This window comes from Camellia sinensis, chromosome 9, assembly GCF_055761805.1.
Source record: "Camellia sinensis isolate YWXY chromosome 9, ASM5576180v1, whole genome shotgun sequence".
NCBI lineage: Eukaryota > Viridiplantae > Streptophyta > Magnoliopsida > Ericales > Theaceae > Camellia > Camellia sinensis.
Window position 1 is genome coordinate 120,925,928 of NC_138969.1, and position 72,089 is coordinate 120,998,016.

Consider the following 72,089-nt stretch of genomic DNA (forward strand, 5'->3'; position numbering starts at 1 on the left):
TTATATGATCCTGTATGTACAGAACCTTATGTAGTACATATTTTGCTGTGAGTTATTAATGTGCCTATGTCTGGTTGTTACAATGTGCCATGTAAGCACAGCTCTATGGGTAAAGTTTTAAATTGCTTCCGTTTGGCCCCCATTAACTCTGTTAAAATACGTTTGGTTTGGTTTGAGGTCGCAGGTAATCTCATGATTACTGGCCGGTTATGTCTTTAACCCACGAGGGCGGGTTCGGGTCATGAGAGAATGGTATCAGAGCACGAGTTAATAACTCACACACTTGTCCAAAAGAGCAATAAGCGTCTAGAAGAGATCTAGGATGCATTCATGTGATAAGTATGAATCTGAAAGCATCAAGAATACGCTTAAATGTTTAATGTGAACAATCATGTGTTATAAGTTTGTGATTCACTTGCATTACAAATTATTTGAATACGTATGCTCTTTAGTAAATGCATACCTGTGAATCTTTTGTGTAAAGTATAATGCAAGCTTAATCAGATGGTGAGAACATGCGATTTTATGGGCTATGAATTGTTACACTAATGTGTACAACAAGTTTGTTTTGTTATAATGCACATACATGAACATAGGAATCATGAGGAGTTACTTATGTGCATTCGATTCTGCAAATGGGTTCCTACGTGGAATATGAATATGATCTAAATGTGCAATTATCTAGTAAGTGTTCTACACGCGATATCTGATAAGTATGCGATCGTCCGTTTTGCATATGATTAATTGTGCCTTGATGATACACAAAATAAGAATATAACGACGTGCCTATGTGCGAATGCACCTATGTGCATCTGTGTTTATTTCTGTATTGGGCATCCCTTATTTGGCATGGCTTAATAAGAATTTGGGTAGATCATGGATAAGGTAAGGGCATACAAGTTGGCAGACTCTTCCACAGCTCAACTTGATAGACTGGAAAGAACAGTACAAGAAACGGCAAAGATCTTAAGACAACAGTATCAGTTGCCGCTACGACAAGAACCTTTGCCACCACCAGTGCAAGAGCACCAAGTGAATGTGTTGGAAGTCACAAAATATGTTGAGGTGCTAGGTCGAACACTGACGACCAAAGTTAATATGAACCGATTTTCTGAATGGAAAAGCAAGAGACAAGGCTTTTTCTCAAAGAAGAGGTCATTTAAAAAGTGAAATATCGCGCACTTCAAACTCTGCAAGGAATATAGCACCGACATGTAATGAATATGGTAAGAAACACTGAGGAGTTTGTTATTGAATTTCTGGGGCTTGTTATAGGTGTGGTAAAATGGACCGTATGGTAAGGAACTATCCCTGAACTGAACAAAATGTGAATAAATCTTCTGCCTCAGCTAGATTTGTACCAATGATAGGAACTGCTAACCAGGATAGAGTAATCACACTCATCCCAGAAAGCGCTCAGAATATTGTGACCGTTATTCCAGGTATTTATACTGTCTATAAACGAATGCTTATGTGTTGATTGATTCTGAATTATTACATGTGTACATCCTTGCTTGGGATATTATTTGATTTGGGTCGGCACATTCTTTCATATCTGCTGCATGTGTGTTTAGATTGGTTAGACCCACAAGATCGAGACCATATTCATTGAAGGTATATGCTCCATTTGGGAAAATTACGAAATACGTATTGGGATATTGATTGACTCTGTACATGCACATGTACACCTAAACCTATGCTTAGGGTGATTTGTTATATTATTGCCTTCAAATGAATAAACCACTGAAATTATGACTCTGTGATTGTGTGACTGAGTTGAGCACCCCAAATGATGAACTCGATAATTGTGAGACCATGTATTTTGATTGGAAGAAAATTGACTGGGCTATGTGACTATATTGGGCTTAACTCGTAAACCTATGGTTTGTGACTAATTTGGAACTTTTGCGTAACAGACCTTATCTGATGTGCAACCAAGGAACTTTGTTTAATGTGTTATTGTGCACCATGTGCTTGAATATATGACTTATTTGGGAACTACTATATTAATTATGATACATACCCCTTGATATGAACAACTGCATGCATATGCAACTACACCTGAACTTATGTGAACAATGCCATATTTTACATGACTTGAAATACTTTGATATAAACGGTTGTGATGCATGACTCTGGTATGACTTAGGAACTGATGAACTTAGGACAGTTGTGAACTATTGACTATGTACCTAAGCAAACGAATTATGCCTTACGAAACCAAATGTACCCTGTTTGAGAAAGTTTTTATCTGATTCAACCTGATAGAACTTTTGTTAGATTTGGCTTGTTAGAACCCTCATTTGATATAATTTGATGGGACCTTTGTTTGATTTAATTTGGCAAGACCCTTGTCGGGATTGGTTTGATGAGACCCCCTATCTGATTTAACCTTATTAAGAGGGATTATGGATTGCTTATAAATAAATAGTCAAATTATTCTTGGCAAAGAAACTGATAGACCCAAAACTTGAATCCGTTTGGAATACTTGGCTTATTTGAAAGACCTTATATGGGCTATCAACAGACCGATCTAACCTTGAACACCATTAAGAACCAACCTTTAATTGTTGGAGACATACGTGTTATAGATGAACGGAATTGAGCAAATCCAATTATTGGGTGTTTTAAGGAACAATGCTTGTGTATTAGCATATTCTTGCTTATTTGACACTATGGAACCCGATGATAGCAGATTGATTTGACTGTAAACAGTACTAAATATTTATCCTAGACTAATCAAAATATGTTTTATATGTCTGCTTCAGTGTTATCGAATTTTGGGAAATCAGGTTGTGGTGAGTGGTATTGTGTTTGTTTTGATGACATACTTGAGACGTCCTTTCGTGCTAGGGGACGTTAAGCCTATGTAGCACCTTTGTTGAGATATCTCTTTTGCCACCGATGGTTTTGTACGGGTGGGTTTGTCTAATTGATCTCGAGTCGGCCACCGACGGTCGTGAACTGGTGTGCTTTGATTCCGAGACGATTATTCCCTTGTTTTGTTTGGAATGTCATCCTTTGGTATTATGTAGATGTTATTGACGTCCAAGAAACCTTGAGCAACCTTGATTATCCGTAAGTGTGTGAATTCAGTATGCCTTGTATAAATAACTACTCAGTGCCATTATATTTTACAATTGGGGCTCTGAGGATGTGTAAATTGTGTTTAACATGTGATTGGCTGTTTTTAATATTACCTTTAGCGCCATGGGGATTAGTATGCGAATTGCCTTATGCTTTTGACGACTATCAGATAATGTGGAAAGACTCGATGGAACAGGGGATTGAACATTGAACTGAATTGTAAACCGTAAACTGTTGAATGAATTGAGAACACGTGTATAGTGGTAGAAATCGACTGCTTCGATGTTATTGTACTTTACAATCAGCATTATGGGGAGATGTGGACTATGTGCATTGTATGGGTAATTGCTTCGATGCTACTTTTGTTGATTTGGGAACCAATATCTGGATCCACTTTACGTTCCTGAAGACTTTTGGTTGACCTTGGGTAACTATGACGAGCCACTGAACTAAATACCGAATTGGATTGTGAATTGTGGAATTGTTGGGAAATGAATTGAACTCCTGTGACAAGAAATCGTTGAATTTGTGTCCAAATATTTTCAGTGTGAACAAGTCAAAGTTGAACCTCAGACATAGACGGGACTACTTCGACCTTTCTCCATTTTGGAACGGAATAGGAATGTGTGGCTACGAATTTCATTGTGGGGCTACTTTGAACACCCAAAGTTTAAGTCCTGTTCGGGTTATTGTATGAAGAATTACTAAGTTTGCCCATTTCCTCCCTGTAAAATTTTCGTATGATATTTGCAGACTAGCCACTGTTTACATCAATAAGATTTCTCGTTTGCATGGGGTCCCAGTATCTATTATTTTACACAGGAATCCTAAAATGCGTTTGAATTCTGACAAGCCTTCGAGAGGCAATGGGAACTGAATTGTGAGTCAGCGCTACTTTCCATCAGCAAATTGATGTATAATCAAAAAGAACTTTTTGGAGAAATGCTCCAAATATATGCAGTAGATTATTTTTTTTTCAGGGAATTTGGAAGATCTATCCATTGTTGGTAGACCTTGCTTACAACCACAACTTACACTCTAGTTTTGGTGTGACACCATACAAGCCTTGTATAGAGGGAAAAAGGTAAGTCTCTGACTGTTTGAGAACAGAGTGTTGCTTGATTTTGAAACTAAGTAAATGACTATAAAAAATGATTGGAACCGTTGAATGAAAAGTGTTCCGAATTGTGTTCGACTAAAGGTAAAATAAGTTTGGAGGACCAAACTTCATAAAGGGGGGAAGACTGTGATAACCCTGTTTCGTACTATGCTAATTGGTCCTTATTATGAATATGATTATGTGTTTGATATGTTTATGTGTACCATTTATGTGAAAATATGTGGTTTTGAATTTCTATCTGTTCACCGTAGGAATATTTGTTTGATTCTCTACTTTGGAATTTAAATTGAAGGCCTTATCGCCCACGAAACTCCGAAATTGACTACGCCATTGTGATTAGCGTAATTTTTTGAGCCTATGGTGAAATTTGATTGAAAATTGATTCCGATCAGATTAAATTGATTAAATTAATGAATTAGTGCCCAATTACTTTATTATTATTGTATTGGAATTAGTGGAATTGGTTGTAATAGAGCACTACACCCTCAATTCTCTCTTTAGCTTCATTTGGCTGATTTTGAACTCAAAAAAGAGAGAGAGCCGGCTATAAAGAGAAAGAGAGGGAGAGAATTGTGTAATCTTGGCTCAAGGTTTGGGGAATTTGAAGATTAAACTCAAGAATTTGCTATAGTTTGGAAGATTGAGCTCCTAGGTAAGGGAATTCATGAGTTTAATGCGTAATATTGTGAATTCACGTTTGATTGATGGTCAAGAACATGAATTAGTTTGATTATAAGGAAATTGAGTTGTATTTGCTGAATTTAAAGTCAATAGATGCATGCATGTAGGAAATTACTATGAATTTCCATATTTGAGCACAATGTGTATGATCCATGTTGGGTTTTTGGTTTTAGTCCATGTATTTGATCATCTCTTCACCAATTAAGTTGAGGATATTGTGTATATTTCACATGCAAGTGCAAATCATGAGAGTTTGAGTTTTGCATGTTTGAATCTAGTGTGTTGGTGATGAGTTTGAGTTAATTTGAGACATGCATGTGATTAAATTGTGAAATTGAGCTTCATTGTGTTGTAATTTGGTATTTATACCATGTTAGGATATGTATATGTGAAGTTTGAGCCAAAATCATGCATTTGGAACCTTTGAACATTAAATTAAAGCTCATGAACATGTTCTGGATTTTCCAGAATTTTGATGTCCGCTCAAGCGGGGAAACCGTCGCTCAAGCGTGAAATTCGTGCTCCCGATATTTTTGCAGACTTGGATGTCCGCTCGATCGGGGAAGTTCATGCTCGGGCGGGGAGCTATGTAGATAGGCCTTCAGCTCGAGCGGCAAAATTCACGCTCGAGCGTAATTTTGATGTATCCAGTACTTTTGCAAACCTCATGGGTCCGCTCGAGCAGGGAAGTCCACGCTCAAGCGGGGACCTTGTCTTCTGAAATTTTGAAAGTGCATTCTGTGTTTTGTTTTTCGTTCCCTTTCACTTCTAAGTACTCTTAGGCATGCGTTAAACTTTGTAAATGAGATAAGAAGATAAGAATGAATCCTAAAGAGGAATATGTGAATTAAAGAACGGATTGAATCGGTTGTGACCCATATGTGTTATGTGATGTGTATGGTCAAGTTCTAGGGCAAATCAACCAGCCGATCACTGTGAGTAATATCTTAACAAAGGTATCTGAAATATGTTGTTGTCCAAACTACTTACTTCTATGTAAGTTTTATAAGTTCATTGATTCGATTGGTGGGCAATGTTGCTATGCCAAATGGATAGGCCAAAGGCCGTTTTGACAAGAATTAATGAATGGGTCAGAGGCCGTTTTGACATGAATGAATGGGCCAAAGGCTGTTTTGAAACGAACGAATGGATGGGTCAAAGGCCGTTTTGACAAGAATGAATGAATGGGCCAAAGGCCGTTTTAACACGAACGAATGGATGGGCCAAAGGCCGTTTTGACACGAATGAATGAATGGGCCAGAGGCCGTTTCGACATGAATAAATGAATGGGCCAGAGGCCAGTTTGATCTAAATGATAGAATGAATGGGCTAGAGGCCATTTTGACAAAAATGAATGAATGGGCCAGAGGCCGTTTTGACATGAAGGAATGGGCCAAAGGCCGTTTTGACACGAATGAATGAACGGGCCAGAGGCCATTTCGACATGAATAAATGAATGGGCCAAAGACCAGTTTGACACGAATAAATAAATGGGCCAAAGGCCAGTTTGACATGAATAAAAATATGAATTGGGCCCAAGGCCGTTTGAAGCATGTTGTTTTACTTACCGTTTGTATAACTCCTTTATTTGATATTATTCACTAGGCTTTCGCTCATGCTCATTCATATGTTTATAGGTGAGCCAAGGGAAGTCCAAACCCAGCCTCAGTGAAGTCTGTGAGGAACAACAAAGGTTTTGAAGAGTCAACCCTTGCGTCTCACGCACGAGACCCGACTTCGCCTTTTTGTCATTCTGTTTTATTTTGGTCATGTGGGCGAAGTCTTTGAAAATGTTGTATACAGTTTTCTTGGGTTGACTCAGACTTATATGATCTTGTATGTACAGAACCTTATGTAGTACATATTTTGTTGTGAGTTATTAATGTGCATATGTCTGGTTGTTACGATGTGCCATGTAAGCACAGCTCTATGGACAAAGTTTTAAATTGCTTCCGTTTGGCCTCCATTAACTCTGTTAAAATACGTTTGGTTTGGTTTGAGGCCGTAGGTAATCTCATGATTCCTGGCCGGTTATGTCCTTAACCCACGGGGGCGGGTTCGGGTCATGAGAGAGTGGTATCAAAGCCCGAGTTAATAACTCACACACTTGTCCAAAAGAGCAATAAGCGTCTAGAAGAGATCTAGGATGCATTCATGTGATAAGTATGAATCTGAAAGCATCAAGAATACGCTTAAATGTTTAATGCGAACGATCATGTGTTATAAGTTTTGCGATCTCCTCACGGATGTACCGGTCCAAATGCAAAGTTGTAAGATAAAACAACATTTTTTGCTGCCATCTTTTAAACTCTATTCCATTAATTTTTTTGATATTTCTCCATGGTTTATTTTCATCGCAGGGGTCACTGGCGGTATGTTTTGTAGAACTAGGATTGTTATGGTCACGGTCAGAGTAGTCTCAGCACTATTCGTTGGCATGTTTTTGAAATTTACAATCCAGAAACACGAATAACTACACACAATAAATAGTAAAATAATAACGATCTTAAGTTGAAGAAAATTATTTATTAAACTAGCGAAGTGTGTGTATTTAAAAAATAAAATAAAATAATGACTTATACAATAAAAGTCTAAAAATAATTTCATAATGTAAAATATTTTTTGGAAAACGAAAAATTATTTTTTTTGAAACAGAATAACATTTGCAAAAACCACAAATAAGAAAAGAAATTATTGTTGAAGTATATTACAAGAATAAGATCACAAACTGTAAATCAAATTAAATAAAATAAACAAAACTTACAGAATGAAGAAAAGGCAAGTTAAGGCGTGTGTTGGACACAATTTCCTTAAGATCAATACGTCATCGCTATGGTGCTTGAGAACAATGATGTCGACCTCCTAGGATTCAACGACTACACCCCAACAACTCAGCACTTTGAGATTGGGACTGGCGAATAGAATGTGTTGAACTCTCACGCAAAAACAAAGCAGGAAATATGCAGAAGAATGCAAAAAAAGAATAAAGGAATTGATGGATAGGATTTGGAGACCCTCCGAAAGTTAGGACTAGATCCACAACCCACACCTGTGTCTGGCCCACTGAACACTTTGTCTATAACTACCCTCTTTATAAAACTTGGCGTGCCTATTGGGGGCCATCCCAAGTATGTCAATCTAGAGTATATATACTTATATAAGCTTTCTCTTTGTTTTAATGTGGGTCAAGCTATTTAATGAGTAAACTCACTTCGTCTCTTTAACTTCTATTTTCACGAACCTGAAAATGATATCAACTTCCCATTCACTTGGAAATGTTTTTGATGAATTGTCTTCGAGGCATGATTCAACAGTGGCAAGGAACACGTCACTACTTGAACCCACCTCAAATGGTGCATGGGTTCCGCTTCAATTTGAGTTCAAAGTTTCCCAAAAATAAGGCAAGCAAACTCAAATTTCCAATAGCTTTTTGGATGAAAGCCCACTCTTTTGGAAGATTATGCTTTGTCGATGATTTTGTCTTCAAAATTCAACAAATTAGAGGCTACATTGGTTCTTCTAGGTGAGGATGTAATTGGGTGTTCTGTTTTTACCTGCTTTGGATGGTCTAGTTTTTTGGGCCGAGGCACAAATTGGAAATCAATGATATTCCAACATTATTTTGAGAATCTGCTATGCTGAGCAGAGACGGATCTAAGATTTGAACTTTGAGAGGGGCAAAAATACATGTAACTTTTTATCTGAAAGAAATATTATAAAATTTTAATTTTGATTTACGCCAACAAAAAAAAAGAATAATATTACTATTAATTGGACATTCTCTGTCAATATAATTGGACATTCTTTGTTAATATAATTGAAACCAAAAATATAATGTGACATATTTTTTGTATGCATTAACTTAACAGAATATTAATTATTAATGTATTTCCATCTAGTAAGGTTAACTATTTAAAAATCTTATAATTGCCACTTTTTTATAATATATATAAGAACATCTATGATAAACTCAATATCAAAATCTTAATTAATATCTTTATCAATAAATATAATTACGTAACTTGCTACAAGATCATCTTCCATCTTATTATGCAGTTTAGCTTTGAAAAAAAAAATCATAATTGAAAATTTATGTTTTTATGAGAATAATGAACAAATAGACAATATTTTTTTTTCCCAGACAATATTCTTATTTCTAGAGAATGAACAAATAATAATGAATGTAAAATAAGATGCATAAACAAATTAAAGTGTGATTTATAAAAGAAAAATAAATGATATATGAGTAGAAAACAAGAATAGTAATAAATAGAAACAAATAAAAGAATACAAGTACTTTAAATAATATAATAAACATAGCAAATAATACTGATAACAAATAAAGTATATTTGATAAAATTCAATTAAAAAAATATTTTTGAAATTTTGTAATGTAAATAATATAAAAGATGCGAACTACTAAAATTTTGAGAGTGTGAAGTATTTCAATTTAAAATTATTTTATTAATTACTAACCTAATATATATAATTTTTAAAAAAAATTAGGAGTGCAACCGCTCCTGCCCGCACCCCCTTGGGTACCGAGCAACAAAGGATGAGTGTCAATGGAGTTGCTGTTGATTTATTGTTTTATTATTTTTTTGTTTGCTGTGTCTCTTTTTTTCTTTTTGTCTCCCCAACTTTTTTAACTTGAACTAACAGGTGATTGAACTTTTTTCTTAATGCAAAGATTAAATTAAATTGCTATGATACCTTTTACTCTTGCCTTCCCTCTTTATTAATATACTCTCATATGTAATATATATTATTTCATCAATAAAATTTTCCTTTTTTTTTACTGTTTAAAAAAAAAATTCAATTCACTACAGGAAAAGATGGCTATTGCAACGCTTCTTTTATGGCGTTTATGAAAAACGCCATTATAGATTATTTAAATACAACGTTTTCAAAAATGTTGTATCTGATCTCAGTAAAACGGCACCGTTTGCGTTAACTTGTTAACACTGTTCAATACTCCGTCCCTTTCAAAACGTCTCTCCCTCAGTCTCTCTCTCAGTCTCCCTCAGTCTCACTTTCAAAACTCAGACTCTCTCTCGCTCAGAAACCCTTTCGATTTGAAGCTCAAAAACCCCCACTCTCACTGATTTAAAACGCTCACTCTCGCTCGATTTCAAACAATCTTTCTCGCTCGATTTCAAACACTCTCGATCGATTTCAGATCTGTCAATTTCAGAACCTGTCGCAGATTTGAAGGTCTCCGAATTTGCGCTTATCTTCTGATTTTGGTTCTCCTTTCTATGGATTTTGTGAGTTTCGATTTTGGTCCTTTGGTTCTCCTCTCGTTTAGGCCCCCTCCTTCTTTTTTTGAAGATCTGTAAGTTTGTTGCTGCTCTGTTTTGTTGCAGATCTCGCTCAATCGGTCTCTTTTTTTTTGTTGCAGAACTCAGATCTGTAAGTTTTTATTATATATGCATTTGTTTTGTATGAACTTAGATCTCTAATTTTTCATTGTTTTGAGTTCATTGTTTTGGATTTGGTGGATGTATCTCAAATCATTCTCATTGAACAGTTTGATTTTTAATTTTTATTATTAGAGGGCGAAAAGACCTACATTAAGATAAAGGAAGACTACATATGTTATAATAGATAAAAATTCTTGAATCACAAGAATGATTTTCAATCCATAAGTAGTACCAAAATATGAGAATGTTAATTCTCTATTGAATGTTTGCATTTGCCTTCCTGTTTCACATTGTTAGAGGAGACCATGCTACTGTTAGGCCTTTTTGGGGGTAGCATTTGGTTTGGGATTTGGCCGAGGTGTATTATATTTTCATGATTCTATCAATAGCAAAAACTTTGAAAGTTTCTGATGGGAATGTGATTAAATGCCAATATTTGTGCATGCTATATTCTGTTGACAAAAGAGAATCTTGTGAACACAGTCCTAATTCCATATGGTATATTAAGATGAGTGAATACCAGACCCTGCATGGGATGAGAGAACCTTTGTGATTCATTCTCTATTGAATGGTTGCATTTGCCTTCCTGTTTTGCATTGTTAGAGGAGACCATGCTACTGTTAAGCTTTGTGGGGGTTGTGTTTGGTTTGGGCTTTGGCTGAGATGTGTTATATTTTCATGATTCTATCAATAACAAAAACTCTCAAAGTTTCTGAATTTATTATCTCTCAATATGCATTCATTCAACAGTAAGTTTCTTCCTTGCATAATTCCATATGTATATACCATAACCAAATAAGGAATTGAAAGAAAAACAAGAAATAAATAAGATGGAAACAAATCCTAAGACGAAATCTTCTTGCTCCTAACATATGTCTTCAAGCCTTTCCTTTCCTTTCCTGATCCCCATCAACTTGTCGATTGATTTATCCCCCCCCGCCCCCCAAAAAAAAAAAAGAAAAAAAAAAAGAGGAAAAAGGAGACACTGCTATTGCAAGTGTGCATCCATACCAGTAAGAAAATGTCCTAATAGCTCACTTGATTTGTGTTGTTAGGCAATGACATAGCTCGCCTGATTTGTGTTGTTAGGCAATGACAACAAACCTGTTGTTATCATGGTAAGACAGAGAGTGGTGACATGTCTGGACATTGCAATCATCTAGATTAAAACGATGGTCTGCAGTTAATCCCACCTTTGGTTGTTGGATTCTGTGTATGTTAACAGTTAACACCCCCTCTTCCCAGTGGGCTTCCATTTCCCTTTTGTTTAGAGTTGTATATGACCTCTTTTTGTCATTGTTTCTTAAAGATCTATGTTCTAATGCTCAAAATAGTTCCACTTCTAGTATCTTTTTTTCTTTTAATTCTCAAAATTGATCTCATGTATTGTTGGTCTTGTGGTTTCAGATTGGATCTACTGAATGGGTTGAGCACAACCTTGTGAATCTGGGATCTAAAGCTGTAGCTCACCTTAATGTGGATTGTGCAGTTCAAGGTCCTGGCTTCTTTGCTGGTGCAACTCCTCAGTTAGACAATCTCCTTGTTGAGGTCACAAAGAAGGTGGATCACGTAACTATTGATCATAGTAAAAGGACAAATGTATCAAAATGTTCTGTGAATTTCATGATGGTACCTGATACTTGACATGTGTCTCAATTGCGTTTTTTTTTTTTTTAATAACTAATTCAGGTTAAAGATCCTGACTCAAAGGACGTGTCACTAAATGAGAGGTGGACAACTACTAACAAAAGAGTCAATGTAAGTTCACCATAATCTCTACCTCTTTGACTGATTGAAAGGCACGCATTAGCTGAAAGAAAAATACCCAAAAAGAAAATTAGAATGGTTTATTTTCTTGATGGTACAAGTGTTTTTCAAATGCTCCAAGAAAATGATATGATTGTCACTGTTTCTTTTCTGGGTATAGACTAATTCAGATGAGTTCATTTTTCTGCATCCTAAAATTTCTCTAGGATTCCAGTTAGTTATACTGTTTCCATTGTCTAGTATTCTTTTCTCTTGTTCCACCCAAAAGGAAAGATGCCCTTGAAACTTAAAAGAGGACAATCTATGGAACTGCAACAGAAGAACATTTTAAGATTGTGGATCCTTAGTTTGGAGGGTATATATCATATGTGTAAACTTTTAAAATACATATTGCAGAAATAAAATGAGCCAGTCATTAGTTGAGGGTATTAAAATTTGCCTTTTTGTTCAATGGCTGAGAAAAAAAGGTTAGAAAAGAAAGTACAAGAAAAGGATTTAAGGAACTCTTCCACCAGAAACTGACCTCGCTGCAAAGAGATGGTCTGAACCCTCAAAACCTGTGCCTGGGCCATCTTTCCTTTTCTGTTTTTTGATATATATAATGACCCTTGGGAGAAAGATTTTAGATAAGAAGCAATAGTACCATATATTAGAGAAAACGCAAAAGATTTGAATTTTCTCCTTTTTCCTTAATCATTGATTTTTAGCACCCATACTTCCTCCTTATGAGTGGTGGGACCTATTTAGATAACTCAATGCAATTCTAAAACTGCATAACTCAGATAAACGAAAACCATGGAAGCATTTCATGTTTGAACTCAAAATTCTTATCCTTCTTGAATAATTAACTACTTAAGAGCAGCTACAAGAAGTCAATGAAACACATATAAATTTGGCCCAAGGAACCAAATACAGATGCAATTTTGAATCTAGAGGCCTTGTGTGAAAAATCGCTCACTAGAAAATCAAATAAAAGAATAACAAATGGCGTGGTTTAAGATTTTGAAAGCTGATTAACAGTAATTGTGATATTTTCTTGTGTTTGTGCATATACAATTTATAATAGATCACAATAGGATGACATAACAGTATTCAACACTATTGATTGATGCCAAGCATGTGTGGGTGTTCATGACATAACAAAAATGGTGTTATAGAAATGAAACAGAACACTACTAAGATATATTGGTATGTGTGGGTGTACATGTAGTAGTGAGAACTTGTTGCTTACTTGTGATAATCTGGTTGTTCTTGTAGAATCTTCATTAGAGATATCTAGTCTTTTTTTTTTTTTTTTTTTTTTTTGATAAATAGAGATACCTAGTCATTTTTTATCAATCTCTATATCATAATCTATCAAGAGCATTGTAGAAACTTTTAGTTTCTTCATTAATATGCTTCATGCTAGAAATGCTTCTAGTATGCTTGATAGTTTTGATTCAGGTTGCACCACCGGGATGTAATAATCATGACAGTCGTTAATTTAGCAAGTAATTATCCATGCATACATAAATAGCCTTAGACTCGTCCAAGAATCTTCATTAGAGATACCTAGTCATCTTTGATGAAGCTCTTCTTGGATTGTCTAATTGGGATAGTTCAGGAGCACAAGTCTATGTTGTAATTAGTAGTTCTACCGCTTAAATGTAGTCCATCTCGTAGAGATTTCGTGTAGTAGCTTCTCATGTTCTCTGAGTGCATACTAGACAAGGTGTAGCAGTACACCTAGTCTATGTCGTGTACTTGGAGAATCATGGGGAGATGCTGCCGAAATTTCGTTAGAGATGGATAGAGCGGTATGAGCTACTTTTTACAATATAGATTGTGCATTCCTGAATGGGAAAGTAGGATGAACCAACCTATTAGAGAAGAGTTAGCGGTAAATGGTGTCATGTCGCATGCATTGTAATGTACTTAATTGAGGTTAAGAATAATTAAAATGAAATGATAATTTTGAACCTTGTTGATTTGGCAGTGACATTTGTAGTGTAAGACGAAGTCAGATGGATAAAAGTTGGATAAATTAGCATAGGTTGCATCCAGAATATATAGATGGGGCTGAGGAATTTGTTAAACTTGCATGCCAAAATAATCATCTATCAAATGAAGTCACATGTCCATGTAAACGGTGTCGGAATGTCAAACTAGTAAAGAAAGACCTTTTGGGGGAACATTTAATGGTCAATGGGTTTCTTCCAAGCTACACCAGACGGATTTTTCACGGGGAAGATTTACCGGCGTCTGTGCCATTAAATGAGAATGTCAGTGATTCGAATGATGGCGATGAAGTCAATAAAATGATATATGAGGGGTTCGGACTTCCTCCACCAAGCTTGGTTCATCTTGCTAGTAATGAGACAAGAAGTTCTAATATCGAACTAGGCCCGGATAAGAAAACTGAAAGATTTTTCAGTTTATTGAAGGAGGCCAAAAGAGAGTTGTATCCAGCGTGTCACAAGTTTTCAACGCTGTCATTTGTTGTTCGATTATTGCATATCAAATGCCTTAGTGGATGGAGCGACAAGTCTTTCACGATGTTGCTTAAACTTTTGAAGGATGCATTCCCAAAAGGTGAAACTTTGCCAAAGTCGTTCTGTGCAACGAGGGCACTCCTTAGGGAATTGGGCCTCGATTATCACAAGGTACATGCATGCCCAAGAGATTGCTCACTGTATTGGAAGGAGACAGCTAGTAGGGATGATTGCATAGTGTGTCAGACGCCTAGATACAAACAGTTTGAGGGTGAGAAGAATGATTATAAAAAGAAGCAACAAAGAATTCCCCAAAAGATTGTGAGATACTTTCCTTTGATTCCAAGGCTTCAAAGATTGTTCATGTCATCCAAAACTACTTCATTAATGAGATGGCATGTAGAGGGCCGAATTGATGATGGCAAAATGAGACATCCTGCTGACTCTCCTGTCTGGAAAAATTTTGATACTTTGTATCCCAAGTTTGCGAGTAAGCCTCACAATGTCAAACTAGGTTTAGCAGCGGATGGATTTAATCTATTCAAGGCAATGAATGTTGCTCACAGTAGTTGGCTAGTTATTGTAATGCCTTATAATTTGCCACCGTGGTTGTGCATGAAACAACCTCATATGATGATGATATTGCTCATTGATGGTCCTTCTTCACCTGGCAATAACATTGATGTCTACTTGCGCTTGTTAGTGGATGAACTGATTGAATTGTGGAAAAATGGTGTTCAGACGTACGATACAGAAACTAATCAAATGTTCCAATTGCACGCGGTCTTACTGTAGACAATAAATGATTTTCCTGCATATGCAAATTTCTCTGGATGGAGCACGAAAGGTGCTTTAGCTTGTCCTTGTTGTAACATACGTACTCGACATCGGTATTTGAAGAATGGAAGGAAAATTTGTTACATGGGGCATCGCCGCTGGTTGAATGCGAGTCACAAATTTCGAAAAGATGGTCCGTCTTTTGATGGAACTTTTGAATTTGAACCATGTCCAACTCGATTATCGGGGGCTAATGTGTTACGACAGCTAGGGCCTAAGCATCAACCAACTAACAGACAAAAAAGAACTAGGAAAGGAAAGGAAAAAGAGGACAACGAGGAGGATCATAATTGGAGGAAAAGGAGTATTTTCTTTGAGCTTCCATATTGGGAGCATAATTTGATTCGCCACAATCTTGATGTAATGCACATTGAGAAGAACGTGTGTGATAATGTATTGTGGACGATATTAAATGTTGATGGGAAAGGAAAGGATAATTTAAATGCTCGTCAAGACTTGCAAGATATGGGAATTCGAAAGGCATTACATCCTAAAAAAGGGGTTGGGAACAGGTATTATTTGCCGCCTGCATGTTTTGCTATGAACAATAGAGAGAGAGGTTTGTTTTGTACACTCCTGAAGAATATCAAAGTTCCAGATGGGTATGCATCCAATATTTCTCGTTGTGTTAACCTCAAACAACATAGCATATCTAGACTTAAAAGTCATGACAACCATATATTGATGCAACAAATACTTCCAATAGCAGTGAGAAATTTGTTACCGAAAAAAGTTGTTGAACCATTGATTGAGTTAAGCAATTTCTTCAGGCAGTTGTGCTCCAAAACTCTAGAACCAGATGGGTTAGATCGTCTTCAATCCCAAATTGCTCTTACACTTTGTCATCTTGAGAGAATTTTTCCTCCATCCTTTTTCGATATAATGGAGCACTTGCCTATTCACCTAGCAGAGGAGGCCAAGATTGTTGGTCCAGTGCAATATCGTTGGATGTACTTCATAGAAAGGTGTGCAATTCTACTCTAATTTAAGGTTGTAGTCATTTGTTTGTTTATAATTGAAAGTCATGTGTGCATTTGTTTGTTTATAGGTATCTTATGACACTTAAGTCATATATACGTAATCGAAGTCATCCAGAAGGTTCAATTGTAGAGGGATACTTAGTTGAAGAGTGTATGACCTTTTGCTGAAGGTACTTGGATGATGTCGAGTCAAAATTGAATCGACCAATAAGGAATTACGATGTTAGCGACAATCCTTGGATATTACTGGGTCATGCTTTAGGAAAAAGAAAAGGGTTTGCGCTTGATAACACATCATGGGTACAAGCTCATCGGTATGTGTTATTTAACATTGCTGCAGTTGTCCCATATCGAGAGTAAGATACAATCTTTGTTTCAAAATTTTATTGATACCATTAATAAGTATCTTGCATTTTATAAGTACTTTAAATGTATAGGGAGCATCGTGATTTTATTAAGCGGTCACATCGTCGTCTCAAAGATTTTGATGTGGATCGCCGTCACAATGATGAGTTTCCCAGATGGTTTAATTCTCATGTAAGTACTAATAACTTACATGTTTTTAATTTTCAATTCTCATGTTTTCAATTTTTAATTCTCTGTTAGTTGATGTTTAATTTTGTTGACTTTGTAAAAATAGGTTGAAGAGCTTCTAGCTATTGAAAATGCTGTGTTGTCAGATGAGATTAAAACTTTGGCATTGGGACCTAGTAAAAAGGCCACGAGATTCAATGGGTATATAATTAATGGTGCTAGGTATCATACGAGGAGTTGTGAGTGGAGAAGAAAAACTCAAAATAGTGGGGTTATGGTGAAAGCAAAGACTTGTAGCTATGCAAGTACCAGAGACATGAATCCTGTGGAAGGTGAAGTAGCATACTATGGATATGTGACAGATATTATTGAATTGTATTACTCATACGACCGTGGATATGTGCTATTCATGTGCGACTGGATTGACAACAACAAAGGACTGAAGCGGGATGGGTTTGGTTTCACACTTGTTAATTTCAATCATTTGTTATATACAAAGAAACAAAATAGTGATGAACCATTCATCCTAGCATCTCAGGCACAACAAGTTTTCTATGTTAATGATCCCGTTGAAGCTGATTGGGATGTTGTAGTCAAGATGAAACCTAGAGACTTGTATGAGGTGTGTGGAGAACAACCAATTAATGATGGAGAACATCATAATGAAGTGGAAGGATTTGGCGACCAAGAGTTAGATGCAACTTCGTTTGCTTGTGAAGAGGAAATAAATTGGATTAGGCAAGGTGAAGTTGGAACAGCTATTGATGAAACTATTGGACCTCTTGAGATATCGACACAGACACAATCTGAAGATGATGAAGAAATGATATGATATTGTAATTTTGTTTCATATTCATTGTTACATTTGTGCTTTTAGCATGGATATTCATGTTAATGAAACCATTGCTTTTAAAATGCGTCATTTGTTTGCTTTTCAACGTGATTGTCCTTGAGACAACCTTTTATGTCCTTGAGAAGGATCATATCTGTTATATTAAGATTGTGTTTAAAATTTAAATTTGTAGAGAAATTTTTTAATATTTTGGACTTTATATTCATTGCTAACCCATAAAATTCTACACGTATACTTGTGGTCTTCTGTAAACTAGCATGACAGATCGACGATGCTCTAGGCAGAGGCAACATTCAGCCTCTGCAAATTTTGAGAGTTCTTACAGTGGGACTGCAGATGAGAGTTCTTATAGTGGGAGTTCAGATGAGAGTTCAGAGGAGAGTACACACATCATACCTGATCCACCCATGTCATGGTATCCTCCAGGTAGCTTGCCTAGTACATCATCGAGTACTGGTTCGACACATGACACTACTACTGGTATGAATTATTTTATTTAATTGAATTGCTCCATTAGATTTCTCTGTTGATGTTCTTTTTTCTTTTGATGTTTATATTTCTTTTTTTTCAAACTAAGTAACACTACTCTATTTGCTCCATTGACCACTCAATTCTTGTATTATCATTCTTTCTAGTATCTTCTAACTTGATATTGATATTTGGATAAGTAGGTCATAGTGCGAGAGGCCCAACACTCATGCATGGTAGTGATTGGAACCCAGGTGGTGGCATTTTACATATTGTGCCTAATGAGTTGAACCAAGTGGTTGACGGGTATACATCCTTGGCTTCTCGTTTGGATGTTTTAGCTCGAGATGGGAAACTTATGCCCCTCACTTATAGAACTTGGAGCCATGTACCGAAGGAAAACAAAGAGAGAATTTGGAGAGAAGTAAAGGTAAAAGAATTATTTCATTTTACATATCAATTTTAATCTTAATTTGTTTCATATTTTGTATTTTCTTTCTTTCTTCTGCATTGCTGTCTGGCTTCCTGGCTTTGACCTTTCTACCTTCCAGGAAAATGATTAAAAATAAAAAATAAAAATTATTATATTCAATTACCCAAAATAGTGCTTGTTTGTAAGACAAATACCAACATTGCCATTGCACACTTGGAATTTTTCAATCATCATCGTTGGGTCACAGGAATGGCTAATATTATCTTGATTTGTGAAATTAGCTACTGCTGTGGGCTTGCTGTTGTGTGTATGTTGCTACGTGTATGTTGTTGCTGCTGTGTGTATGCAATAGTCACAAAGTTGCCAATTATTTGCAGGTCAATACAGATGCCGACGAGTCAATGAGGAAATTTGTTTTGGCATCTGTTGGAAAAAAATGGAGAGAGTGGAAGGCTAGAGTTAAACGATTGGGGTATACGCCATTCGACAACGATGCTGATAGGTTAACTCATCGGCCCGAAAGAGTACATGCGCATCAAATGGCGAAGCTTAGTCTATTATTGGGGCACTCGGAAGGCACAGGTATCATTTAAATTGTTTATTGAAATCTATCGTAATCTCATAAGATGAGTTTGTTAATTAATAAATTATCTTGTGTTTGTGTTCATATGTAACAGAAAAAAAAAGTACAAAAAACAAAGAAATTCGGAAGAAGAAGACATTAAATCACATAACTGGCAGAAAACCATTCTCAGTTGTTCGAGTAGAGGTATATAGTTTCTTTATATTTCAAATTGAAATTGTATATTTTGATTTTGTTACTTAATTTTAAGTGTAATTGTAGGAAACTAATAAGAAGAATGGAGTTCCTGCAACTCGCTTAGAGGTGTGGATGGCTGGGTACACGAAGGATAACAAACCAAGTAATGATAAAGTTGTTGAGGTCATGGTATGTAGCACCATAATTATATACTTTGCATGTATGGAATGTATTAGATACTTGTCTCATATTTGTTTATTTATTTATTTTTTAAAGAAATGTTATGAAATTACTGAGGAAAAAGGAGAAACAATAACTCAGATTTATAACATTAAATCTATAATTTATAATTTAGACCTAATCATGAAATCTATAATTTAATGTTAGTATTCATAATTTAATTTTCTATAATTTAACAGTTTCCATTTACCTTTTTTTTGCTGTCAAATCTACAAGTCAAGGACTGTATTTTTATGAGTTCTGAATTTGAGCATATGAAGTAGAAGTGTCATTGAAATAATTTTGAATCTGGATTGATGATGTTATTGAATTCATATGGCCCAATGGAAGCAAGTTACATTTAACGGCACTAGTTATGAACAATTTTATTGGTGGCTAAGTAGTAATTAACAATTGTAGACACAAATGAAGGACCTTGGGGCGCAATCCAATGCTACAGATGAAGAAATTATCACACAGGTTCTAGGGCCTGAGCGACCTGGTCGTGTTCGAACATATGGATTGGGTCCTTCCCCGACAGATGTCTTTGGAGGCGGATATAGGCAATCGCAAGAACAAACTTGTATCATCCAAACGCAAGTCCAAGAGCAACTTAACCAATATAAAGCACAAATGGAGATGCAAATGAAGGAGATGATGGATGCTATGCTTAATCAACAGAAAGTACAAATGGAGATGCAAAGCACAATCCAAGCTCAACAAGCACGAATAGAGCAATTGGAGTCTCAACAGGCCATGGGTGGGCCTGTTGCACCAGCTGGTACACATGTGCATTCACAACAACAATCTCATGCATACACGTCATCGTTTAATTGTCATCGTTCGTCCGAGGAAGTGAGTAATAGTTAATTATGAAATTTTCATATGATATTTTATTCATGTTATTTGTTCTTATCAAATGCAAGTTCACATATCAAAGAAAGAAAAGAGGAAGAAGAAAAAGAAGAAGTAGATATGACAAACTCAGGTTCATTCTAAACCATTATAGTTGGATTTCCTTCCTCCTTCTCACTTATTTGTTGATTGGCTTCAGATTTAGTCTAGTTAGTTGAGTTCTATGTTGTGCATGGTCATAAACATTTTGAGACTTTGTTGTGTACTTAATGTTATTAAGAAATGCATTAGAAAATGCTAATTTGTAGTTTTTTTTTTTTTTAACTCTCTATTAGATGTGCTGCTATTGACTGCTAGATTCATGGATCAAGCCGACTGCATTTTTGGAGATATTAATTTTACCTGGGACTATGCTTCTTTCCCATTGGCAAGTTTATGCCTTTTCAGCCAACATAATAAATAATCAATGATTATTGATGCATTCTTGACTTCTTTAGAGCTTATTCACCCCGAAAAACTTCTGTAGAGCTAAGCATCTAAACTGCATATGCTTTGTAAAAAGAGAGAGGGAGGGGATGGAGCTCACATTCAACTCTTGCCTATGACTGGAAAATAAAACAAAGAGAGAAGGAATAAAAATTACATTGGCAAGGGAAAATAGGTCTTGGATTGTGTAGTGTAGGTCATTTCCTTTAGCAACAATGGTTACATCTCTTTTCCTTTGAAGACATTTAATTAGATTTCCTTCTCTCACACTATTGCGCATTGTCTTATCCTTGCAATTTAATTTTCCATTTTATTATATTATTATTTCTATTTTTGTATCTGAATTTCAATCAATCATTTTACAGGTATCTTTCAGCTCTTTTATATTTTAAAATAAAACTACTAGTGGTGCTCATGAGATCGTTGGCTGAATTGGTGTCAAAAGAAGTACATTCCTAGTTACATCTTTAGAAAAATGGTGAGTAATTCAAGTTACTTTCACTAGGCATGTTGATTAATGATGTGTTATTTTTTATTTAAATTTAAAAATAGAATAGGAATGGGAATCCAATTACTTTGTTTCATCAAAAATAGAATGTGATAATCTTGTAGAATATCTGGAGTCCTACAAGTTTAAGCATCTCAAATTGAATATAGTTTTTGAGGACAGGTTGGCTGTTGGTACCACTATGGAAGAGGTGTATTCTTGGTGACATGGTAGATATTTCAACTTAAAATTTTATAGGCTTGTACCATGAAGTACCCTGGGGATCCAATAGGATAACCTATACTTCAAAATAGTGGCAAAGCTTGTGTATCATATAGATCTGTTATCCAGACATGCCTGCACTCAGATGCTAATTCTAGAGGCCATGTTTTCATATCGTACACCTGTTCATATGAGCCTGTTATCCATATACCTATACCGCAAGCTCATCTTAGAGTCCAGATATCCATGTTATAGATCTTGCATATATTCTACCTCCACCCCAAGTGGCTTTGTTACTGCCTTTGTTGTTATTATCATTGGTTATTATTAGTGTATTTCTTATTCTCTATGTTGAACTATTGGTTGTTTATGTCCACTTATGCTTCCTATAATATTCCCTGACATGGCCCTTTTCTCCTTCTCTATTCTCTCCTTCATTTGGCCTGCATAATGAACTTCTCATTGAAATATATAAAAATCACCTACTAAAAAACAAATAAATGACTTTTTTTTCTTATTCCGTTTATCCCTTTTTTTGGATAATTATACATTAAAGCTGACTTTGTTTCTCTGTGCCTTCGTCTTTAGGGGAGGAGATAATCTCTGGAGCTCAACGCGTCCACGTACCTGAATTTTTAGCTTTCGAATCATGGTTTTTCACCTGATATGAAACTGGAAGATCTTAAACTTTATGACTTGATTTTTTTTTGGTTGTCTTGAGTTTCTAAAACTCAACGTGGACATGGAATCCTTTGTTTGAATTGCATCCTATGGAAACAATGTGTTATAGACTCATGGTTGCTTAGATGTCTTAGTTGACAATATGCATGTATATGACACTAGATGTGAAATTTTCACTTGAAATGATGATTCTGGTGAGATTATATTATGCATGTATATGGCAGGTATTGAGGATTGGTTTTAAATCTAGCAGTTTGGTTGTATAGCGCAAACATAAAACATGAGATCCCCAAATTGTGAATTCAGTTTCCATCACAAGCAGGGAACCCAGCCCCCTCCCCCCAAAAAAAAAAGAAAAAAAGTGGTGTTTTCTGAAAAAAAAATGCCACAAAATTACGTCATTGTGATGTCACACATTAAATTTGTGTAGGGTATAAAAAAAAAAAAAGTGGCGTCTCAAAAACGCCACTAAATGACGTCATTGTGATATCATACGTTAATTGGGGACGGAAGGCGAGACGGTCGTTAAAGATTTTGCGACGTTTTAAGAAACGCCGTATAATATTTTTAGCGACGTTTTTCAAACGTTGTGTAGCTATTGTAGCGGCCATATCAGCGGCGAAAATATTACACGTCGCTATAAGATATTATAGCATTTTTTCGGATTATCACGGCGTTTTTAAAACACCGCTAAAAAACGAATTTCTTGTAGTGATTTTGTCAATCTTGTTCAAAATATTAAATGTACAATTAAAGAGATTTCCACTTTCATCAGTATTCATAATCAAAATCAAAATTATTTAAAAGCAAAAAATTACACAACCAAAAAACAAAACAAACTAAAAGAAAAAGAAGGAAAGAAAAATTATAAATTGGCACCATTCAAAAGTTAACATAAAATGAATATTTTCCGTATCAAAAATATAATTAATAATCTTTTACTTACCAGACACAAGCAGACAAATCTAACATGGCCACTTATTAATGTAAACTCCCACCAATATACATCTATTAGGCAAAAAAACATGCCGAAATTTATGCAAATTTTGCTGGTAAATATTGTTTTGAGTCTTACATGCGCTGGCTGGATTTTATTGCATGACAAGAGGAGGTTATATTCATGGAAAAGGTGCCCTCAATTCCATTGGTGTTTTCTCAATGTCTACGGCAAAACCCTTCCCTGTCTTTATCCAGTAGTCTGCATATGGATTCATTTCCTTTGGCGTTTCAATATTTGCCCTCGAATTCTTCATATTGTCGGATGATATTTTGTACTTTTCATCCCTCTTCTTCACTAGCTCAGGCTTCACAATCCCTGTGTTCACATCTTGCGGAGACATCATCAGTGCGGGCGCACCAAGGGGAAGCTTATCACCTTACAAACACAACATCAAAGCCAACATCAAAGCCGTACGTGCATGCATCAGTTTTTTAGACTAGATTCCTCCTTTTTTTTTTTTTTTTTTGATCGGCAAAATTTTTTTTATTGATTATAACAATGAAGACAAAGAAACAATTAATAAAGAGGGGAGCAGAGAGCTACAAAGCTCTCAATCTAAATCTAATACAATTGGCACCAAAGAGAGAGGCTCAACCATATCCCCAAGTAGGTAAGGAACCAACCAAAAAAAGAAGAAAAGAAAACAAAGAGAAGAGGAGAAGGAAGGAAAGAAAGAAAGCAGTAGCCTAGCAGCAGAGTTAAGAACAACCTCTGATTTGACTCCACTTGAACACAAAATCATCTGAGAAGGGGAAATCCTTTATAGACTCCTTATAAGTGGAATACTCAAATTCACAAATTTTGAATACTCATCTCACAAAGCCCCACACAATATCTTTAATTCTAAATGTAATACCCTAAAACGCTACGCACTCAAGGGAAATATATATATATATATAAATGATGTATATGATATATTTTTAAACTTGATGTACCGTACTTATACTCAAAATGCATGCAATTCATACACTTTATTTCTTAAATAATAAAAAAAACTACCCTTAAATATAAATAGAATACCCAAAATCTTTCGATAAATATTGTCAAACTGAATATTAGATTTTGTAAGAGCTCTCCACTAGCATGTTTTTATTCACGCCAAACTTAAAATCTAGAAACAATTCTTTCAAATTTATCTCCGATTGGCTACTAATTTTCATGCCAAATTATAACAATGCTAAACTTTGTGCCAAATTTCGCACAAAATTTGGCAAAATTCCAAAGTTAGACAAATAACTCCTCTCTTGTATCTCTTATGATAGGGTTCACAAATAACATTTATATTTCTTTCATAAAAGCATATTTGCACCATTAAATAAATATTAATAGATATGGCATTTAATTTGACACTGTATTATGTAACATTGTCGTTTTAGCACTAATTATTGAAGATACTCTAAGATGATAAATGTTATCAACTAAATTACACAATTTTTTTTTTCACCTTTACATGAAACCCACACAATAAACATCATTTATACATCTAGGACCTAACATATCCCGGAGATACTTAAACCCACCATTATGTTGTGAATATGGTGAATTTATATGTATATATATATATATAACATTTATTATGTGAATATATGTAGGAGGAGGGGGAAAAAAAATCTATCAAGTGACATATAACAACACTCCCCACAACAAATTAAGATTTCAGATACAAAAATTTAAAAACAAAATCATTTTTTAAGTAACAAATATCTTAGTTGCTAAAAGTATTATTGTTGTATTTTTAATGATCAAATTGGACATTTAGTGATAAATTCTATCATTTTGGAATCAAAACGTGTCTCTAAAAATGTCAACTTTTTTGGCACGAAATTGTTTTGTCGCTAAAAGTGCATTTATTAGTGACATTTCAAAATTTCGCTGCTAATGGTCAATATTTTGATTTTTCGAGACGGACTTTTAGTTACAAAATAAATTGATCTCTTAATATTTTTTGCAGTAAAATTTTCATTTATAAGGATTAAAATTTTAGTGCTTAAACATATCAACATATAAAAAGACCCAAGAAAAAAACATATAAACAAAAGCCATAGCTACGTTGGACTACTTACCTCTATCAACTTGCCAAGTGCACCAAAACTTTCCGTATGTTTTAACAACATCTTTAAGTTCAGAGTTTTGAACCATCTCTGGAACACGTGGATTCACCCAAAGGCCTGATTTGATCTGAACCATCCAATATTTTTTGTTGTAACATAACTATTTCTATTATTGAAATAGTAGGGAAGTTAATAATAAAATTAAGTAAACAATGGAAGAAAAGGATGAGACCTCATATGCATGGGAGTGCCAAAGCTTTTGTTCCTCAGCCGGCAGGGTATTAAATACCTTCTCTGACGCGATGTATTCTACACCTGTAAAAAATAAGTTGAATTGTAAAATCTATTCCTTTCTACTAAAATCATATGAATCATTTTTTTCTCATTACCAAATAAAAGCATGACACTATTAAAAGGGCAAATTACATATACACCCCTCCAGGTTTGGTTAAATTACAGATACCCCTGAGGTTTCGGAAATTACATCCCGCCCCCTAAGGTTTGTATTTTCATAACAATTTACCCCCTGAGGTTTATATTTCATAACAAATTACCCCCTAATTTCTTATGCAAATATAGCATTCAGGGGGGAATTCGTAATTTCTCAAACCTCAGGGGGGTATCTGTAATTTTGTCAAACCTGGAGGGGTGTATATGTAATTTGCCCCTATTAAAAACTCTAGTCACTCGTACATATACAGGGAAACCAAACCATAAACAAAGGAAAGACACCATTCTCACTGCCAGTGCTTGAAGGCATAATGAAGATCAATAAGGAATTGAGACCTCTCCTTTATTTTCAGTTTTATTCCACAATTGTTCCCCCATATAAAGACCATTAGGTTCCAAGTGAACAACCGTTGGTATTTGCCTCCCAAGCCAACCCAATATTCTTGGGGCCATAAGCAAAATTTCATTGTTAGAATTTTTTATAAATATTTAAATATTATTTAATAGCTTTTCAAATTGTAGTTTATTTTTAAATTTATTTTCCTTGCATAACTATTTTGTAAGGAAAAATGATGTTCCTGCTGAAATGGAAACCAAAGCCAACCAACGTGAATGATTTTAGAGTAGTGCTACTCTAATTCAAAAATTACACCCACTTTTCAAATCTAAGTAATATAACAATCTATTATATTTAAGATAACTCTCTCTCTCTCTCTCTCTCTCTCTCTCTCTCTCTCTCTCTCTCTCTCTCTCTCTCTCTCATTCATGTTTTCTCTAATTATCAGCTCAACATCTGTTTTACACACTACTCGGTCTAAAAATTGGGTTTATGTATCGTTTTCCATGATTTTAATTTGTTTATGTGAGGGGCCAATGAACCTTTCCCAAATGAAGACAATCCATGTTAGTCCGGTATGTGAGTCTGTGTCAACAACTTCCCTCATTTTGTAATTAATTAAGATGAGATTAAATGCCTCTATTGTTGGGGACTTTAAATAGAGTCTATGGACATGGACAAGGGGAGTTTTATTTTGTTGAACTTTTGTATAATGATTTTTATGGGTCTTTGATATATAAGCAGGTTATTAAAGGAGATTTATTTATTTATTTTTTTAAAAAAATCTTTTTTTTTTGGGTTCCATTTTGCAGCATCTTTAAACATATATATATATATATATATTTTGAGAAAACTTCCAAAAAATTCAAAGAAGTAAAATTTGGGGCTTTTGAAAAAGTAGAGGCCTTGAGCAAGTGCCTACAGTACAGACCCAGTTTGCTTTCGATATTTTCTTCTTTCAGACGCTGCATTTTTGTCTCGAGAAGAGAGACAATAGAGGCGTGTGCTGGATACATAGCTTTACGATTTGGGCTGTTTGGAATACAATAGCTCCTTCTGGATTATTTATTTATTTATTTATTTATTTTGGGGGGGTGGGGGGAGAGTGTTGTCTAGCTAGACTGTTTGGCATAATTTCAACTTATAATTTATTAACAGAAACAAGTTGGAAAAAATTAATTATTTAAATTTTTAGAAATGAGCGTTTTAAAATTTATTTTTTAATTATCAATTTTTAACTTACAATAAAGTGTACTAAACAGGCAAACAGGTCAATGTGTGTAAAAGTTGTTTGTCTAAAACTACTAATTTGATTTTTTAATACGGCAATGCTAGAGGGCCACAAAAACAGTGGCTCAAATGGCTCAAAACTGTTAAAACGATGTCGTTTTAGATGCAAAACAACGCAAAACGAAACGACATCGTTTTGGCAATTTTGAGCCATTTGAGCCACTGATTTTGTGGCTCTCAAACATTTTCCTTTTGCATATTGTGAGTCTGACCTTGTTTACTTTTTGATGATGCATTTTTGGCTGAGGAAGACATACAATAAGGACTTGTTTAATTGTCCAAATTGACTACAAGGAGTTAAGAAATAATTTAGAGGTATAAGATGTGATGTAATAAGTTCAGAATATGAGATAGATAATATATATGTAAGGTTACTTATATTATGTTTGATGAGAGTAGAATATAAAATTAATAAGAAGGGAGTGATTATATTTACTGTTGGATGATAGCTCATATCATATAGTGGGAGATGTGCAATACCGTTGCATAACAAAACAAAGGATAAAGAAAGAGGAAATATCACTCAGTGGGATGTGAAAAAATTAATTACAAATTAATGAAATTTTTTATAAATATTAAAAATTAAATTTATAAACTTTGTTTTATAAATATATATCTTTTTTTCTTGACATGACTGAGATATAGGCCTCTTTTGGGATCATAGTTTTTAATTACTTTTTTTGGTTTGTAGCAAAAGTCAAAAGTCGGTCTTTTTGACTTTTTTTTTTTAATTGAGAAGTTACTTTTTAGCCAATGGTAAAATTACAATTCTATCCCTCATGAGTCAGTTGTAAATATTTTAAATTAAATAAGAGTAATTTGGTCATTTTTTTGTGATTTGATATCATAAACAATATTAATAAAAAAAAGCCAAAAATAACTTTTTATCAACTTTCCAAATCATTTGTCTAAAAAAATTAAAAACTTGGTTAAAAGTCAAAAAATCACTATTTACCATCTTCTCAAAATAGGTAATAACCCCATAAAGAAAAGTAAAATCCAATATATATATATATATATATTTGTCCCTTATATCTGGTCAAAGCCATATCCCCATTATATATCCAATCACAGGGCCTAAAGGCTTGCGATGGGCACAAGATTTGAAGGTTTGTGTTTAGATTGTCAATATCTTTAAAAATTGTTTGTGTAACTTATTACTATTAATATTATTTTTTTTATTTATAAGATTGTGGATCGTATTTAGAATCAAAAGCATATTATACGTGGTAATATATCACTAATTAAAGGAAAAAATTACACGGTAATAGTGAAAAGTTCATAGTTGAAAGAGTCAGGCTTCTCACCCGTCAGAAAATAATACTAGATTGTTCAACTTGCTTAATGGAGCTCATCACAAAATCTACATTGATAGTATGAGGGATTCATTTTGTAAGCTTATCTAAGCAAATCATGCATACCAAAATTTTGATTGACTAGGCATGACAATTTGATTTCGAAATTAAGTTGTTCGTTAATTATTTTTCAGACAAATATGATCTAATGCAGTGATTTCTAATATTTTATTAATTTAATTTTTAATATGAGTAATTATCACATCTTACAAAATAGACGGTTCATATTATCAAAATAGATTGAAAGTATGACACAATTAGCCAGACTGGACTGTCTATTAAGATAATTGGATCCCAAGAAGAACAAGAATCTATTTTATTTGCATAGAGATATTGGAGGAGGAGTTGGTTGTAACGAAATGGATGAAGAATGATTAGGTTGCTGTGTGGGTGTAGGTGGAAAAGGAGAGGAAGAAAGAGAGAAGTAAAAAGATGAAGATAACGATTCGGTGGGCAGACGAAATGGTATTTTTAAGAATCAATTATTAATAGATCCTAATAATTAGTCTTAATATTCATCAAGTGTTGATAATTAATGATTTTTTTCTTTTGGGTCACGATTTTTATAAATTGTCATTAAAAATTTACAATTAGTGACGTTTTTCTGTAACAATTTTTTTTTAGCTGTCACTAACAGTTAAAAATTAATGATATTTTTTTATTCAATTTTTTTTGTTTAAAAATCTGTTTGCTAAAACTTATAATTAGTAACATTTTTTGTGATAATTTATAAAAATTATAATTAGTGATTTTTTTTGTAATAATGTTTGATAAAAAATATTATTAATTATCATAAGACAATAAATCTACTTATTAAAACCTACATGTAAGTCCTTTATTTTTATTTTTAAGGTGGAATTTGCAAATCTGTAAAAAAAACCAAAAGTAAATTACAAATCAGTAAATTTCATCGATTTTAATAATTAAAGTGATAGTTTTTTCAATGTTTTTGCATTTTTTTTTTTTTTTTTTTTGTGTCTTCTCACTAATCTGTAATTTTTTTCGAGTCAAGATTCTCCCCTCGCACTCCCTCCTTGCATGGCTTTCGGGCTGACTTTTAGGCTCAATTTTGATAATTTGAACTGTTCATATTTTAAGATTTGTTCAGTACATCGTACCTGTAAAAAATCAAGTTGATCGGATATCAAAAAGTATGTGTTTGAAAAAATCGAACTAAAAACTATTTGTTTTTAAGAATTTAATAAACAGTTTCCCGGATACATGCTTTCTGATATCCGATCAACTTAATTTTTTACAAATATAATATACTAAATAAATCTTAAAATATAAACAATTTAAATTATCAAAATTAGATCTAAAAATAGACCCGAAAGCCAGGTAAAAAAGGAGGGTAAAAAAAGGAGCGTAAGGGAGGATCCCAATTCATTTTGAATAATGCTTGGGACCCCCTTTTGGGGGTCACCCCCTCACCCCTTTGTCACGTGACGAGTGGTGATTGGAGGAGCATGAAAAAAAAGAAAAAAAAAATGTAACCAATGAGAGAGAGAGGGGGTCAAAGGGGTGGGGAAAAAAGAGAGATGAATCATTGTTGATTCATTTTTTTCCCCCTACTTTTAATAGGTATAGACACTTGGCAGCATAAAAACAGCAGTCCCATCGAAGTGGAACAGAATATTTTAACACCGCACGGGGCAATGGACACATGGCAGCTTAAATGAAAAATTAGATTGCTAACCCAAACTTATTATCAAAATATCTTTATATATTTTGGTTTTCTGAAAATATCTTTATATAAATTATATAAAATTGTATAAAGAGAAGAATTGAACTCAAATTCGAAATCATAATTTATCATTATTTTTATAATAATATTACTTTTTTTTGAGTTGCACATGGGTGCAAATCATCAATATATTAATATAAAAAAAATATAAATCTACTTTCTATACTTATTATTAATAAGTAATATAATTAATTAATAATTAAAAATTATATAAAAAAAATTATCTTTAATATTGACCGTCGTTTCACTCAACTTGAAAATTGAGTCTATAAAGAATTAGATTCAGGTGAGAGAATAGAAAAATAATTATCAACCCATAAAGAATGTAAATGACACCTGTATCTCACGGTATTCCACAGTATTTCATTTGAACCCTATTATAAGCGCACTTGCACCTCTCGTATTGATAATTTTTTTTTCGTTTCTCCGATCTGCATGTAGTTCTCACACTAATATAAGCATGGCAAAAGAGAATATATAGGCGATATACCGATGAGACGAGCGTTGGAATCGTCTGAATCGTAGACAGGGCACTGGAGGAAGTCCTGGTTGAGGCGAGTGAGGAAGTGGTGAGTTTCGATCTGGCGAGTCATGTCGTGGCTGTACATAGCGAAGGTGCACACATGCTGGCTCATCTGCTTGACTGGCTTCAGAGACTGCATCAACTGGGCTCCTTTGTCCAGTACCTGCTGTCCCATCGTCATCGCCTTCCCAGGCGGCACTGACCCGTCTCCAGGCGGCATCGGACCCGGCGATCTGTCACTCGAAGCCATCCAATTATCAAAATTCAAAAACCAAAAACCATCTGTCAGATCTTTGCTTGAGAGAGAGAGAGAGAAAGAGAGAATGAATCCACCACCCGAGTGATGATGAGTAGTCGGTGTGAAGAGTGAGGAGAGAGGTATGCAAATGGGTGCGTGGTGGGACGTGGAGAGTGGATAGTGACCCACGTACGCATGCTTGGGGTGTTGAGGTGGCTCGAATTGCTGAAAACCTGTGGTCATATAGTTAGGGATTAGAGAGACGAGGGACACTTGGCCTCTAAAGAGTATATTTATTTGGAGAATTTCCTTTTTTTTTTTTTTGTGTGTTATTTCTATTAAGGCATTTAGCTGTTTATTGTAAAAATAAAAACTTTTTATAACTGTTTTCAAATGGGAGAGACCAGGGAACGGGAGAATTCCCGCTACCGCTGGATTGAATAAAAAAAAAAATATATTCTACAGAACGATCACTCCCTCAGTCGTTAGGTGTTTCATTTTTTTCCATTGATGTCGAACTTAAATTTATACTCGAGAGATAGTTGTCCATATATTGATAAGGTATGTATAGATTTTCCTAATATTTTATTACAAAATTGATGAATCAATTTAAATTTTAAAAAGAAAGGCAATGTAATAAAGTGTGTTCAGGAATAAACCTACTGCTCTAAGAGCACTTATCCATAAATCGATTAGTGGTACAAATAACATAAAGAAATGTAATCAATGTTTATTGAAAAATGCAACTCCAAAGATTTGGAACCGAAAGTGCTAGCCACTGAATAAATTGTCTCAAAATAATTATACATTTATAAAAAGTAAGAGACTTCTCTCTAGTTTACTGTGTATACTTGAGCGTACTGTTAGGTCAGTGGAGTCTACCACAACTACAAGAAAAAACAGATTTGGCGACCACTTTTGGCCACTAAAAAGAATTTGATCGCTGAAAGTATAGTTTTCAGCGACTAAAAAAGCATTAGTAGCCAATTGTGAAACTTTTTGGCGACTAAAAAAATTTAGTAGCCAAAAGTCTACAATTGGCGACTAAAAATAAGTTTGGTCGCCAATTTTATGGGTTTTATCGACAAAAACATTTTTAGTAGCCAAAAGTATCATTTTTGCCGACTAATAAACATTTAGTAGCCAAAAAGTCAACAATTGGCGACTAATTATAATTTTGGTCGCCAATTTTGTGGGTTTTACCGACTAAAACATTTTTAGTAGCCAAAAGTATCGTTTTTGCCGACTAATAAAGATTTAGTAGCCAAAAAGTCAAGAATTGGCGACTAATTATAATTTTGGTCACCAATTATGTGGGTTTTACCGACTAAAACATTTTTAGTAGCCAAAAATGCAGTTTTTGCCGACTAAAAAATATTTAGTTGCCAAAAAGTCTACAATTGGCGACTAATTATAAGTTTGGTCGCCAATTATGTGGGTTTTACCGACTAAAACATTTTTTAGTAGCCAAAAGTAAGCTTTTTGGCGACTAAAAAAAATTTAGTAGCCAAAAAGTCTACAATTGGCTATTATAAATATGTTTAGTAGCGAAAAGTGGTCTTTTTTAGCCTGAAAGTTTCTTCGGCGACCAAATTTATTTTGGTCGGTAAAAGTTATATTTTTATTTTTATTTTGCTACTAAATAATTTATTTTTACATAAATTATGTCAATAAAAATAATTTTTTTTATACATATATTTTTATATTAATACGGATCTATGTACTATATAAATAATATATATTACATATATAATCATATGGTGTTATAGAGGCGTAGTGGAAAGTGTGTGGTGCATAAGGCTTATGGTGTGGGAGGTTAGGAGTTTGAGTCTTTCAAAGCTTAGCAATGAATTATTTTTTTTCGCGGATGAAGCTTTTGGCTACTAAAAATGTTGGTCGCCGTTTGGTAGCTTTTGGCGACTAAATATTTTGGTCGGCGATTCCTTGACTATTGGCGACTAAAACATTGGTCGGTGAATGTATGATTTTAAAGAAATATAATTGACCATTGGCTACCAAAATTTTGATGGCTAAAGACTTAATTTTTGCCGACTAAAGGTTTTTTAGTGGGCAAAACCTTTCCCGACAGGTTTTTGGCGACAAATGTGGCGACCAAAATTTTTTGTCGCAGAATGGCTTTGGCGACCAAAAAACAGACAATTGACGACCAATATTTTAGTAGCTAAAAGTGACTTTTTTTGTAGTGCACGGGTCCCGTTTTGATAATTTGAACCATATAATATGTACAGTTCGTCGAATATTTCATTCCTATAAAATATCATGTTGATCGGATATCAGTTTTCCCTTGATCGGAATACATTTTTATTAACAATTTATTTTTAAAATCATATTTACCATTGATAGAATTTTGTTTCGATCGAGGGGCTATCAATATCTAATCAATATGATTTTTTACAAGCATGAAATACTTGACGAACTATATACATTGAACAGTTTGAATTATTGAAACATGACCCGTGATGGGGTCGAAGGACTTAACAATATGCTCCAGTTCACATAATGAATTGGAGAGAAGCCTCTCTCTATAAAAAAAATTGAAGAAATTGTTAATCTGTGATTTTTCCACAAAATATTTATAAATTCATGAAGAAGATTATAACTTTTTTTATTAAAGTTGATGAAATTTATCGTGGGCCTCCCGGGGCAAAACAATGTGCAGAGACCTATGGAACTTCAGACTTTCATGGAGCCACCGGCTTGGATTAGGAGAAGAGCTAAATGCACAAACATGTTGCACAAAATCAATCACAGTCAATACATAAAGGGTGGATCCTACTTATGTGAGATTTGCATGTAGGACTTACCTTTTGTGTATTGTTAACGACTAATTCTGTGCAATATTAATGTATTTGTAGCAAAGCTCCTCAGATTAGACATATGTTGGCTTTAGATGCTCTTGATTGGAGATTTTCTAGTTAGTTGTTTTTTTCTTCTTTTTTTTCTTTTTTGTACTTTAAAAAAAAAAGTTAATAAAGTCTATCACTGATTTGTAATTTCTTTTAAAAAACCTGCACTGAAATTCAGTTTATTAAAAAAATTTATAATTTTAATCATGTTAATTTGAATTTTTTTCCCCACATATACACTGATTTGTTGTTTCTTCTATAAAATTTAAGGAATTTGTTCCAATTACGACTTTTGTGGTCTTCGATTATGACTTATTATGGTGTTAGTCATGACTTAGTTATAACTTGGTTGATTCATTATGGTATTAGTTATCATTACGATATTAGTTATATGAACTATTGTGATTATTATTTTGATTATAATAAAAAAGATATTTAATTCTATCTTATGAGTAGGAATGGCAACGGGGCAGGGCGGGGCAGGGCGGGGCGGGGCCGGGGATCGCACTTCTCGTCCCCGATCCCGCAGCTACAAAATTCCCGGTCCCCGTCCCCGATCCTTGGCGGGGAACCCATCACCCTGTCGACACTCCATTTTTGACGGCCCTTTATGACTTGGATGTTCTTGCAGGTACATCTGAGGATGAGTCTGATTGCTCGCCGAACGCTTGAAGTCTCTAGCGGAATGCCACGGGTTTGAGCATTTCAAATCCTACATCCATTTTGTCTCATCTTTGGATCATGCCTGGGTCTTTTCAGCCTGAAGTTTCTGATGGCCTGCCGGCCATCCTTGGAGGCTGCCAGCCACCACTTCTCCTTTGTTAGCCATTGATGTGCCTTGCCGGCTATCAATGAAGCCTTGTTGGCCACCACTGATGGACGGTCGGCCACCATTGTTTGCTGTAGATATTTTGTGATATTTTGTATCAGTTGTTGCACACATTCATGCATCTTCCTACACGTGTGTGGCTGGATGTTTGGGAGAGAAATTTGTGTTTTTCTATATATAAGACCCCTCTCTCTCATGTGTAGGGGTTAGAAAAATTTGAGACATAAAAATTTCTCTCTCTCTCTCTCTAGATTGCTCTCTCTCTCTCTTACAACTTTGTACCTAAGTGCTTGTTTTCTCTACACTTTTACATACACTACATTAACCAAAATTGCTAGTCTTTGAGCTGAGGTAACCTGGGACCTTTTTTGAGCTCTAGAAGGTGGTTTTTGGCTTGGATTGTTGGCCAACTTGTGCTTTGCTTCAAAGGTATAACGCTTGCCTTGTTTATACTTATTTTGTGTACTTGTTTTGCCATCATTTTCAACTATTTTGGGGTTGGTTTTGAACTATAAAAAGCTCTGCTTTTGTGACTTAAAAATGGTGGTTTGAGCCCTTTTTAGTTAGGGGGTGGTTCACCCTTCTTGTTTCTTTGTGTATAAAGCTTTTGTGCCTTTATTCATCACTTTAAAACCAACTTTTTTGGGTCTTTTAACCACTGAATTTAGAGATTTTTCAGTGGTAAAAAACTCATTTTGAAGTCCAAAATTGGAGGGTTTAGCCTCCCCTCCTTGTGTTTTGTTTGCATGCCTAGTTAGCCTCATGTATTAGCTTAATGTTTTAGCTTTTTGTGGCTCAAGTCCAGCATGTTTTAGGCTCTGTTTTGACCTATTTTAGCTCAATTTTGGGCTGGTTAAGTATTTTGAGTCTTGTTTTGCATAGGTGTAGTGTAAGTTTCTTGGACTAGCTTGTTGTTTTAAGGCTTTAAACATCATTGGTTTGATTTGATTGCATGTTTTAGTACTTTTTCACTTCATTCCAGCACTTGTAATCTCTGCAATCTCCCTCATTTCTTCACTTTTTGGTTTTGCTTTGAAAGTGGTTTCAAACCACTTGTTTGCCTAAGTGTGAAATGGATGTGCTACACCTAATGGCTTAATCCCTTAGGGGGTTCATTACCAGCAGTGGAATGCCTCTTTCATGTCCAAAGTAACTTGTGGTTTGAACCCTCCTTCCATTAGAGGACACTCACCAATAGACTTAATGGACTAAAGGATGATTTGGTAATTAAAATGAGTAAACAAAATTGACAAGTAAAAGAGACAAGATAAGCATTCTTTATGTTGCATTGCATATGTTCAAATCGGACATTAATTTGAACACAAGGCAAATGGGACATTTCTTACTCAATAGTGATGAAATGTGTCATTTTCCTAGGTCTCCATTGCCCTTGATCATGCATGATAGGGTGATGACCATTTGAGTCTTGTTTTTGTATTTATTGAACTTGGACAATTGGTTTCACGAGCCATCATGCAATGAAATTGCTTGATTGGGGGTTTTGTGAACCAAATCTTGTCCCTACTTTGATGTTCCCACGAAAAGGAGAGACAAGGTGTGCAGACAACCCTTGGAAAAACCCCATTTTTGTTCTGTTTGTGCTTTGTTGCAGCATGGTGATCCAATGCATCAGTGGTCGGCAGTGCATCATCCATGGCCTGCAATGCCTCATTTTTGGCTGGCAGGACATCTTTTTGGCCGGCACAAGGCCAACAGCATCCCATCATGGCTAGCAGGCCACTGATGTAACTCTCAGCAAAGATTTGGTAAGGTGGAGCAGAAAGGTTTTGAAGTATGCTCAACCCTGCAAACAGAGCCTTTCACGAGCAAAACGGAGGTATTTTCAGGGTGAAAACCAAGCATGCGCATCTTCCACTTCCCGAGGTGGAGCAGTGGCAGCATAGTTTAATGTCTTACATGCTTAGTTCGTGTACATTTGTGTTGTAAATTAATTAATTAGCTAGCTAGTTAGTTTAAAAGTATTGTAATAACTAGTAATTAGCTTTGCTAGTTATTCATTTGATTTGTAATAATTAGTCTAATTAGCATAAATTAGATTAGTTTAGCTTAGATTTGCTTAGCTGTTATTCATCCGGACCCTCCTTCGCGAGGGTATAATGTTGTAATAAGTGTACATATATGTTTTCCAGCCCCACGTCTTTCTCTTTTTTATTTAATCGCTTTCGATGGCTGGATTAGGGGTCATATTTTAATTAGCATATCGCATGCTTGAATTCATTCATTTGTATTGCATGCACCGAGGCTCGGCGCATCATTCAAACTGCATTGCAATTTGAAATATTTTTTAAAATACGTGTTTAATCACATGTTATCAAATCGATCCATATGCTATATTAGTAGCCGAGCCTATTAATTTCGTATTACATGTGCTATATTAGGCATCTTGTATAGTTAGGATCATATATCTTTCTAACTAGTTTCTGTTTTGGCTTGGAGTACTCAGTAAGTTTTCACGCTTTAGCATACTTGCATAAGTGTGAATGTTGCCATGATTAACATACTTGCCATGACGCTATGTGCTTAAATGCTAAACTGCATGAATGCCTGTGGATGAAGGCTTGTTGTTTGAGTTGGAATGATTCAACGAATGTGCGTTTTAAGCCCACTTTGTTGAGTGACAAATCATGTTTTAAGCCCACTATGTTTGGTGGCAAATCCGCATCTTTAAGCCCACTTGAGGTGGCAAATTCAAACCATTTTAACAAATAAATATAAGTTGAATTGTTCCAAATTGAGCAAACTAGTCTATACTTGCTTATGTGCATCACATAGTAAAGCTAGTTTAATAACCGGAACAAGAGCACATAATGTTTATAAAATATCATATCATGATTAGTAGAGGTCGATCTTTGATCAGGCGAGTGGGGGTGCTCAATTCATGACCTTCCCCTTTCGTACCCAAGTTCTCGAGCCGAGGCAACTTTGGTGATGACGGACATGTGACCTTCGGCACGAGTCAGGGTTTCCTAAATTTCCCCAAAATAAAAAATATTTAGGTGGCGACTCTGTATCTGGCAAAATAGTCCAATTTTGACATTATTTGATTTAAAATCAAATTTTCAAAAAGATTTTCCGGATTTGGACTCTTTGGTATTTATTAGTTTCACATTACACTTGTGAGACTAGATTTAGAACCACGGGAGTCCGAACTGTGAGGCCTTCTTTTCAAACCTTTACGAAAGGGAGGTGCGAAAAAAGGCGCGCCCACAATTTATGGCGACTCTACTGGGGACTTAGAGAACTTGACTCAAACTCATGATATGATGTTTTATCTGGACTTATGTGTTTCTTTGCATTTGCATTGGTGCGCCTAAATCACAGTGTTTGCCATCTGCTATTCCTGAGCGGTTTGCCGGAGGCTTGCTTGGAAAAGCTTGCCAAAAGGCTGACCGGTTGCGGGCTTTGCCACGATGGGAACACAACCCTTGGATCTGGATTACCACTGTACCGTTTGATCCTCTTTTCACTTCTCGGTGTTAGGTGTGAGAGCTATATTAGGTAGTCTTGCTGAGGTACCCTTTTTTGACCAATTAACCTAGTTGCATATCAGAAACCATAAAGACTGTTCCAAACTAGGACAGGTTGCTTACCTGAATGCAGGAATTGTATGAAACCACTTGTTTTACGCAGTGAATCCCTAGCTCCTGACGAAATTAGGACAAGGTAACCCTACCCCATCATAGGGGTGTTTTTGGCTCTCACTTGCTTGATATGTGCTCAAAGAGTGAAACTCTGCAGGAATGTATCTATCAATTGCAAGTCTGGGTATCAGTTTTGATGCAGAAATCAGTGTTGAGTACAGTTCTCTAGCTTATGATTGTAACTGCGTGCTGTTTGTGTCTAAGCCGAGGTGTTGTGCGGTTTCTAATTTTTTGTTTCTTTTTGCTTTATTTTCTTTTTGCAAGGTAGTTTTTCACCATTGCTTCAGATGATTCTGTTACCCCCCAAGCACTCTGGACCTGAGTGAGAAGGATTTGCAGTTCTGGGGATCTAGTTAGGGGACAACCAGTGTTTGTTTCATTCCCACCTGTTACCAGATAGAGAAGGGTCAGGCAGAATTCACCAATTCAGCAATCACCTTTTACTTCGCCTGTGCCCAGTTAGGCCCAGTCATCTACTTATACTCCAGATGGAGGGTATTCGTTAGTTCCGGTAGCTTAAAGTCCTCCAGTTAGCATGGAAGATATGCTTCGTCAGCTCCAGTAGACCATCAAGACTATGCAGCTAGATGCTGCCTGCCAAGCTGAGACCACAGCCGGCCAAGCCGAGGTTATAGCCTGCCAAGCAGAAATGATAGAAAGGTTTCAGCAACAGCAGCCATAACCGACAGTAGCCACAACATTCCATGCACCCCCAGAGGGAATTCCAACACCTGGGGTCACAATTAATGTTTAGGAAAATGCGGGCATTCCGTCAGATCCGATCCCACCTCAGACCTCCAAGGCACCAATTTACTAAATGGAGGTGTTGTTTGAATTCGAGGTTGATCCCACTACACTGAAGGTCAACAAGCTAGAAAGGCTCTTCAAACGGGCTCAATGCGTGAATTCAATCCCTGATATTGAGGATGGATACACAAATTCTGCAGTAACTCTGCCGGATAGATTCAAGATACCGCATATAGACCAGTTTGACGGCTCTGGGGATCCCATGGTCCATCTCCGGTTATTTTTAAATATCCTACGACCAGTGGGTCTCTGCAGACTACAAAAGTGGTTGCTTTTTGGCCAGACCCTGTCGGATATAATGGCCATTTGGTATGCCAAGCTTGAAGACTCTGTGATGAGAAACTGGGAGAAAATGGCCGAGCCCTTCATAGCATAGTACTCCTACAATACCTAGATCGAGGTCACTACTTGTGATCTTGAAGCGACCCGTCAAGAGTCGAAAGAGGGTTTCTCAGATTTTATGACCCGATGGAGCGCCAAGGCCTCTATGATGACTATCCAGCCGTCTGAAAATGACCAAATCAGAATGGTGGTTCGTAACTTGCAAAGAAGATTATTGTAGAAAATGATAGTCTTGCCTTTGTTTACATTTGCTGAGCTCCATGAAATAGGGGTTCAAATTGAGGATGTGATAAAGCAGGGTCTAATAGACCATGAGAAGGAGCAGCCTAAAAGGTCCTTTATACGCAGCTCCAATGCAGCCACGACTAGTGGCACCTCTGCACGGCCTTCGGATGTGAGCATGGTCACCACCACACCCAAGACTACCAACCCCTTTGCCGGTACATCCAACATAACTTCACAAACCTCAAGCCATCAGGCCCGACGCCAGAGGGTCTTCACCCCGCTTTACATGTCCTTATCCAAAGCCATAGGGGTCCTAATAAAAAAGGGACATCTGAAGCCGTTAGAACAACGCCTACTGCCTGATTCTCTCCCTCCGAAACCCAATCTGGTCAAATACTGTGCTTTCCACCAACAGCATGGTCATGATACTGATTAGTGGTTCAGATTACGTTATGAGATTCAAGATCTCATTGACAATAAGGTGATAGCACCTCTTTAAAAACCCAACGTCACTACAAATCCTCTCCCACTACATAACCAAGCCCCTCCACCCCGGCAAATAAACCTCATCCACACACTGGTCGTCTCTTATGACCCTAGTATATATATCACCCCTTCCTACCTACCTAAGCTGGTGTTGTTCATCCTTGAGAGCACAAACTTGTGCATGATGAACGCGTCCTCACTCCAATCCGAGCCTGTGGTGGTGAAAGCGGAAGATGAGGGGAGGTTAGCCTTGGTGGAGAATGCCAGTCCGTTGCCCGAGGGCTTTGAGGACTTATCTGATGGGGTGTACGACCCGAGTTGTTATGTTGTGCCAATCAATCAAGCTAAGCCGGAAGTGGTGTTGCCGATTGGGATGGAGGTTAGTGTAGTTTGAAAGGATGGACCAAGTCAGAGATTAGATAATCTTGCCGACCTAGAGGAGGATATAGACAATTTGCAATTCTTTGATGAGCAAGATCAAGGGGACGTGCATATTGATTGGTTCGATCTGAACGGGTCGACAGACAAGTTTGGGTGGCTAAGTGATGAACCCAATATAGATGACGAAACTGAATCGAAGCTTGGAGAACAGAAAGTGGGGACCGCTGTAGTGGCTGGAACAGCTGAGAGGAAGGAAAAACTACCGGAAAGCACTGGTAAAGAACAATTGGCTCAGGAACTGGGCATTGTTAGCATTGTACATACAAAACAAGAAGCCGTGCTAGAGCAGTTTGGACAGGAAATGAGTGAAAGTGATCAGAAAGCTAGAATAGCTCAACGCCCCGTGGGGAATGTTTCTGTTAAGGGAACACTTAGACCGGAATCGGACAATTGTTTGTCGGTTGCCGGAGGTATGTGGTGAGAAGATGATGATCTGCATATTTCCCACACTGATGAGGATTGGGGTGAAGGCCTTCCTGACAATACCTAGTATGTAGAGGAAGTCGACCACATGACAAGAAGTGGCTGATATTTCAAACCACCACATCTGGACCAACCCGAGGCATCTGGGAAGGATAAAGAAGTAGAAAAACAGAAGGAAAAACAGTTAGAGGAAGAGGTTGTGCTAAAATAGTTGAAGAAGATTCAAGCTGACATATCTATCTGGGGGCTGCTTATGGCTTCGCGAGTGCACAGACAGGCTGTACTGGCAGCAATGGATAAAGCGAAGTTGTCCATCGACACCACCTCGAAATAATTGGTGGGATTAGTCTTCCTAGGAGGCACTACGCCAACTTTGACCTTTGCAGATAAGGAATTACCACCAGAAGGCTCTGCACACAACAAGCCTCTATACATATCCGTAGAGTACCGGAAAAGTGGGTGCCAGTGGTATTAGTCGACACCGGGTCAGCAATCAACGTCTGTCCATGCCGCACAACTTATGCTATTGGCCTAAAACCGGCCGATTTTGTGCCTACAGCCCAGGTGATCTGGGTGTATGACAATACAAGTAGAGAGGTGATGGGAATAGTGCAGATTAGAGTGCAGGTTGGACCCACTCAATAGGATATTAAATTTCACGTCCTGGATATTCCAGCCACTTTCAACCTACTACTTGGGCGACCCTAGCTACACCAAGTAAGAGCTGTCTTTTCCACCCTCCACCAAATGCTGAAGTACCCCCATGGAAAAGGGTTGGCCATAGTCTTCGGGAATTCATCTATACATCCTCTGCCAGAGGTTACTACACCTGTGCTGGAGATTATGCATGGCGAAGAGGATGTTTTCATTTCGAGGTTTACCTTGGCTGAGGCCCGTTGGTGCAAAATATCTTGGTTGTCGATAAGGGCTTCTATGTCAATGCCCAATCCATGTACTTCATGAACAAGTTGTAGCACATGCCCAGAACGGGATTAGGCAGAAGTGGCCGGAAAGGCGTTGCTGCATTGGCCGATGTGCCACATAACCCACATGCCTTTGGTCTGGGCTACATGCCCACCAAAGAGGACTGGGTGAGGAAAGGGAAAGAAATGGCCAGAAGGACCAAAGCTAAGCAGATTGGAAAGCACTACGAGCTTGTGCACCGACCAATTCGGGGAACCTTGAATGGCTATTTTGTTCGAAAGGGGAAAGACTTCCCATTTTGTGGTTTCCCCGAACCCTAGTTCAACTCAGAGAAGCAGCGGGTTCCCGGCTTTGAGATTTTCTTTGACTTGTAGCTGTAAGAGAGTGACACAGAGGAACAGGCTGAACTAGTTGGTGAGGCTACAAAGAGTACATAAAGTGATTCCAACAACAGTGAACTTGAGGTAGGAGCAGCACTAACATGTCTCCTTTCAGATCCTCAGATCAACTTAGAGAGCTTGGGAGGTGACTTAACCGTTTCCATGATCAGAGATCAACCAGGTACGAACCCTTCCAGTGGAATCTTGGATGCATCTGACACACCGTCCCTCATTTGGCAGCTGGAGGAGAGGTTCCTATCCAGTAGCTTTGAGTCAGGTAGTGAGCCAAAATCTGATTCCACAGAGTCTGTGGAGTCGGAATCAGATTCCAGTTCCTCTGAGTCTGAGTCCGGTATTCCTGGGGTTAATAACCCGGATACTGAGGTTTTGTCCAGGTCATCTTTTTTCTTTTCTTTTGAGTCGGTTGTAATTGAGGAATTGGATGAGCTGGACTTTGTGAACGAGAATGCCATCGCAGGTTTTGAGTATTTCTCTGTGCCACTTGTATATTGCATTAATCATGACTTTCAAAATTTTAGTGAAAACGACGAGGAAGGCATTCCTCTGGTTTTGAAACATTTGATGAATCGAGAGGAGGAGAGGTTTGTAAAACCCCTTGTTGATGAAATCATTCCAATTAATGTGGGTTCTGAGAAGGATCCGTGTCTAGTCTAGATTGGGTCCACGTTGTCTTCGGAGGAGCGCGAGTGCTTAGTCGCTTTATTAAAAGATTTCAAAGATGTGTTTACATGGTCCTAAGTCTTGACCCCGAGGCTTGACCCGTCAAGCAGAAGCTTCGGAGAATACACCCAGATTGGGCTTTGAAGATTAAGGAAGAGGTATCCAAGCAGATAGACGCAGGGATAGACGCAGGGTTTTTGCTAGTATTTGAATATCCAACTTGGTTGGCCAACATTGTTCCAGTGCCAAAGAAAGATGGCAGAATTCGGGTGTGTGTGGATTTTAGAGATCTGAACAGAGCTAGTCCAAAGGACGACTTTCCTCTACTGTACATCGATGAATTGGTGGACTTCACTACAGGCCATGCGTTACTCTCATTCATGGATGAATTTTTCGGGTATAACCAGATTCTGATGACACCCGAGGATAGAGAGAAACTTCCTTCACTACGTTGTGGGGAACCCACTGCTACAGGGTGATACCGTTTGGGTTGAAGAATGTTGGGGCTACTTGTCAACGGGCTACAACCACAATTCTGCATGATATGATCCACAAAGAAGTCGAGGTGTATGTAGACGACATGATTGTCAAGTCCAAGGAAAGAGAGGGCCATTACAACGCCTTGAAGAAATTTTTTCAACGGATTAGAGAATATAGATTGAGGTTGAATCCACAGAAGTGCACTTTTGGTGTGACAGCAGGGAAAATGCTGGGTTTCTTGATCACATAGAGGGGCATCGAGGTAGATCCTTCTAAAATCAAGGCCATCCTAGAAATGACACCACCAAGGACTGAGAAGGAGGTGCGAGACTTTCTAGGTAAAGTGCAATTCATAGGACGGTTTATTTCAAAATTAACCTTGACTTGTGAACCACTATTTGGTCTCTTGAAGAAAGGAAAGAAATTCCAATGGAATGATCGATGTCAGTTTGCTTTTGAGCAGATCAAGCAATAACTTCAGAACCCACCCATGTTGTCGCCGCCAGAGTCGGGAAAGCCGTTGATTCTGTATTTGTCAGTAACGGACACAACGATGGGATGCATGCTTATTCAGGAATCTGAGGATAGGGTAGAGAAAGCCATCTACTATTTGAGCAAGAAAATGTTGGACTATGAGACCCGTTACACCCCGCTAGAGAAGGCTTGTTTAGCCTTGGTATGGTCTACCAAGAAGTTGAGGCACTACCTGCTAGCTCACTCCGTAATTCTGGTTTCGAGATTAGATCCCATCAAATATCTCTTTGAGAAATCAATGCTTATAGTAGGCTAGCCCGTTGGTTGCTTCTTCTCTCTAAATTTGATTTGAAGTATGTCGCTGGCAAGTTTGTCAAAGGGAGAGCGGTAGCTGAGTTCCTGGCAGGTCACCTAGTGAAAGGGGATGAAACGGTAGAATACATGTTCCAAGATGAAGCTATTCTGCAAATCGAGGAAGAGATTTGGACAATGTACTTTGACGGAGCGTCTAACCAATATGGTTATGGGATAGGGTGTTGCTGATAGCACCCGACAATTCGCATAGACCCTTAGCCTTCAAACTCCAGCTCAAAGTATCCAACAACGAAGCAGAATATGAAGTGTGTATCGTTGGTTTGGAAGCTACCCTGGAACTAGGGGCAAAAAGGTTGGATGTCATTGGGGACTCGAACCTGGTTGTATCACAAGCAAAAGGAGACTGGAAGGTGTGGACTCGTCTTTTTCCACGCCCCCACCTTTCGGAAAGGGTTTGAAAATAAGGCCTCACAGTTTGGACTCTACCTGTGGTTCTGAATCTAGTCTCACAAGTACAATGTGAAACTGACAATCACCAAAGAGTCCAAATTAGGCAAATCGTTTTGGAACATCAGATTTTAAATCAAATAATGCCAAAATTGGACTGCTTTGCTAGATACAGAGTCGCCACCTAAATATTTTGTTTTTGGAGAAATTTAGGAAACCATGTCTCGTGCCAAAGGCCACGTGTCCATCATCATCAAAGTTGCCTCGGCTCGGGAACTTAGGTACGAGAGGGAAAGGTCCTAAAATGAGCACCCCTACTCGCCTGATCAAAGATCGGCCTCTACTAATCATGATATGATGTTTTACAAACGTTATGTGTTCTTGTCTCGGTTATTAGCTAACTTTACTATGTGATGCGCATAAGCAAGTATAGACTAGTCGCAAGACTTGGAACAATTCAACTCATGTTTTGTTTTCAAAAATGGTTTGAAGTTGCCACACTCAAGGGGGCTTAAAGATGCGGATTTTCCACCTCAAGTGGGCTTAAAACATGATTTGCCACTCAACAAAGTGGGCTTAAAACTCACAGTCATTGAATTGTTCCAATTCAAACAACAAGTCTTCATCCACTTCTAGAGCTCAAGAAGGACCTCAAGAGACCTTAGCTCCAAGGTGAGAGAGTTTGGTTTAGGGTTGATGTGCAAAAGTGTAGAGAAAGTAGACTTAAGACACAAAATAACAACAGAGAGAGGAATTCTAGAGAGAGAGAGAGAACTTTTTTGTCTTCAAAATTTTCTAACCCCTCCACATGCAAGAGAGGGGTCATATCTATAGAAAATACAAATTCCCTTCACCAAGATCCAGCCACACACATGTTGGAAGGTGTGTAACAAGCCCGCGGGGGGACCTCACTACAGCTCGGACTCGACTTTCGCAGTCATGGTTCTAAATCTGAACCAAAGAGTCCAAATCCGGCAAATCGTTTTAGGAAAACTGATTTTTGAAAGAAGTGCCAAACATGGACTGCTTTGCCAGATACAGAGTCGCCACCTAAATATTTTATTTTGGGAAATTTAGGAAACCCTGACTCGGTGCCAAAAGGCCACGTGTCCGTCATCACCAAAGTTGCCTCGGCTCGGGAACTTGGGTACGATTGGGGAAGGTCACTTCGTGAGCACCCCCGCTCGCCCGGTCATAGACCGGCCTCTACTAACCATGATATCAATTTTTGAAAACATTGTGTGTCCTTATACCGGTTATTAGCCTAGGTTACTATGTGATGCGCACAGCATATAAGTATAGACCGGGTCGCCCGAATTGGAACAAAACATTTCATGTTTGCCTTTTTTGAAAGAGGTTTTGCTACCCGCAGGTAGGCTTGAAACATTTGATGATTTACTCCAATTCAGATAACCCGACCTTCACCCACAGGCATTCAGGCAGTTATATCATATAAGCACATAGCCTCATGGTAAGCATGCTATCATGGCATTCACTCACACGCATGCAAGGATGCTAAAGCATAAAACTCACCGAGTACTCCAAGCCAAAATAGAAACTATATTAGAAATCATGCATGATCCTAAGTGTACAGAAATGCCTAATGCAACACATGCAAAATGCAACTATAGCAGGCTCGGTTATTCTAAGATGGCATATGGAATGCTATAACTACCATGTATTCAATTTGGAATTGAAAGTACAATGCAGTTAGTATGATGCGCCGAGCCCGGTGCATGCAAAACAGATGAATGATGCAAACATGCTGTCATACTGTATGTTAATTGAAATATGCCCTAATCTAATCTTCATAAGCGGATAAATAAAAGGGAGAAAGACGTGGGGTTGGAAGACATACATCACACTCACGCACACTTATTACAGTTGTGCCCTCACTCGGAGGGTCCGAATAAATAATACAGTCCAAATATTACAGTCCCCAAAATAAAAGAATATTACAGTCCAAAATATTACAGAATTCTAATTAATTAATGAATTAACTAGAAAGCAAATAAACTGGCGTGCGAGCCAGGGACTGCCTTGCTTCTGGTGGATGATGCATGTCCGGACTGTCTTGCGCGGAAATCCACCGGAATGCCCCAATTAGCCTCTGTTTACACCTGTTATTTTTTGAAAAGCGTGCCAAGTCCCGAAAAGTTGCTGATTCCTGATTTTGCTGCAACAGAGAGCAAGAAAGGGGCATAGCAATGTATTTGCACAAATATATGCATGTCTCGATCCTCGTGCCACCAATCACGCATACCGAGGCATGATGGCAGAGGAGTCGAAATGCACAACTCAATATAGGATGAATGCACATGAAACTACAGCTAAAACCTAACTCCATCATGGATAATCCGGAGTGTCGGTGACTGGGGAATTGAGACACATTCCGTCACTCGGAGTACGAAACATACCTCGTTTCCCGTGCCCGGGCTAACTCATATTCCGGACACGATGCAATATGCATGATATGCGTGAAATGCAACTAAGCTGCAATCCTAACATATACAATGCTATGAAAATGAGATGTCTCGAAATGCGTGCACACGGGCACGCAAACCGAGAAAATGACAGAATGCACTGAAAATGAGGTGCCTCGAAATATGTGCACGCGGGTACGCAAACCGAGGCAATGGTAAAATGCTGTGTAAATGAAGTGTCTCAAAATGCGTGCACACGGGCACGCAAACCGAGGTAATGGTAAATGCAGTGAAAATGAGATGCCTCGAAATACGTGCACACGGGCACGTAAACCGAGGCAATAACAGATGCAATGCAAATGAGGTGCCTCGAAGTACATGCACACGGGCACGCAAACCGAGGCGATGATAGATGCAACGAAAATGAGATGCCTCGAAGTGCGTGCACACAGGCACGCAAATCGGGGCGATGACAGATGCAACAAAAATGAGATGCCTCGAAGTACGTGCACACGGGCACACAAACCGAGGCGATGACAGATGCAACGAAAATGAGATGCTTCGAAGTGCGTGCACACGGACACGCAAACCGAGGCGGTGACAGATGCAACAAAAATGAGATGCCTCGAAGTGCGTGCACACGGGCACGCAAACCGAGGCGGTGCTAAAGTGACACGGAAATGAGAAATGGGCTTATACCAACATGAGTGAGCCTCAGCCACACTCACATTGGATGCCGATGGCAGAAAATGAAGTGCCTCGAAATGCGTGCACACGGGCACGCAAACCGAGGCAATGCATACGCAATGCATATGACATACAGAATGCAATATGGACTTATACTAACATGAGTGAGCCTCAGCCACACTCACATAAGATGCCGGTGGCAGAAAATGAAGTGCCTCGAAATGCGTGCACACGGGCACGCAAACCGAGGCGGTGCATACGCAATGCAAATGACATGGAAAATGACAAATGGACTTATACTAACATGAGAGAGCCTCAGCCACACTCACATAAGATGCCGTCGGATAAAAATGGAGTGCCTCGAAATGCGTGCACACGGGCACGCAAACCGAGGCGATGCTAAAATGACATGGAAATGACAAATGGGCTTATACCAACATGAGTGAGCCTCAGCCACACTCACATCGGATGCCGTCGGATAAAAATGGAGTGCCTCGAAATGCGTGCACACGGGCACGCAAACCGAGGCGATGATGGAATGCGATGAAACATGGCATAAATGATATGCAAGCATGCTAATGGAATTTCAGCAACAAAATATGGGGAAAACAGTCCCGAAATGGAGCGAAATGATATGAAATGCAAGGAAATGTCCCGAAATGCAACATTAGGCACCCGAAATGGCCTATAGCCATGCTAAATATGCACAACATGGACATGCAATGCAAAGACAGAAGCTAGACAGCCCCAAGATAAGCACTTTTCCAGTTATAAACATGGCCAAACAGCAAATATAGGTATCGCAAAAATAGCATACAAGAATAGGGGCCAAGATAGGGGTAATGAAGCAAGTGGTATAAGCTAAACCCAAACTGAAAAATTTCCTTCTACAACACTAAAGATGGACCAAAAATATGAACATTTACAGCATATGGAAGCCTCAAAATCAGTATACAAATATGCTAAAAATGGGATGCAAAATGAGGCTCAAAAGGTGCTAAAACATGAAGTATACAAAATAATCACCAAACAGAAAAAAAGTGTGAATGAAACATGAAGTATAGGCCAAAATAAGACCACTTTCAGTTCGGACCAAGGTCCAAAAACAGAAGCAAAGAGGGTTACCAATTTATGCAAAAATGGAGCCAAACAAGGGATATAACTACAAGTGACACATGGAGACACCAAACAATTTTGATCCCTTCTCCAATGTTGAAGAGGGGCTCAAAATATGCCTCATATCAGTTTATAACATGCTCGAAAATAAATTGATCATGGGTCAAAAATAGCATGCAAAATCATGACATACAACATGGTCAATGAAGCAAGTATATTATGGAGGGCTCAAACAAGGTTGAGCCCTTAATGAGAAGTGAATATGAGCTCAAAATATGGCCCTTTTCAGTTAGGGCCGAAGCTTGAAACCAAAAAGAAATGAGGCTTAGAAATAGATAAAGGAAAAGGGTCAAAAGGATCAAAGTGTAACTTACCCTTGAAGATCCAAGCTTTTGTTGCCTCTTGGGTTGATTTGCAGCTTCTTTAGCCTTCAAGAATCCTCCCTTGCTGCTGGAAATGAGATGGTGGTGGTAGAGCTTGGTGGTGTAGAAGGAATGAAGGTTAGGAAGTTAGGGTTTTTTGGAGAATTGAGAAGGATGACAATGGAGTTTAGGGTTTGTGCTTGGAGAGAAATTTTTCTAACCCCTCAAACCAACAATGGCAGCTGGTTATATGGACAAGAAGATGGTGTAAAGGTGGGGTAAAATAGAGGGCAAAATTCCCCTCCAAAATATCCCCCGGATTGGGATATTTTCCGGGGGAAACAGCTGCACAGCTGTAAAGTCCCTGGCACAAGGATCAAGGCCGGCCCTTTGCTTTGCTGCAGGTGGCTGGCCGGCCACCACATGGTTGTGTTCCCCTAGGTCTCCTCATCACAACCATGTGGTTCAAAGTCCAAGAAAATGGGTCCAAGGGGTTCAACATTAGCTCGGAAAGAGGGGTTCAAAAGGGTCAATCAACATTAATGGCCGGCCACCACTTTTTAGGGTCCTCCCATGTGTGTACATCACAAATATGTGGTTCAAAGTTCGAGAAAATGGGCCCAAGGTGTTCAACATTGCAGTTAAAGAGGAGGGGCAAAAATGGAAAGAAAAATTAGTGGTCGGCCATGGGTTTTTAGGAGCCTCCCAGGTGTGTAGATCACAGATATGTGGTTGAAAGTTGGCAACACTAACCCTAGGGTTTTCAACATTAGCCCGGAAGTGCGAAAAACGGGCGCCGGGAGGCTCCAGAAGAGAAATAACTGGTTGCTGCAACAATTGCTGGCCTCCCACCCTTCAGTGACCTTCCCTGTGATAAAACAGAGGTACCTGCCAAAAATGAGCGAAAACCGTTGCAAAACGAATGTTCCGGAGCCAAAACACGCAGTTCGGGGTCCCGGAAATGGGCTGTTAAGCACCGAAAATGGTATTCGACCTTGAAGTGGGTTTCTCAGCCCCCAGTGTCCCTCAAAAGGGAGAAAATAAGATGTATGCCAAAAATCAGAGCAGTAGGAGATGGTTAAGCGGTCCCGAACCGAGGCACACGGCCTGACGGCTCCGAAAACCGGGAACCGGACTCCGAAATGGGCAAAATGGCCTACGGCCACCAAATGTAGCCTACGGACATTGAGAGATGGTCTACGGGACCTCTCCTTCCCCTCAGGAAAAGAAACAGAGAAAACCGAGTCTGGTTCGCAAACCGAGACAAGGCACAGAAAAGGGTTCGGAAGTCCGGAGGTAGGGCTCACGGCCGCAACTCCGAAACTTCTGAACAAGCACATTATGCAACATCACCAAGCGCTCAATCGGTGACGTCTGAGTCTCAAGGTCGGTCAAAAATGGGGTGTCTACAGTTGCCCCTCTTTGACAGAACTCGGAAGTCACAAGTGACGGGAGTGAATGTCAAAGCCCAGAGACGACCCATTTTTGACAAGGCCGAAGACTTAGACAAACATACAAGATAAACAGAAATGTGCCCGCAGGCATGCCCGCAGGCAGGGGGGGCAAGATGCAAAATGATACGCGAGAAGATTTTGAAGATTGGACTTATACGCTACGCGAAGCCGATTTTGAAAATTGGAGATTCATGCAATGCACTGTAACGTAGTGGCTAAAACGCAATGTAATAGCTAAGAGGTAAAGGTACCTTAAAGGGGCAATTGGCAATGACTTACCTCATGCTGCTGGGGATCTTCCGCTTCTTCTTGGTTGAACTGCAGGTACTACTTTTCTCCCTGACTATGGTCGCAGCTTTCCCTATTCTCCAACAGGGTGACAGACTAGGTTGGATCAGTATCCAGAATTGAGGCGCATACAGATGCTATCTCAATCTATGGGGCTGCCATACAGATTTCAAGCCGAGGATATACCCCTGGGTATTTAAACCAGACTTTAGTCTCGGAAATCCCGAACCTTTGCGTTCTAGGCATAAGCCATTCAAACTCTAGTTTCCACCGTCTCAGTTGGTCTCCTAGGAACTCACCGTAAACACAGGCAGGTGGCTATACCAGACCATCGAAAGTCGTTCGGGCACGACAAACACCAAAGGAATTGCACCTTCAGAGGATTTAAGGTCTCCTAGACCAGGGAGTGCACAAGACAGTGCGATGCAGAGATGCAGGATTTAAGGTCTCTGCAGACCGGAGGATTTAAGGTCTCCCAGACCGGGGAGTGCACAAGACAGTGCAAGTGATTTGAAATGCACAGGACAGTGCGACACGCTAAACAGCGCGATTGAAATGCACTAAACAGTGCGATACGCTAAACAGCGCGATTGAAATGCACTAACAAGTGCGATACGCTAAACAGCGCGATTGAAATGCACTAACAAGTGCGATACGCTAAACAACGCGATTGAAATGCACTAACAAGTGCAATACGCTAAACAGCGCGATTGAAATGCACTAACAAGTGCGATACGCTAAACAGCGCGATTGAAATGCACTAACAAGTGCGATACGCTAAACAGCGCGATTGAAATGCACTAAACAGTGCGATACGCTAAACAGCGCGATTGATTTGAAATGCACTAGACAGTGCGATGCAGATACAACCACAAGATGCACAAGACAGTGCTAGCGAGATACAAAGTGTAAGTGCACAAGATAGTGCGGGTGAATGCATGTTCTATGCAAATGAGGTGCATTTTCTATGCAAAAGATACGAGCATATTCTATGCAAGTATGGAAGAGTGCATTTTCTATGCAAAAGATACGAGCATATTCTATGCAAGTATGGAAGAGTGCATTTTCTATGCAAAAGATATGAGCATTTTCTATGCAAGAAACAGGAGCATATTCTATGCAATATTGAAAGCAAATTCTATGCAGAATCGAAAGCAAGCATATTCTATGCATGAATCATAACGATGTGCGGCAGGCATGTCACAGAAGTGTATATGAAAGTGCACATTCTATGTAGTAGAGGAGCATCAAACATGTACTCTGGTGCCTCTGATTTACCTCTTAGAGGACTTTGCAACACACTCAGCTCAAAAAGGGCACACCCTGTTCATATTGGCGGGAGATAACATCTGCTGCTGCTGCTTTAATTGTCGTTCTGGCTTGAAGCATGCTTAAGCTTGGAGTAGAGGCACGCTCATTCTTCAGGGCACTGGCAAGGCCTGAAGAGGTACATATGGAATGCAACCTCAGAATTTTCTGAAGGTGAAACACACTCAGACGCTCAAAATTTTCCCTATTTTCTTTTGCTTCGCAGTCCGGAACTTATATAGCTTCGGATAGGTCCTTGTTTTGCTGTTCTGACATGACTTGGGCCGAACCCTGTGGTTTTATGAAAGAATGATTCTTGTTTTGCACCAATGTGGAGAATGGCACAGCACTCTGAGCACAAGATGATTTTTTGAAATTGAGAAATGAGTTCTCGACCGAGTATTGAGCCTACAATTGAACACAGCAAAACGACTCAACAAGGAAATAAAAGGCACACAACCTAGACACATCGGGTAACACTCGAAACGACTCAAAACAAAAATTGAGATAAAACAAAAAGACATGACACTCAAATGTGCACAGGGAGCCTGTTTCACCGGGTAGTGTTTCCCACCCTTTCTTATTTGTGGTTCTCACATCACTCGGCCCTCAAGCTCTGTTTTTTTTCTGAAAAAGCCCCTTTCTCACTTTTTCTCTCATCGTACATCTCTCTATTCTTCAATCTCTCGTTTTTCATCCCTCCCCTGGGTGGTTGATGGATGAACAGGAAGTTGCGGGCTCACGCCCAACATAATCAGCTCGCGGCTATTTCCTTCGGTGACATCTGTCGATGCGCCGGATGAGGGAATGGAGCATCTTGATCCATTCCAATTCGTGCTTCGCACTCGGCTTGATACCTCGTTGCTTGGAGGATGTGAGAGCTTTCAGCCCTTTGTTGTTAACTTCGGTCATCCCCCCCCCCTTTTTTTTTTTGGCGGGTAGAGTGGCCTTTCTGGCAAGTATGTTGGCAATGGGGAAAAGACAGGAAGCCTGACTCAACTGTGCCCGTAGTTCATCATTTTGACCATTTTTTTAGTTTTAGTTTCCTCCTAAAAAAATTTTGACCAAAATGAGAGTTAGATTAACATGCTTGTTCAATTTTCTGATTTAAAATCATGCAAGTTAGGCAGTGAGCACTGAAAGTTTTCCTTTTTTGGGTCCAAGAAATGGTCCAGTTTTGAAAATGGAATACTTTTCGAGAAGATTAGTCAACCTCAGTAAAAATTCTCAAAAACTATTTTCGCAAACGACCACTGCTCAACGAGCATGGGACCTAATCTTGAGATGCGCAACCTCGGATCCATGGCAATGGAAAATTGCCCCTTGTCTGAAGGACACTGCATGGCAACGGAATGTTGCCCCTTGTTTGGATAGCACCGCAGCGCATTGAATGGCAACGGAAAGTTGCCCCTTGTTTGAATGACACCGCGGTGCATTGAATGGCAACGGAAAGTTGCCCCTTGTCTGAATGGCACCGTAGTGTATTGTAGTCAGTCCTCAGAGCGACGAACGCAACCAGACTCTCAGATACAGAGAAGACAAAGATGACCAAAACCATCGCATGGACACAATCGAATTTGAAGTGTTTTACGGCTGGACTTCAGAATGAAGTTGCCTACGTATCCCAAAGATGGGAATCAAGCCTTACGTAGTTCGGGGTTAAGGTACACTCGGGTATTAACCTCTCCTTTTTAGGCTCTAACTTTTGCCAAGGCGCCCGTCGCGGGTTTTCGACCTTGCGAGCTTTGTTCTTCTTTTCAATTCTTTTCATCATTCATTTTTCTTTTCTTTGATTTTCTTTTTTTTTGTTCTTTTCTTTGCATCTTTCTTTTTTTTTTGTTCTCTTTTTTGTTTTCTTTTTGCATTTTTTGCTTCTTCTTTTTTTGTATTTTTTTCCTCTTGCTCTAACTTTTGCCTGGGTCGCCCTTCCGGGTTTTCGGCCCAGCGAGCCTCTCAAGGGTAAAAGTATAACAAGTCCATGCCAAATGGTTTTGAGATCCTAGAGTCATCTGAATCCAGGAGAATGGCTGCTGCTTTGCAAGAGGACTCATCTTCAGCTCTTCGAGCATGTCTGATATCTTTGCCCCTAGTTCGAGGGGTACTTCTGTTCTAGCTTTGCAAGCTTCTTCTGATCTTCTGATCTTTTGATCTGACTTTCCTGGCCTCTTGTTCGAGGGCTGCTTCAAATCTAGCCACACAGGCCTCACATCGTAGTTGACCGTCGAACCTTCTGATTTCAAGTTCAAGGTTTGGAAGCGAAGGGGTTGAGTCTCGAGGCTGAGAGCGATCCTAGGCGGCACAATCTCAAGAGCGATTCCACACAGGTCTTCGCAAGACCACGCAAAACATTTTGTTTTTGAAAGTTTTTAAGAAAGCGACAAATCGCTCGCGCTGAAGGTAGTGTGAAACCAGTCTGGATCAAGCCAGGGTCCTTCTCAGTACTCACGCTAACAAGCATGATTTCATTCATTAAGGGTTTAGCATGCCTCTCTTTCTCTCAAATTATCAAAGTTTTGCAAAACCCAAGGAATTACTTCCTCTTTGTTTTCACCGCAGTGTTCAAAAAGTTTTGAAAAACTTAGGTTAAATGCAATGATTTTGGGGTGCAGAAGAGAGCAGGTGGAATGTACTGCCATTTCATTCAGATTCCGTCACAACTAGCACACGGCAGAAGCGAACATAGAAGTGCAAAAATTACTGCTGTTTCATTCAAATCTGTTGGTACAACTGGCTCCCTGGCAGAAACGGACTCAAAACAAAACGAAAAGACAAACACAAAACAAAATGGTGACGCCCGAGGTAACACCCCCCGGAATCACCCGACTCCTGTACAACAGGACTGACTCGATACAACAAGACAGATCCAAAATAAAAAGAGACTGACTCAAAACAAAAAGACAGACTCAAAACAAAACAACAAGACTGACCCAATACCCGAGTCGGAAACCAGCATTCGCCAATGCTCAAAACAGTGCATGCCATCCACCATATCTGGAGTAAACTGAGCGCTGCCCGCAGGTGGTTCATCCCTCCAATCACATCACATTATCCCCTACAAATTCACTGATCAAGTGCCGATAGACTTTGCAGGACCTGGTGCGGGGATGACCCCATTGTCAAATAGATCCTGTACTTCATGGCGAAGACGGAAGCAGGCATTGGTAGTATGGCCAGTTTGTTGATGGTACGCGCAGTACTGGGTAGTATCATGTGTAGCCGGAAGAGGATTCGGGAGAGGCCGAGGCTCAAGGGGTTTGAGATGGCCTTGTCCAACAAGGATTTGGAGAGCTTTGGACAAAGGCATATAGAGGGCATGGAAGACCCTCCGACCTCGGGGTTGGTATTTCAAGGTTTGTGGATTTTTGTTGGACGCACCAGCAGGGGGATTAGCAGATGCTGGCCTAGTTTGCTGATCTCTTCCGAGTGGAGGATTAGAGATAGCAGGATCGTCTCTGGTATGATGACCTTTCTCCCGGCTTGCCCCTTGATTCAGACTGCCCTCATTCTGAGTGGCGAAAGTGTTATCCACAGTTTTTGCAATCACTGCAAGCACTTGCTGTTTGTTCAGTCCTTCGGCTTTCAAAGCCTCAACAACGGACAGAAGATGTTCATGGGGATCCATACCCGCCCCTACCTTGTTCTTTCCACTCGCCTCCACTTTGCCAAGGGATTGGCCTTCCTCAAATGCAGCCCGTCCCAACATCGGGGAGCCTTTTGACATGAAGTTCCCGGTATGTGGTGTGGTCGATGATGGAGCCAATGTCCTGGAGGTCAGATCCATCACGGTTTTTTGAAGATCTTTAATCATTCCCATCAACTCAGAAGTAGTGGGTTCACGGGTTTGAGATGGTTGAGGTTCAGGTGCACCCATCATGCATAAGTCCATGCTTTCTGGGATAAACACCTCAGGCTTGGGTAGATGGGCCGGGGTGATGTATATGCTGGGGTCAAAGGTGGATGGCAGTATGTGGATGTGATTGAGGTAGGCAGGAGATGTTTGGTCATTAGGGTCTGAAGGTGGAGCTATCGTCCGGTTGTCGATGAGATTTTGGACCTCATGACGAAGGCGGTAGCAACGGTCGGTGCCATGACCGCGCTGCTGATGGTACATACAATACTTGGCGGGGTTATGTCTGGCTGGGAGTGGGTCGGGAAGAGGTTGAGGATCGAGGGGTTTGAGATGCCCTTTTTCCATCAAGGCTTTTAGTGTGCTAGTCAGGCTCCTATAGAGGGGGGCGAAAGTTCTGCCCTGAGCTCGGGCTGGGCCAGCTGTTTGTAGGCTTGGTTTGGCAAAAGGGTCGGCTGTGGCGACTGTATTGATTTCGGTGGGTTTGGGACTAGCGCTACTACCAGCATTGGTACTCCCTGAAATCACCCTGCTTGTCAGTTCCCTTGTCCTGGGGATGATCCCACTGTTGAACGCATTCTCGACTTGAACCCCCAGTTCATGCAAATTTTTGAAAGTGAATAGTGGAGCAACTATCAACTTTTGCAACATATCATGCTCGAGGTTTCGGATCATCATTTGCACTTGATCCTTCTCAGAAGGGCGACGATCTATCATTTGTGCTGCCTTGGCTCTCCACCTTGCAATGAATTCCACAAAAGGCTCTGTTGGGTTTTGGCGAGTTGCTTCAAGCTCTTGGATGGTCATTTCAACTTGGGTATTGTAGGAATACTAATCGACAAAGGCCTCAGCCAGTTCTTCCCAGTTTTGCTTCACTGTATCCTCCAATTTGGTATACCAAGTAGCTGCCACACCCGACAGGGTTCTTCCATACAAAGAGAGTTTCTGTGGCTTAGTCAGACCCATCGGCTTCAGGACATCTAAGAAGAGTCGGATATGTACCATTGGATCTCCAGACCCGTCGAAACGGTCGATATATGGCATTTTGAATCTGTCTGGGAGCCGGATGGAAGCCTCGGTGTGCCCATCCTCAATGCCAGGAATGGAGTTAAGGCCCTGTGCCCTTTTGAATTGCTTCTCAAGGTTTGCAATTTTCACTGCAGTCGGATTGAACTCATCAACATGAAAGGGTTGAGTTTTCTCATTAGGCTGCACCAGGGGTCTGAGCACCTGAGCTTGAGCCAACCCTTCTCGAGGATCTGGATCCTGCAAATCTTCAACTGGCGGAATTGGGTCAAAGTTCGGCTGGGGTCCCAAAGCTGGATGTGAGGCAGATGCCCCAGATGGGCGCTGCGTTTCAATACTGGTTTCAGCCTGCATGGTAGTTCCCTGATTTAGTGCTGCGGTCACGGCCGCTAACTCTTCCGAACCCTGTGCCATCACGGTCTGCTGAGTCCGAACAAAGGTGATGTGACTGGCGACTGACGGATTAGATGAACAGATGATCCCTGACCGGCTTTTCTTTACCTTGCCTCAGCGAAAGAACACTGGTTGCCCTTGAACTGAATCTCTGACCTACCAAAGTCTATCAGCACAAGTTCGATGAACCTTGGGGGATATCAGAGCCTTCTGAAGCTATGGTTCCCAGACTACCTTGCAAAAGAGAAAGCAGACAGCATCTTAGCCTGATTCCATCTGAACAGATACGAGCATAGTTGAATGAGTGTGCCCTCTACTGAATTCTGCCCCAAAATTCGGCCTCAAAAACTGAGTTTGATACCTACAGGTAAAACTGACTCCCAAATACTGATAGTAATGCCCGCAGGCCTGATGCCCAGACTTGCAAACTGATACATGCATTCCTGTAGAGACGCACTCTAAAGCACATAACAGATAAGTGAGAGCCAAAACACCCCTATAAAGGGGTAGGGTTTCCCTGTCCTATTTTGTCAGGAGCTAGGGTTTCACTACGCACGCAGCGGCTTCAAACAACCTAAATCGGGTGAGCAACCTGTCCTAGTTTGGATTGGTCACTATGGATCCGAACATGCACTAGGTCGAATGGTCAAAAAGGGTGCCCCGGTAAAACCGGGGTTTGTGTTCCCATACTGGCAGAGCCCACAACCGGTCAGCCTTATGGTCATGCCTTGACAAGACAAGCCTCCGGCAAACCGTTCAGGAATAGCAGATGGCAAACACTGTGTCCTAGGCGCACCAATGCAAATGCAATGCAAAGAAACACACAAGTGTAGCCAAAAACAGATATCATGAGTTCGAGTCAAGTTCTCTAAATCCCCAGCGGAGTCGCCAGAAACTGTAACAAGCCCGCGGGGGGACCTCACTACAGCTCGGACTCGACTTTCGCAGTCATGGTTCTAAATCTGAACCAAAGAGTCCAAATCCGGCAAATCGTTTTAGGAAAACTGATTTTTGAAAGAAGTGCCAAACATGGACTGCTTTGCCAGATACAGAGTCGCCACCTAAATATTTTATTTTGCGAAATTTAGGAAACCCTGACTCGGTGCCAAAAGGCCACGTGTCCGTCATCACCAAAGTTGCCTCGGCTCGGGAACTTGGGTACGATTGGGGAAGGTCACTTCGTGAGCACCCCCGCTCGCCCGGTCATAGACCGGCCTCTACTAACCATGATATCAATTTTTGAAAACATTGTGTGTCCTTATACCGGTTATTAGCCTAGGTTACTATGTGATGCGCACAGCATATAAGTATAGACCGGGTCGCCCGAATTGGAACAAAACATTTCATGTTTGCCTTTTTTGAAAGAGGTTTTGCTACCCGCAGGTAGGCTTGAAACATTTGATGATTTACTCCAATTCAGATAACCCGACCTTCACCCACAGGCATTCAGGCAGTTATATCATATAAGCACATAGCCTCATGGTAAGCATGCTATCATGGCATTCACTCACACGCATGCAAGGATGCTAAAGCATAAAACTCACCGAGTACTCCAAGCCAAAATAGAAACTATATTAGAAATCATGCATGATCCTAAGTGTACAGAAATGCCTAATGCAACACATGCAAAATGCAACTATAGCAGGCTCGGTTATTCTAAGATGGCATATGGAATGCTATAACTACCATGTATTCAATTTGGAATTGAAAGTACAATGCAGTTAGTATGATGCGCCGAGCCCGGTGCATGCAAAACAGATGAATGATGCAAACATGCTGTCATACTGTATGTTAATTGAAATATGCCCTAATCTAATCTTCATAAGCGGATAAATAAAAGGGAGAAAGACGTGGGGTTGGAAGACATACATCACACTCACGCACACTTATTACAGTTGTGCCCTCACTCGGAGGGTCCGAATAAATAATACAGTCCAAATATTACAGTCCCCAAAATAAAAGAATATTACAGTCCAAAATATTACAGAATTCTAATTAATTAATGAATTAACTAGAAAGCAAATAAACTGGCGTGTGAGCCAGGGACTGCCTTGCTTCTGGTGGATGATGCATGTCCGGACTGTCTTGCGCGGAAATCCACCGGAATGCCCCAATTAGCCTCTGTTTACACCTGTTATTTTTTGAAAAGCGTGCCAAGTCCCGGAAAGTTGCTGATTCCTGATTTTGCTGCAACAGAGAGCAAGAAAGGGGCATAGCAATGTATTTGTACAAATATATGCATGTCTCGATCCTCGTGCCACCAATCACGCATACCGAGGCATGATGGCAGAGGAGTCGAAATGCACAACTCAATATAGGATGAATGCACATGAAACTACAGCTAAAACCTAACTCCATCATGGATAATCCGGAGTGTCGGTGACTGGGGAATTGAGACACATTCCGTCACTCGGAGTACGAAACATACCTCGTTTCCCGTGCCCGGGCTAACTCATATTCCGGACACGATGCAATATGCATGATATGCGTGAAATGCAACTAAGCTGCAATCCTAACATATACAATGCTATGAAAATGAGATGTCTCGAAATGCGTGCACACGGGCACGCAAACCGAGAAAATGACAGAATGCACTGAAAATGAGGTGCCTCGAAATATGTGCACGCGGGCACGCAAACCGAGGCAATGGTAAAATGCTGTGTAAATGAAGTGTCTCAAAATGCGTGCACACGGGCACGCAAACCGAGGTAATGGTAAATGCAGTGAAAATGAGATGTCTCGAAATACGTGCACACGGGCACGTAAACCGAGGCAATAACAGATGCAATGCAAATGAGGTGCCTCGAAGTACGTGCACACGGGCACGCAAACCGAGGCGATGATAGATGCAACGAAAATGAGATGCCTCGAAGTGCGTGCACACAGGCACGCAAATCGGGGCGATGACAGATGCAACAAAAATGAGATGCCTCGAAGTACGTGCACACGGGCACGCAAACTGAGGCGATGACAGATGCAACAAAAATGAGATGCTTCGAAGTGCGTGCACACGGACACGCAAACCGAGGCGGTGACAGATGCAACAAAAATGAGATGCCTCGAAGTGCGTGCACACGGGCACGCAAACCGAGGCGGTGCTAAAGTGACACGGAAATGAGAAATGGGCTTATACCAACATGAGTGAGCCTCAGCCACACTCACATTGGATGCCGATGGCAGAAAATGAAGTGCCTCGAAATGCGTGCACACGGGCACGCAAACCGAGGCAATGCATACGCAATGCATATGACATACAGAATGCAATATGGACTTATACTAACATGAGTGAGCCTCAGCCACACTCACATAAGATGCCGGTGGCAGAAAATGAAGTGCCTCGAAATGCGTGCACACGGGCACGCAAACCGAGGCGGTGCATACGCAATGCAAATGACATGGAAAATGACAAATGGACTTATACTAACATGAGAGAGCCTCAGCCACACTCACATAAGATGCCGTCGGATAAAAATGGAGTGCCTCGAAATGCGTGCACACGGGCACGCAAACCAAGGCGATGCTAAAATGACATGGAAATGACAAATGGGCTTATACCAACATGAGTGAGCCTCAGCCACACTCACATCGGATGCCGTCGGATAAAAATGGAGTGCCTCGAAATGCGTGCACACGGGCACGCAAACCGAGGCGATGATGGAATGCGATGAAACATGGCATAAATGATATGCAAGCATGCTAATGGAATTTCAGCAACAAAATATGGGGAAAACAGTCCCGAAATGGAGCGAAATGATATGAAATGCAAGGAAATGTCCCGAAATGCAACATTAGGCACCCGAAATGGCCTATAGCCATGCTAAATATGCACAACATGGACATGCAATGCAAATACAGAAGCTAGACAGCCCCAATATAAGCACTTTTCCAGTTATAAACATGGCCAAACAGCAAATGTAGGTATGGCAAAAATAGCATACAAGAATAGGGGCCAAGATAGGGGTAATGAAGCAAGTGGTATAAGCTAAACCCAAACTGAAAAATTTCCTTCTACAACACTAAAGATGGACCAAAAATATGAACATTTACAGCATATGGCAGCCTCAAAATCAGTATACAAATATGCTAAAAATGGGATGCAAAATGAGGCTCAAAAGGTGCTAAAACATGAAGTATACAAAATAATCACCAAACAGAAAAAAAGTGTGAATGAAACATGAAGTATAGGCCAAAATAAGACCACTTTCAGTTCGGACCAAGGTCCAAAAACAGAAGCAAAGAGGGTTACCAATTTATGCAAAAATGGAGCCAAACAAGGGATATAACTACAAGTGACACATGGAGACACCAAACAATTTTGAGCCCTTCTCCAATGTTGAAGAGGGGCTCAAAATATGCCTCATATCAGTTTATAACATGCTCGAAAATAAATTTCTCATGGGTCAAAAATAGCATGCAAAATCATGACATACAACATGGTCAATGAAGCAAGTATATTATGGAGGGCTCAAACAAGGTTGAGCCCTTAATGAGAAGTGAATATGAGCTCAAAATATGGCCCTTTTCAGTTAGGGCCGAAGCTTGAAACCAAAAAGAAATGAGGCTTAGAAATAGATAAAGGAAAAGGGTCAAAAGGATCAAAGTGTAACTTACCCTTGAAGATCCAAGCTTTTGTTGCCTCTTGGGTTGATTTGCAGCTTCTTTAGCCTTCAAGAATCCTCCCTTGCTGCTGGAAATGAGATGGTGGTGGTAGAGCTTGGTGGTGTAGAAGGAATGAAGGTTAGGAAGTTAGGGTTTTTTGGAGAATTGAGAAGGATGACAATGGAGTTTAGGGTTTGTGCTTGGAGAGAAATTTTTCTAACCCCTCAAACCAACAATGGCAGCTGGTTATATGGACAAGAAGATGGTGTAAAGGTGGGGTAAAATAGAGGGCAAAATTCCCCTCCAAAATATCCCCCGGATTGGGATATTTTCCGGGGGAAACAGCTGCACAGCTGTAAAGTCCCTGGCACAAGGATCAAGGCCGGCCCTTTGCTTTGCTGCAGGTGGCTGGCCGGCCACCACATGGTTGTGTTCCCCTAGGTCTCCTCATCACAACCATGTGGTTCAAAGTCCAAGAAAATGGGTCCAAGGGGTTCAACATTAGCTCGGAAAGAGGGGTTCAAAAGGGTCAATCAACATTAATGGCCGGCCACCACTTTTTAGGGTCCTCCCATGTGTGTACATCACAAATATGTGGTTCAAAGTTCGAGAAAATGGGCCCAAGGTGTTCAACATTGCAGTTAAAGAGGAGGGGCAAAAATGGAAAGAAAAATTAGTGGTCGGCCATGGGTTTTTAGGAGCCTCCCAGGTGTGTAGATCACAGATATGTGGTTGAAAGTTGGCAACACTAACCCTAGGGTTTTCAACATTAGCCCGGAAGTGCGAAAAACGGGCGCCGGGAGGCTCCAGAAGAGAAATAACTGGTTGCTGCAACAATTGCTGGCCTCCCACCCTTCAGTGACCTTCCCTGTGATAAAACAGAGGTACCTGCCAAAAATGAGCGAAAACCGTTGCAAAACGAATGTTCCGGAGCCAAAACACGCAGTTCGGGGTCCCGGAAATGGGCTGTTAAGCACCGAAAATGGTATTCGACCTTGAAGTGGGTTTCTCAGCCCCCAGTGTCCCTCAAAAGGGAGAAAATAAGATGTATGCCAAAAATCAGAGCAGTAGGAGATGGTTAAGCGGTCCCGAACCGAGGCACACGGCCTGACGGCTCCGAAAACCGGGAACCGGACTCCGAAATGGGCAAAATGGCCTACGGCCACCAAATGTAGCCTACGGACATTGAGAGATGGTCTACGGGACCTCTCCTTCCCCTCAGGAAAAGAAACAGAGAAAACCGAGTCTGGTTCGCAAACCGAGACAAGGCACAGAAAAGGGTTCGGAAGTCCGGAGGTAGGGCTCACGGCCGCAACTCCGAAACTTCTGAACAAGCACATTATGCAACATCACCAAGCGCTCAATCGGTGACGTCTGAGTCTCAAGGTCGGTCAAAAATGGGGTGTCTACAAGGTGCATCAATCTGTGCAAAAAGCTGGCACAAAATATCAGAAAATATCTGCTGAAACATTGCTGGCCGGCCAGGCACCAGTGATGGCCGACAAGGGTTCATTGGTGGCCAACCAGTCACATTAATGCCTGGCAGGCCAAAATCCATGGCCGGCAGCGCTCAAAAATGGTTGGCAATCCATCACCAACCTCAATCTAGAAGGACCTAAGCATGGCCTAAAGAGGATGCAAGGTTTCGAAAACTTAAACCTATGGCGTTCCACCGCAGACTTCAAGCACTTAGTGAGCAATCAGCCTCACTACCAGTTGTACCTGCATGATCATCCAAGTCTTAAAAGGCTGTCAAAAATGGGGTGTCTACAGAAGGTCAAAGAAGAAAAGATGAAGATCTATCACCAGACCTTGGACGTTCTGATTCCTAGGTTTGAGAAGCAAACCTTCACTCATCTACTAAGAGAGAACAACAGGTTCGTTGATACTTTATCAACTATATCTTCTATAATAGACATCCCATTTGGAGTCCGGATGTGTCCGATCATCATTGAACAGAGATATACGTTGGCCTACGAGTCTATCGCCGCAATAGATGAAGTGCAAGATTAAAACCCTTGGTATTATGATATTTGGAACTTCTTGGAAAATAAGGATTATCCACTAGAGGGGAATGCCTAAGATAAAAGGCAATACAACGGATGGCCATCCAATTTATTATCTGTGGGGGTAAGTTGTATAAGAGGGGACATCTGGGAATGCACAAGCTGTGTGTTGACGCAGAAGAGTCGAAGCGCTTAATGGAAGCCATCCATGGGGGAGAGTGTGGAGCACACATGAGCGAAGTAATGTTAGCCCGGAAGATTCTCAAGCAAGGTTACTATTGGTCTACTATGGAGGAGGATTGTATTGGTTTTGTTCGGCGATGCCACAAATGCCAAATTCATACAAATCGCATGAATATCCCACCGTCAAAGCTGTATAACATGACTTCACCACGACCTTTCTCAGTTTGGGGAATTGACGTCATTGGGGCAGTTACACCAAAAGGGTCAAATGGGTATGAGTACATTCTGGTGGCAATTGATTATTTCATGAAGTGGGTGGAAGCTCAGTCCTATGCATTGTTAAAGGCAGCGCATGTGGCTAAGTTCATCCGAAATAACATCATTTACCATTATGGAGTCCCGAACGAGATCATTTCAGATAATGGCTCCCATTTCAAGAAAGAAATGATCAACTTGTTGGAGAAATACAACGTGGCTTTTCACAAGTCATCTACATATCCGCCGCAAACCAACGGAGCTGTTGAGGCCGCCAACAAGAACATCAAGCACATTTTGCAGAAAATGGTTGATACCTACAGGGACTGGCCAGACAAATTTCCATTTGCTCCCTAGGATTACAGAACTTCAATTCAGACATCTACTCGAGCAACTCCGTACTCTCTGGTTTATGAGATGGAAGCTGTTCTGCCAATCGAAATAGAAGTTTCGTCACTGCGGGTTATGGCTAAGTGCCAGATAGCAGAAGCGGATTGGCAGAAGAGCATGTTCGAAGAACTAATGCTATTCGATGAGAGAAGGTTGAAAGCATTGTACTATGTTCAAGGGTATCAACGTAGGATTGCCATGGCTTTTAACAAGAAAGTTAGGTCTCAGAATCTTAAGGAAGGGGATTTGGTATTGAAAGACAAACGAGCTCCCATCCATGACTTTAGGGGTAAGTTCAGATCCAATTGGACTGGTCCTTGCATTATCAAAACAATTTGGTCGGGTGGAGCAATTTTTCTCATGGACTTGGATGGCCTAGAATTTTCCCAACCAATCAACATGGACAAGTTGAAGAAATATTACTCTTGAGAGGCTCGCTAGGTCGAAAACCCAGAAGAGCGACCTAGGCAAAAGTTAGAGCACAAAAAATTGAAAAAAAGAAAAACTGAGCTCGCAAGGTTGAAAATCCAGAAAGGGCGGCCTTGGAAAAAGTTAGGGCACAAAAGAAGAGCGTTAATACTCGAGTGAACCCGAACCGAACTACATAAGGCCTGATTCCCATCTTCGTGATACGTAGGCAACTTCATTCTAAAGTTCGGCCATAAACACCTCAAACTCAACTGTCCTGTCCATGTGTTGATCATGTCATCTTTGTCTATTATCTATCTGAATGTTCAGTTATGATCGCCCCTGAGAACTGGCTGCAATACTGAACTGTGCTATTTAGACAAGGAGCAATTTTCCATCTTCAGATTCAGGGTTGTACGTCTCGAGGATAGATTCCATGCATGTCAAGTTATGATCCTTATCGAAAATGGTCTTGAAAAGTTTTAATAAAAGTTGATTTTGTTCAAATTAATCTTTTTACAACTTAGACCATTTTCAGGCCAAAAGGAAAATTTTCAGTGCTCACAATTTCAATTTCATTGATTTCAATACAAAGTTCTCCAACTCTCGATACAAATCAAAGTTGCATTTATTACATTCAAAAAGAAAACTTGCAAAGTAAGATCAAAGCAATAAACTTGGGCCATAGATGAGTCAGGTGTTCTTGCGTCCCCCGCTTGTGCTTGTGGAAGCGTCTGATGCTAAAGTGGGCCTAGTTTGTGCCTCATCTTCAAGCCAAGTTAGGCACTCCCCAGAAAGTGTGCAGTTAAAACTAGCGGCAGGAGCTAGGAGCTCTCTCATCCTCCACGCAGTGGGATATCGAGCCAATTGTGAACCTCGGATTGGGGAACGAAGTCGGATACTCAACCATCACTTCTGGCCAAGTCTAGTTGTGTCCGAACTGACGCCTGAACCGAAACGAAAAGTAGAATACACAGTGTGTCAAGCCAATCAGCTAAATGCTAGGTTGCCGAGCCATGTTGTAGCCCATCTTGGGCAGATCAAACCAGGGACAACGCCAAGCAACGTTAATAGCAGACCTGTTGCATATCCAATGGCACCGCCATCCCTCGTTCGGGAAATCCACTTGCCATTGGCGAAAGAAATAGCCCGTGCTAAATATGCAAGGCAAGAATCCAGTACCTTCAACCTGTCCATGAGCCATATCTAGGGAGGGATGAAAGAAAAGAGAGATTAAAGAATAAAGAGGTGCTTGTTGAGAGAAAAAGTGAGAAAAGGGCATTGAAGGAAAAGTAGAGCATGAGTGCCGAGTGATGTGAGAAAGACATATTAGAAAGGATGGGAAACATTACTTGAAGAAGTAGTCGACTTGTAATATCCCTGTCCCGTAGTATGATAATTGGTCCTTAATATGAATATGATTATGTGTTTGATATGATTTTGTGTGCCATTATGTGAAAATATGTGGTTTTGAATTTCTATTTGTTCACCGTAGGAAAATCTGTTTGATTATCTGCTTTGGAAATTAATTGAAGGCCTTATCGGCCATAGAACCCGAAATTGATTATGCCATTGTGATTGGCATAATTTTTAGAGCCTACGGTGAAATTTAATTTAGAAATTGATTCGGATCAGATTAAATTGATTTAATTAATCATAAAGTGCTCAATTGTCTATTATTAAATTCATGTGACTTAGTGGGGCACTATGTACTCAAACATCCTCTTTGTTATTCTACTTGGCTAATTCTAACTCAAGAAAAAGAGAGAGGGGTCGGCTAGAGAGAGAGAAAGAAGGAGAGTTGGGTGTTTGGCTCAATTTTGTGAAGATTGGAGGATTAAACTCAAGATTTTGCCATAGATTGGGAGAATTAAACCTCTAGGTAAGTGAGTGCATGAATTGTAATTAGTAATTGTGTGAATTGAAGGTTGAAAAATGATTAAGAACGTGAATTAGATTGTTTATGAGGAGATTGATTTGTATGTGTTGAATTTAAAGTCAATAGATGCATGCATGTAGGAAATTACTATGAATTTCCATATTTGAACACAATGTGTATAATCTATGTTGAATCTTGTTTGAAATCCATGTATTTGATCATCTCTTCACCAATTAAGTTGATATGAATGAATATTTCTCACATGCAAGAGTAGATCATGGAGGTATGAGCTTTGCATGTTTGAATTTGATGTGTTGGTGATGAGTTTGGGTTAATTTGAGGCATGCATGTAAGTAATTCAAGAAATTGAGCTTTATTGTGTTGTAATTTGGTGTTAGTATCATGTTAGCATATGTATATGTGAAATTTGAGCCATGGCATGCAAGAAATATTAGCTAAAGTGTTGAATTCGAGCTTAAGAGTCATTCTGAAAAACCCAGAATTTTTTATGTCCGCTCGAGCGGGGGAAGCGTCCCTCGAGCGGGGAATTCGAGCTCCCAGTATTTTCTTGCAGGCATGGTGTCCGCTCGAGCGGGGACGTTCACGCTTGAGCAGGGAGCTATGTTGGATGAACTTCCGCTCGAGCGTCCGAGTTCACGCTCGAGCGTAAAAATGATACAACCAGCACTTTTGCAGGCCTAATGGGTCCGCTCGAGTGGGGAATCCCACGCTCGAGTGGGGACCCTGTTTTCTGAAATTTTAAAAGTGTATTTTGTGTTTCGTTTTCCGTTCTCTTTCACTTGCAAGCACTCTTAGGCATGCATTAAGCATTGTAATTGAGTTAAAGAGATAAGAATGAAGCCTAAAGAGGAATATGCGAATTAAAGAACGGATTGAATCATTTGTGACCCACATGTGCTATATGATGTGTAGGGTCAAGCTCTAGGACAAATCCACAAGCCGATCACTGTGAGTAATATCTTAACAAGATATTTGAAATATATTATTGTCTAATTTTTTACTTATATATAAGTTTTGTAAGTGCATTAATTTGAATGGTGGACAACGATTGACATAAATAATTGGGCCGAAGGCCGATTGACATAAATGATTGGGCCAAAGACCGATTGACATGAGTGATTGGTCCGAAGGCCGATTGACATGAATGATTGGTCCGAAGGCCGATTGACATGAATGATTGGGCCGAAGGCCGATTGACATAAATGATTGGGCCGAAGGCCGATTAATACAAGTGATTGGACCAAAGGCCGTCTGTTGTAACTGTTTCAAAGATTGCTTATGTATCTTCCTTATTTGATATTATTCACTGGGCTTCCGCTCACTCTTATTCATGTACATGTAGGTGAGCCAAGGGACGTCCAGAACCAGCCTCAGTGAAATTGTGAGAAACAATCAAAGTTTTGAGGAGTCAGCCCAACGTCTCACGCACGAGACTGTCTTCGCCTTTTGTCCTTTGTTCGTACTTTTGTTATGTTGTCGAAAGCATTGGACTACTTTTGTATATAAGTCTTGGGTTCGACTGACTTAAACTTGTATGATCCTGTATGTACAGTGTTCTGTGTTAGTACATATTTTGATGTGAGTTATTTAAATATAAATGTTTGGAATGTTATGGTGTGCATATAAGCACAACTCTATGGACAAAGTTTTAAATTTGTTTTCGTTTGGCCTCTTTACTCGGATGAGTTTTGTTTTATTCAGTTTGAGGCCGTAGGTAATCTCGTGATTACTGGCCAGTTATGGCCTTAACCCATAGGGGCGGGTTCGGGTCGTGACAGAGTGGTATCAGAGCACGAGTTAATAACTCACACACTGTCCAAAAGAGCAATAAGCATCTAGAAAAGATCTAGGATGCATTCATGTGATAAGTACGAATCTGAAAGCATCAAGAATACGCTTAACTATTAAATGTGAACAACTATGTGTTATAAGTTTGTGAACTGCTTGCATTTCAAATTATTTGATTATGTATGCTCTTTAGTATATGCATACCTGTGTATCTTTTGTATAATGTATAATGCAAGTTTAATCAGATGGTGAGAACAAGAGGTGATGAAATAGAGGAATCTTCTACTGCCAAAATCGATAGAATAGAAAGACTGATTCAGGAAATGGCAGAGACATTGAGGCAACAACAGGAATGGCAACAACAGTGGCAGCAGCCACATCCTCCACCTCCACCTCCACCTCCGGCACCTCCTGTGCCAGATAACCAGAATGATGACCGAATCATAGCTCTCACCCAAGAATTCAAGAAAATGAAACCACCATAGTTCCATGGTGGATTAGATCCTTTAAAAGCTGAAGCTTGGGTTCTCGGCATCGAAAAACTATTTGAAGTGTTCCCGTGTTCGGAGACACAGAAAGTGCTTCTAGCCACCTTTATGCTAGAAGACGAAGCAAGAATATGGTGGATGTTAATGCGTAAGAATTACAAAGATGCTGATTGGGCAAAATTTCTGGAAATTTTCTATGACAAGTACATCCCGCAGTGTGTCTGGGATAGGAAGGTGGCAGAATTCATGGAACTGAGGCAAGACAGTATGACTGTAGCCGAGTATGAGGCCAAATTCACTGAATTGGCCAGGTTTGTGCCACACGTGATTGATACAGACTATAAGAAGGCGAGACATTTTGGAGGCGGGCTTCGAAGCGACATTCTAGAGAGGGTGAATGTCTTGAAGCTGGAAACCTACATTGGGGTACTAGATAGGGCCATAATATCAGAAGCTAATATAGCTAGACAAACTAAACCGACAACTGACTGGAAGGGTAGTAAAAGGAAGGGCTTCTTTTCAAAGAAGTTTTCAAAGAAGCAAAATACGGGCTCCTTGAATACTTCTAATTCTTCCCGAGATATAACCCCGTTGTGTACTATTTGTAGTAACAGGCATCGTGGGGTTTGTTACCGTGTGTCAGGAGCTTGTTTTAATTGTGGTAAACAGGGGCATATGGCCAGAGATTGCAAACAGAACAGTGGAAAATTTGCTGCTAGTTCGACAGCATCAGTCCCAAAACCAGGAAATGCTACGAGATCTACTCCCGCTGGAGATACCGTGAGACAAGGGAGAGTTTTTGCACTTGTTCCGGGCGATACTTGGAATGCCAACGCAGTTGTCTTAGGTACCATTTCTATATGTAATCAGGATGCCTTTGTGTTAATTGACTCTGGATCAACACACTCATTTGTAACATGTGCATTTGCATCTAGACTGAGTAGACCTCTAGAATTATTGCCATATCTACTATGTGTGTCTGCTCCATCTGGGGAATTGGTATTGTATGAATCTGTCTATCGTTTTTGTGACATGCGAATTGGAAATGCCATTCTATATGTGGACTTGTTACCCTTGAACTTTAGGCACTTTGACATAATTCTGGACATGGACTGGTTAACTAAATATTGTGCCACCATTGATTGTGTGACAAAACGGGTTGTGTTTAGACCACCAAAACAAGAAGAAATTGTGTTTGTGGGTAACGGGGTAGTGCCTCCACCTTATTTGACATCTGCAATGAAAGCATGTAAATTGATCAGGAAAGGGTGTCTGGGTTATTTGTGCTATGTGGTGTCTGAACAATCTGTAAATGCTAAATTGAATAATATCCCTATTGTTAGAGAATTTCCAGATGTGTTTCCAAATGAACTACCAGGGGAATTGGTGGACAGGGAGATAGAATTCACTATTGAAACTGTATCAGACACCCAGCCTATTTCTAAAACTTCCTACAAAATGGCTACAACTGAAATGAAAGAATTGAAAGAACAATTACAAGACCTGCTTGACAAAGGATTTATCAGACCTAGCACTTCACCATGGGGTGCACCGGTGTTGTTTGTGAAAAAGAAAGATGAAACCCTACACTTGTGTATCAACTATCGGGAATTAAACAAGGTAACAATAAAGAATAAATATCCCTTACCCCGTATTGATGACCTATTTGACCAGTTGCAGGGATCACAAGTGCTTTCCAAGATTGATTTGAGATCCGAGTATCATCAGTTGAAGGTAAAGGTGGAAGATGTTGAGAAAACTGCATTCAGAACGAGGTATGGACATTTTGAGTTTCTTGTTATGCCATTTGGAGTGACTAATGCTCCAGCAGCATTTATGGACCTAATGAACCGAATTTTTAAAACCTACCTTGACGAATTTGTTGTGATTTTTATTGATGACATTTTGATATACTCTAAAGATAGACTTGAACATGAACAACATTTGAGAACTGTCCTGCAAATACTTAGGGAAAGGAAATTGTTTGCTAAACTAAAGAAATGTGAGTTTTGGTTGGATGGAGTTGTTTTCTT

At 39.4% G+C, this 72,089-nt stretch overlaps 2 protein-coding genes across 2 annotated transcripts; one reads left to right on the forward strand and one right to left on the reverse strand.

Annotated features, from left to right (window-relative positions):
* The first annotated feature begins 11,717 nt into the window (after nucleotides 1-11,717).
* LOC114314134 (uncharacterized) lies at nucleotides 11,718-20,542 on the forward strand. The gene is made up of 8 exons (XM_082889345.1): nucleotides 11,718-11,871; nucleotides 12,001-12,069; nucleotides 18,010-18,233; nucleotides 18,425-18,651; nucleotides 19,032-19,236; nucleotides 19,332-19,423; nucleotides 19,499-19,603; nucleotides 20,054-20,542. Exons 2-8 carry the CDS (start codon nucleotides 12,035-12,037, stop codon nucleotides 20,501-20,503), a joined length of 1,338 nt encoding a protein of 445 aa, XP_082745471.1. The 5' UTR covers nucleotides 11,718-11,871; nucleotides 12,001-12,034; the 3' UTR covers nucleotides 20,504-20,542.
* A 2,690-nt stretch (nucleotides 20,543-23,232) lies between these two features.
* On the reverse strand, nucleotides 23,233-31,364 carry LOC114314122 (oil body-associated protein 2A). The gene is made up of 4 exons (XM_028260571.2): nucleotides 31,082-31,364; nucleotides 25,648-25,730; nucleotides 25,428-25,542; nucleotides 23,233-23,739 (listed from the first exon to the last, which is right to left on the reverse strand). The coding sequence occupies exons 1-4, from the start codon at nucleotides 31,362-31,364 to the stop codon at nucleotides 23,483-23,485; spliced, it is 738 nt and encodes a 245-aa protein (XP_028116372.2). The 3' UTR covers nucleotides 23,233-23,482.
* Between the last annotated feature and the right edge of the window lie 40,725 nt (nucleotides 31,365-72,089).

Excerpts from the sequence above, each read along its gene's own strand:
- LOC114314134 (XM_082889345.1), top strand. The coding sequence starts at position 12,035 with ATGAGAGGTGGACAACTACTAACAAAAGAGTCAAT. Across the intron at positions 18,652-19,031 it reads GAATTTGGAGAGAAGTAAAG|GTCAATACAGATGCCGACGA; the intron begins GTAAAAGAATTA and ends AATTATTTGCAG. Across the intron at positions 19,604-20,053 it reads ATAAAGTTGTTGAGGTCATG|ACACAAATGAAGGACCTTGG; the intron begins GTATGTAGCACC and ends TAACAATTGTAG.
- LOC114314122 (XM_028260571.2), bottom strand. The coding sequence starts at position 31,364 with ATGGCTTCGAGTGACAGATCGCCGGGTCCGATGCCGCCTGGAGACGGG. Across the intron at positions 25,543-25,647 it reads GGCACTCCCATGCATATGAG|ATCAAATCAGGCCTTTGGGT; the intron begins GTCTCATCCTTT and ends TGGATGGTTCAG. Across the intron at positions 23,740-25,427 it reads CACTTGGCAAGTTGATAGAG|GTGATAAGCTTCCCCTTGGT; the intron begins GTAAGTAGTCCA and ends TGTGTTTGTAAG.